Below are 71,683 nucleotides of genomic sequence, written 5' to 3'. Positions count from 1 at the left end.
TTGTGGGCATTCAATTTCTACTTTATTCTCCATTATAACTTTCATTGGTAGCCTATACTACTGATACTCCTATTCGTTGTGCAACTGATAATAATCGTCTATCGCCATTGTCTCAATCATAATAAACTATCAAACCATACAAAAAGCTTATTAATGTTTATAAGTCCAAGTGAAACTATGCAATAGACCTGCTGCTGAAACTGAGCCAGATCATCCTATGTGCTTGCTTGAATACACACACCAAAAGCACTGTATCAATTTATATAATTTTACTTATGTTTTTGTGTTTTTCTTTACTTTATATTAAAAAATAACTTAATTTTGAATTTCTATTGATCTTTTCAAATGACCGAGAAAACAAAACTGTGCAAAGGGTGTTTGTATTCTGTATGTGAAACCAACAACATATTTTAATGTGTAATCTTGCAGCAACATCCTTGCCATGTCAAAAAATGTGTATATATTTTTTAAAACAAACCAGACATATTATAGTGTATCCTGTTTCATCAGCAGAACTGCTGGAAATACCTTCTTTTTCCTTATTGATGCTTGTGTGCCCATGACCTCCTGTTTTCAGTTGCAGATTATAGAACTGACATGTGGATAAGGAGTGGAGGATAAGAGGCGAATAAGTGGATGAGGAGAGGACAGATGAACAAAAATTGACCATGAGATCTGTGGGTTTATTTATTCTCTTATTCTCTTTGTTACACTTGACAGTGTGTCTCTGTGCGTGTGTGGGTGTTTGTGTTAACCCTCTAAAACAGCGGGACGTTGCTTCATATAAAAGAGAGGAGCTATTTTTATGGACTGCTCTAAATATTCCTTCAATGCATCTGCTGAGGCTAACAAAGGCAGTTATAATAAGAAAGAAAAACCTCAGGCCGTGTAGATTTATTTATTGACCCATGACAGTTAAAATCTTTTTTAATTCTAATGTTTTGTGTCTGCTTTTGGCAACAACTGGAGACAAGGAGAAATGTCTTTAATGTGGTTGATTGTGCAGTAAGGGGGTTAATCATCACAAATTCAGGGATCCAGAATTTACCAAGTTTAAAAGTCCTCTCTGATTACTTTAATGATTGTATCATATGCTTACTATAAATAGCCTAACCTATAACTAATTGAGCACTTTGTATTGTAGAGAGATTCGCATAGACATGAACAACTTTCTTATTGTCTCTGAAATGAGGAAAACTAGTTTGTCTGTCCTTAATATGGAGTAGGCTACAAAATATTATGATCTACAAAAATACATATACAGGTATAAAAACAATGTTGAACGTAGGTCCTATAATAGAAGAGCGGAAATAAGCGTCCAAAATCCTTAAATTGCTGACAGCAATAGTGGAAGGTAGCCTAAGTATATTTACCCAAGTAGGCCTACTTGTTCTTTACTTCAGTATTTCTATTTAATTTTACTTGAGACTTCCACTCCGCCACATTTCAGAGGAAAATATTGTACTTTCCACAGTAGCCTACATTTAGATATAGGCCTTGTTATACTTTGAAGATTTTAAGATATTAGGCTACATATAATCAGTAATATATGATGCAATTTTTATTAAGAAGTTGAAATTGGCTTTATTTGAGCCAGCTACAACCTAAATGCTAATGTGGCCTATCCATAGGCTAATAGTAATCCCAAATTAGCCTATATCTATACTGATAGTGATTCTTTTGCATAAGATACACGTTTAGGCTACTTTTGAAAACGTACTTCCTTCCAACTTTCCACTTTTGGACAAACCAGGTAGGCCTAGAGTAGGCTACTGTGATGACCAGCAACACCTGAACACATGCAGTCCAGCTGCAGAATCCATCATCAAACAGAAATAAAATGTTCCTATGACAGGACACAGCTGTTGTTCTTCTGCAGTGGTGGTCTTTTCTTTACTGCTGGTCTGGGCAACGTGTCCCTGCGCTTGCACACCGTAGGGCTCAGTCGGTGCGGCAGGTTCACCTGTTGTAGCAGTGCGCGAAACACTCCGAGCGTGTTTCCACCGGTGCGCGCGGACGCCTCCACGAAGTTGGCGTCCCACTCGCCTTCCACTGTGGCCATGACATCAGCTGCCAGCAGCACGCGACCCTCGGTCTCGGTCAGATCTGCCTTGTTGCCAACCACGGTGATGGGCGCGCCCTTGTCGCCCCGCAGCTCCAGAATCTCGTCGCGGAGCCGTCGCACCTCCTCAAGGGACCCGGGATCGTCCACCGCGTACACCAGGGCGAATGCGTCACTGTGACGGATGCAGAGCTCCCGCATGGCCGGGAAGGAGTAGCTCCCGCTCGTGTCCAAGATCTCCAAGCGCATCTTCCCGGACCCCGCAGTGTCGTACTCCAGCACGTAAAGCTCCTCCACTGTGCGCGTGTACTTGTGCTCGAAGCGGTCGTGGAGATAACGACATATGAGCGCGCTCTTACCGACCTTAGCTGCCCCTAGGAACACCAGCCGGACTGTGTTGGGACGCCCTGACAGAGGCATGCTGACCTGGTCTGTGTGATTCGGAGCGAGCAAACAGAATCTTGTTCCCACTGGTGATGCCAGTGACTCTGGTCTCCTCTTTAAGCATTTATTGGTTTTATTGGTAGCCCTTTTATAGGCTGGCCACCGCTGCTCTCCACAGGAAACTCTCTCTCCCTCTCTCTCTCTCTCTTTATCCCTCTCTCTCTCTCTCTCTCTCTCTCTCTCTCTCTCTCTCTCTCTCTCTCTCTGTCTCTCTCGTAAGGTGAAGCAGGATTCAGAGCATGCACTTTAGGTCAAGTTGAGACTTTAGTGCTAGACCATGCACCACTATGACATTTGGCAGCATGGAAACATTTAATGTCTTGTTACTGATATGTCAACAATTTCCAGGCACTCTTACTGGCCAGGCAGGCCTATGAGTCATGAAACTTCAACCACCACTACAGCAGAAAATTAAAAATCAAATGAAATAAACAGGGCCACATTTCCACACTATATTTTTGTTATGCTGAAATTAGGCATCCATACTTGAGTCCAAATAGCCAAAAAGTAACAGCTCTCACTAGGAAGCAGGTAAATGCCCCGATCATTGTTATTGCATTACACATAACTGATACGTTGTAAACATTATATAACGTGGTATCTGATCAATGTGGAGCTAATTCTACTGTACTGTTGGGTAGTTTAATCTAAAAGGCATGTGTAGCGTAATCTAAAGTAACTGGTACATTTATTTATTTTAACTTTATTTATTTAAAATCTCCTTTTCATGAGAAACCTGGTGAAGACAGCAGCATTACAACACTGAAACAATAACATGCTACAGAAGAGTATAAATAGCATCCTGTTAAGATGCAGGTAGCTGTGAGATTCCGAAACTAGTTAAGTAAAAAGAAGATGAAATATTGACCAAAAGTGCTATTTTCCAAATAATTTAAAACTGAATTGGATTCAACAAAGGCAGTCACCTCTGACCATGTCAAATGCAATGGATTAGACAGTAACCTACTTGCCTTAAAATTGCACTTCAGAACAGTAGGCTACTTGTGTAATCACTTAGTTACAGTCCACCACCAGTGTAATCATTAGTGACCTACTGTATGTACAAGTAATTTTCAGCAATGGTGAACTTGCATTGAATTACCAGACTTTGATATGTCCACAGACAAACTCCCTGATCACAAGCTGGCCTAAAATGCCATGCATTAATACTTGGTGACCAGTTTTGTTTTGCATTTTTGGCTCATTTCCTTTATTGGTTTATTGGTCCATTATCCCCACATGTTTTTTGCAATTGTGTTCCTAGGAACTCACAGCCTGAAGTCTGTCAGTCATAAAGAGATGGTCATTCATGCACACACAACCATAATACAGACACGTGCAGTCATATTTACACCCGTTATGAGTCATGGAAGGTTTCGCTGTAATGATCTCCCTCAAAGATCCGCTGTTTAATACAAACAAGGAGTAGATGGAATCTTGTAGATAATTTCAGCAGCCCAATATTTACTACCTGAGTGTACCACACCTGAATTTCTTGAGAAGCAGGTGCGGTAAAGAACAGATGGGTAGCAAAAGTAGGATTACTTAGTACCAGTCACATTTATATGTGGCCATCAATGGGGTTTTAGAGAACCTCTTAATTGTTTTCTCTATGAGCGTGTCATTATTGTCACATGGTACCGAACAAAACTCCTTTCTGTCTCTTGCTGACTCACACTGTCTGGCTGGATGTGGCTATCAGTGGGCAAACAGATACTGCGATAATTTGTCAATGTGTGCATGCATTTGGGTGCATGCATTAGTTTGTTCTATCTCTTATCTCTACCCTTGAAGAAGGTCAGTTCTTCCTGTTTAATTTACGGGAGCAAATAAGACAGGAACAAATTAAATAAAAAAGAACAAATCTGCCGACAAACTAACATGAGCGAATGGTTGTAACAGCACTTTCATTAGATGCATCTGTCAGACCTCATTTAATATGGACGTGTTCACTGTCTGTGGCTTTTTTAGGGTAGGCCTGTCTTTTGGCATGAATTGCAGCATTTGTGGGCCTTTCTGCAAAGCAACCACCTGTCATCTTGGCATCTGTTTCTAGGTGAATTCTCAACAATACCGTCAAGACTGGTAGTAAAACATTACATGTAAACAACACCAAAACAGTGTGAACACCTAAACATTACACCTATATGTGATTGTTGAACATTTCTTTCCAAAAATATGGACGTTAATCTGCTGTTATAACAATCTCCACTCTTCTGGCTTCAGATTTTGGAACCTGGCTGCAAGGATTTGCTCCCATTAAGCAACAAAAGATTTACTGACGTCTGCCACTGATGTTGGTTGATAAAGCAGGCTCACAGCTGGCATTCACGTACTTCCCAAATGTGTTGGTTGAGGTTGAGGTCAGAGCTCTGTGCAGGCAAATCAAGGTCTTCCACACTAAATGTATGAAACAATTTATTTTTTTGGATGTGGCTTTGCTTTGTTGAAACAGCAGAAGGCCTTCACCAAACAAAGTTGCAAGATCCATAAAGATGGAAGCACATGCTGTGGCAATTTCTCTTAAAGTGATAGTTCAGGAGCTAAGGCACAGAAGCTAAGCAATGTTCTGCTGTAAACAGGATCAGTAGCAACACATATTTTAGCCACCCACTAAAAAAAAACTATATCAGTTCAAGTGTACCCTATGTGTTTAATATTTTCAGCTCTCTACCTTGCTATCAGACAGCCGTTTCCTTTAGAACTACATTTTCTCAACTGTAGAACTTCTGTACTGTACATAAGCGTAACTTGGCTGCACAATTTATAAAGTAAATGGCTGTCTGATGGTCTGTTTCTCCAAACTAGGGACATGCTGACTGTCATCTACTGCAGGTAATGCACTGACTATGGATAAATACAATATATATATATAAACATCCTGAACTATCCCTTTAACTGAAACTGGCCTAAATAATGAAGGTGTCCACATGCTTTTTGACCATATAGTGCACATAGTGAAATTAAACCAAATCATCTTCACATTATACACTAGATGGCAGCAGTAAACTTATTAGGACACCAGCACTGAAGTAGTTAAGTATGTTTTGGAAAATTACTGGTGTAACTGCAGTAATGTAAGTAACTGTAATATGTGATACATGTAGAGGTAGCAGTGCTACAGTTAGTTCACACAACAAAGTACAATCCTGAAAACCACAAAAACAAGGAAACAAATTTAGTAAGCTGTCATGCCCAACATATTAGTTATAGTATGTGTGTCTGAGTTACTCCAAGTTCATACCATGACATTTGAAATTTGAAAAAGAGAACATCTCAACTCTAGGTCCATTTACCATCTTTTCCCAGAGCTTTAACCTCTTAGATTCTGAGCAAATTACGTCCACTGATGAAGACCATGAGATGTGATCTTAATTAGTGGTGAATGAGTTTTTGTGGGTTACAGGGCTCTAGGGATGGCAGTGTTGGTCAGTCAGCCGGCCCACCACTTTGGTCCAGACCAAAAAATCTCTACAACCATTAAATGGATGTTCATGAAATTTGGCACAGAAATTCACGGTGCCATATTAAGTATTGTCTAACTTTGGGTATCCTCTGACTTTTCATCGACTGCCACTAGAATGTCCAAGGTTTCACTTATCCAGAAAAATATTTCTAAATCTACTTGCTCCCAAGAGGATGTAGCCTATTATACAGACTTCATGCGGCTCTGCGCAGCACTGACTTAACGTGATGCATGCTGGACTTAACATGAGGCATGCTGGTTAGAACTAATACTTGAGAAATCACCAAATTTACACATAGAACATGCTCAGAAAACATTGTGATATATTGTGTAATTAGCTCTGACAATAGTATTAAAATATACTGTGAAGAGAATATTATAGCTACAGTGACAGATAGTCTTGCGCTTTCTCGTCCCTCTCCTATCACTTTCTGCAGGTGTTCTGGCTCTGGAGCTGTCACGGTGACCATGACCAGTCTTGTGTTGTGTTGTGGTTTGGCCAGTCTCTCTCAGTGTGTGGTGTGGGTGTGGTCTTCCCAGGTTCCTGGCTCTCAGCATAGCTGCTGACTATCTGCCAATCAAGCCCTGGCTTAAAGACTCTGTACACCTGACTTAGATTGTTGTTCTCACTTCAGTGGTAACTACGCACGGCCAACCCTCTTGAGGACGTCTAATGATTTACCTTGCTTTTGTGAAAGAACCTAGAGTAACGTGTTATTCTCTGTCTGCTTCAGCGCCTGCGATCTCCGTTTGCTACACCATTTGCCACTCCGCCCGCCACGCCAAGGCCACCACTACTGGACCTCTATTCAACCACGCTATCTTCGCTCCCGCAGACCAGCTCCGGATCATTTGCCGACACTATTCCACTCATTGTCTATATTATCATTAAAACCCTCTTCCGAACCTCACTCGCTGTCTCTGTCTGCTCCTGAGTCCTAACCGCACCCGACGTAACAGGAGCTGTGGAGTCTGGATCTGTGGTTGCTACCATGTTCCTGCTCACCCTTTGCTACAATTGCTATTACTAGTCCTATTGTTATTAATATTGTTATTGTTATATTACTATTATTATCATAATATTACTGTAAATATCTACACCATTATTCATTTTCAGTCAGTGCCACTTTTACCTTTACTGTCTGTACTTCTGTGTGGATATTATCTTGGCTGCTACCCCCTACCCCTACAGCCCTTTCTCCCTCTTTCTTGCTATCTCTCTTGCTCTCTCTCTCTCTGCCCTAACCGGTCGAGGAAGATGGCCGCTCACCCTGAGCCATGGTTCTGCTCGAGGTTTCTGCTTCTTTGAAGGATGTTTTTCCTTGCCTCTGTCACCAAGTGCTTGTTCATGGTGGGAATTGTTGGGTCTCTGTAAATAATAGAACGAAGAGTAGGCCTACAGTCTAGGCCTGCTCCATATGAAAAGCATTATGAGATAACTATTGTTGTGAATTGGCGCAATATAAATTACATTAAATTTAATGAATTGAAAGTCAGACAGCTATGCCAACAATAATGGTTGGTTATAGAACACCACGGAAGAGTTTTTCACCTGATTTTGAGGAGCATCTTTTTCAATATGCAGGTCAGCTGACATTTATTTTGGTCTGTCACCAAGTGAGGTCAAAAGATTTGCCTACTGCGTGTCTATGTGGGCAGAAAACAAAAAGACCAGCAAAGAGTCGTTTACAGGCTTACTAAAGAGGCAAATAATGCTGTCCCTCAGAAACAAGCCTTGCCAGGACAAGTAGCTTCAACAGAGAAAATGTTTTCTTGGACAATGTAGACAAAGAGAAACAGAAATATGAGTTTTGACCAGGAGACATATGGAATGTTGAGGAAACTGGGGTGACCACTTTACATAATACTGACAAAGTGGTGGCCAGACATGGATTCAAACAAGTAGGGTCACTGATCTCTGCTCAAAGGGGCACACTGACCTGTGCTTTCTCAGACACAGGGAATAGGATATCATCATATTTTATTTTTCTTTTATTTTCCTGTGTCAACTTACACAATCAGTTCCTGATCGTGCCAACTGGCTGCAAATGAGGGGCAAATCCCTCTGAATGGATAAAAGATATGCACTTTGTTGACTTCCTGAAATATTTTAATAAACATGCAAAGTGCTTAAAAATGAGAATACCTGTTTCCTCTTTTTTGCTGTCATTCCCACACTGCTCCCATTACACAGTAGTAGTGTTGTTGTGTAGTTTTTGACAAGCCAGTATGACATCTTACCTGCCGATGGGGCATATTCAACAGTCTACAACTTGGTGATGAGATAAGATATGAAGATGTAATGAATACAAAATATGTGCTCAAGACTTCTTTCTTTAATTTGGTATGAAAATTATACCATTGTGATGTATGGTGCCCAATAAATGCTGGACAGTGAAAAAATGATCTCCCCTACTCCAAGAACATTTTCACCAAGCAATTTGAATGAAATCTCTTCCCTTTTCTCTGTTGAAGCTGTCAGAGACGCATAACCCTGACTGATTTCAGGACTATCCTCCAGCATGCATAAATGTCTTTCTCCTCATGGTCATTTGCTGGACATGTTCTCTTTTCATCTTTCCTCTCATTCATTTCCTGCTTTGTTTTCCCCCCTGCTTATTATTCTTACCTTCTTCCGTTCTTAGTGCCATATTAGTTTTTTTCTGGCAGGGAGATTTGGCAAGATATGGCCATGTGTTTTCACTTAGATGATGGGTTTTGCACACACAGCACACAAAACACAGACTGACTGAAAAGACATGGGAATGAGAATATTATTGCATTAGTGTGAGCACAGTGGAAACTCCAATTCATTTAGGCACTATGACATGTCTAATCTTATTTTATCTTGATGTTTTTATTCACAAAGTCCTATTTCAGTCTCTTAGTGTCTGAATTGCCTGAGAGGATCTGTAGTTATTGACTATTACAAGGCTTATTAAGATTATTTATCTATGCGTGTCTGTTATATCTCCGAACATTCATCCTCCTTTGCCTGTTACCATGGCAACACGCAGAGATTCTGCAGTGGAGGATGAAGGATGTTTGTTGGCCTGTTCCTGTTCCTGTCTCTGTCTGTATCAAAACAAATATGTATACTTTAGCACACATTACACTGACTGAGTGTTTTTTAAGAGGAGAGAGCTGAGTTTCCTCTGCTGGAGGACAGAGAAAGTAGAGTAGGTTACCTCCCTCTACCCTCGCCTTCCTTTATCTTGTACAGTTTTGGCTCTATGGAATCTCAAGGGGGCATGATGCAGGCGTTTTCTTTTTCTCCCACACACAACAGAATTTGCAAAAATCATGACAGCTGATTTTCTTATCAGAACAAGATGGTTGCCATATACAATATGCCAAGTCACTAAATTGAAGCCATGATGGCTCTGCTCATTTTCTATTCGGGTTTGAAAGGAAGGAACATGTCGCCCAGTGCAACAATGTAGCTCAATCATGTGTTTTTAAAAGTTTTGGACAACAATGGAAGTATGTGGCCCAACTACACAACACATTAATACTTAATATGATCTAGTTTTATTTTTATTTGTCAGGGACAATGCAACAAACACATTGCAATAGGTTACAATAACATGAAACGGATGTGTTGCATATAGGGTTTCTAGCCAAGGCTAATTTGCAACCTCAGTCCCATCATTGTTGGTGTTGGACTTTTTTTTATTGGAATTAATGGCAATGATAAAAATATAAAAGATCACCAGACTTAGCCTATAATAGATATTTCAGTTAAATTCATAATTCCTTTTCTTATTCTCTTGACTTCAGCTTTGTGTTGTCATGGTGAAGTCAAGGTGACTTTTTCTGGCGCTCAAGAACCTATACAGTCTAACCATACATTTTGCACAATTGAACCTGTTTTCTGAACTTTTAAGTATCTATTCTTCCAATTACAAACAAGAGGTTGCAGCCATGCAAGCAGCTCTGTGAGGCTGAGTGTGAGCATGCTAACATGCTCACGATGACTATGTTAACATGCTGATGATGAGCAAGTAATGTTCACCATGTTCACCATGTTAGTTTAGCCTGTTTCCTAATGGAAATGTGATTATTTATGCTGGTATTTAAACCAAAGTACTGGACAAATTTAACAAACTAAACAATTATTTGAAGTTATTACATTCTGAAGGGGAAAATCCATTCCATTGTATTCACTGAACACAACAAATGTGAACCTCATGTTGGAGCTAGAGGAGATGTCAGGTGATCACCTAAGTCAGTAGGCTTTGTTCTCAGGGCACCATGGATATCTATGCACAATCCTGTGTGTCAGTCTTTGACTGGAACCACACTGCTAAAACCATATGTTACTCAGGATAATATACACACCTTACTGTTAAATGTATTCTTAGAAACTATTTCTTTGGTAGAATGATGATCCAATTAAAACTGTTGACAGCACGGTCTGTGGAATATCCATGTAAGCAAACCTGGACAAACGAAACTGAATGCAAAAAAATCAAGGAGAAGGTCCACTGTTAAGAGGGAAAACTTTATTGGGGTGTTTACTCCATGTAATTCAAATGTGAACATGAAAAAGAAAAGACTAAAATGCTCTATGGAAGGCACAGCCACAATAACAGCCAGAGATATGACTGACTCCATCATTGTGTTTATACACCAACAGCAGCACCGAATCTAAGGCAGACATTTCATCACAACAAACATGTGCTTTTAACTTCTTGCAGTTGGACACTAGATCATTGTGCAGATTTAAAGTCACAGTTGGAATCAATGTATCTGTTACTGCATATTTGTAAGTATTAATGTGCATTTGAGTGTTTAGTAACTAGGTGTTAACCCACCACCTCCCTTTTGTACTTCACACAACAGAAAGGATGTCCATCATAACTAAAAAATGAGAACATTTCAAAAGTTTTTTTCACTTGTCCTCTCCTTTCATTTGTTTCCTCCTCAAGTATAATTGGAACCCTTGCACTAATCTGAGGAATCAGAAAAAAATAGTGGATTATAGTGATGAAGGGAAACCTACTACTTTATGAAGCTGCATCTGTCTATATACAGATTTCGTCTGGCTGCACATCTAAGAGTGAGAATGTAAGTAGCATACAAGCGAAGAACATTTCTTTCTTTACAGTCGCAACACTATTGCACTGAAATTTTCCTATGGTTACTATGTTCCTGAAGCATTCAGAGACAAAAAAAGCCTTATTTACAGCAGAAATATGTAAATCAGTAACATCCTGGATCTTATGTATTTAATGCTTTATAGTTAGAAAGAGGAAACAGGAGATGAAAGCTGCACAATACAGCCAGCAGGACATTTAGCAGAAGAAGATTAGATATTGTAAGTTATGAGTTAGAGCATTCTACATGTTGGTTTTCACCAGTATTTACCACAGATAGGTACAACCAATAACAGCAATCATCCTGATATTCATCAGGTACAGCTTGTGTAAATTTGACTGGAAGTGAAATTAATAATGTGCAACCACATTATAATTCATTCATCAAAAAACAGGTCATCACACATCCAAATCTCCAGTAAAAAGCCCAGAAAAAAGATTGAGAAAAAAAAAAAAACTAAATAAAACACCTTTGGTGCTTTGGTGCCATGATTTCCAGGTTATCAGCTTCAATTTCCACCACACACCCATCCAGACAAATTCACAATTACACACACACCCACAGGCACGCACACATATGCAAAAACAGCTACCTACAGTATCTATCAATAGTTTGAAGCATTGTGTCAGTGGAGAAGTTCAGCTGTGCTCTCTCAGTATTCCCAGAGGGTGGCGCTGTCCAGGGAGTCAGCACTGGCTTTAAGCCCTCCGGCATGGTCTCCTTTAAGGTACTTCCCCCCCAGAGCACAAATGGCCATCTTGTTGAGGTCACAGAACTCAAACAGGAACTGGACAGGAGTGGAGCTGCTGCACACCACCGCTGTGTCGTCTCCAACACACCAATACTTCCCCAGGGAGTCTGGACAAACAACACACACTTAATGAAGCCTGAGTCACACACAGCATGCATAGCATTTAGTGATATGTTTACGTTTCAAAGTGACAGGTTAAATAATCAAATTAACGCTCACTACATTTAACGTCACATGTAATGGTTGTGTTATGCGTGATATGGAAAAGCCTTTTTACATGCCTCATTTAGTTTTGATTAAATGTGCTTACTATTTACACCACAATGTGGTGGAAAGATGATAGATCATATTGATTTATGGTTCAGCTGTAAGTAGGTGTGCAATGCTGCGTTTCAGATGACTGACATGTTGATCCATATAGAAATTATATTATTCCCATTAGATGTTTTAATTATAGTCTTTCTCTAAGGCAGAGTGGAGTAAAACAGGGCTATGGAGAGCACTACTTTTTAAGGCCCACACCGAGATGAGAGCAAAGAGGGATCTTGTGCACAGGATTATGTGAATCTGATATAGTTTCTTAAATTGAAAAAGGTTTCATACAACTCTCAATTCTCAAAAAAAAGTTTTCAACCAGCAAGTCAATTTTCCTATTGATAAAACAATGAAGTAATAAAGAAAGACATTCTGCTTCATATTTTCTGGATGTCTAATAGGCAACAGTTTACTAACAAATTTGCCATATCATCTTTATAAGACAACAATATGTTAATTTTGTGTTGACAGCTGACATTTACAACTTTGGCCTCAAGTGCTAGTACAAGTTTTACAAGCTAGTAAAGGACACACATTCAAAAACATCTACCATCAGGATGCTAAATCATCTATATTCACATATTTTCTATACATTGGGCAGCTTCGCTTTGTTTGAAAAATGGCCAGCAGGCATTTGAACTATGTGACTTGTAGTAAATAAATAAAAGCACCACAACAGTTCTGTAAACTAATAATTTTTTTTTACCTTTGAGGGCGTAAGCTCCGCTGTGGAACTCCAGCTGGAAAACATCATATGATGCTCGGTTGGAGTCCAGGGTCGCCAATCCAGCTTTACGAGCCCCGATGAAACCATGTTCCCCACGAAGGACGATGAGTGGACGGTTAATCAGCTTCATCAGGAACTGTTCAGCCTCCCCTGAAGAGACAGGCTTTTTAGGGTTGTGTCAAACAGATTTGGTTATTGTTTCCGAAAAGCATCTTGTGGCGAATCATAGCGCATAGACATACAAGGGTACTAAGATTATCTAAACTTGAAAATGCTTTTGGGAAACAGGGTCCTTGTTCTGTTAGGGATGAAGGGAAAATATCCTAGTTGAAAATAATTACTGACACAAATAAGTCCTGATAGAATCTTGATCTTTCTGTAAAAAATAAAAAGTCCATTCGCTTTTAATTAGTTATTTTACACTCCTCTTTTTTCATCAGAAACGTCACTGACCTGCATTGTCAACTGTAGCAGCTAGTTGCCCGTTCTTCTTAGCAATCACATATTTGCTGTTAGCTGCACGCACACACACACGACCGTCATGCCATTCCAGGTCAAAGAAAGTGTTGGCTGACCTGTGACACACATTACCAAACTTAATGAGTTGACTGTGAAGGATGGAAATAAAGTGAGTGATCTTCAACGTGATGCAGTTTTTGTGTGTTTGTTTGTTTGTTTGTTTGTGTGTGTGTGGTTACTTGGTGGAGGCAGTGCACTGCAGGCCTCCACTTGCTGTCAGAGTCCAGTATTTTCCAGCAGCAGTTCTGAAGGCACACTTCCTGTCCTCACGACTCATCTCCATCTGGAAGACTTCCTGGTCCCCTTCCTCGTTCTGATTGGCTGAAAGGTCCATGCCTAGAAAAGTGGGGCAGTCTGCTGTCAGTTTTCATTTGTCTCTGGAGGTTTCCCTCCTTGTCTGAAACTCTCCAACCCTCTAATTCATGAAGTTCCCCAGATAGACTCTTAAAGGGACAGAAACATCCTGAACTCTCTGTGCCCAGCTGTTAAAGGTGTGGCCACAGAGGTTTGTTGTAATATGGCACACACGCAGGGAATGTGGCCACCCTGACAGGGATTAAGTATGGGGAAGGGAGTGATGGTGAAAAGGATTGAAGAACAGTTCTTCCAAATAAGAAAGAATTTGAAGATTGAATGCGACATGTCTTGTGACTGCATTACATTCTGGGATAATGGCGATACTGCGGACAAATAAACATATTTATTTTTCCCATTGTGAATAGTATATTTGAGACTCCCTAACGACTTGACGTAAAACCATTCAAGACCCAGGTTTTAAATACTTAGTTATCAGGCCTATTAAAATAACTAGGTCTCGGTTATTTAAGAACACTAGTAGTAAAGCAGTAATAATTGATTATTTACCCACTTTGGGGTTGCAAATTGTAGCTTATCTTCTCATCACCTTATACAGTTGATATGGTGGACATATTAGCAAATAGTTGCCTACATATCAAGCACATGTGAAGCAGCATCATCGTTCATTTGGAGACATGGCAAATCCACTATATTACTATAGTATAAGTCCACTATTCACTCTACTTTAACCTCTATTTTGGTCAGCACCGACTCCTGAGGGAAATATCTTGCTCTTTAGCTGCTACATGCTCCACTATGTGTAACAGCTAGTCACTAACTTTGTGACTTTATTTGGCGTTTGGTGCTGGACAGGGAGCGTACAGACGGATTATCAGAGTTTTGTCATTGAAAACAGCTGCCTGCTGCATCTGAAGACGCTGATGAAAATGGTGAGATTGAAACAAAACAGTAAAGTTGCGGGTCGTAAAACCAGAACAACGAGCTTTTTACCATTGAACAGTTGGCTAAAAAAATGCCTGTGCTCACATTGACACTACTGGCCCATTGGGCGACAGATGCAGCAGGGGTGGTCCTTTACAAATGTCTGAATGTATGTTCAACACCTTCACCTGGCTCCCTCTGCATGTGTGTTTCCCTTCAGTCTTAAATGGCCATAACTTCAAAGAAAGACCAAGTCACAAGTCACTGATCTACGCTGATCTCATTCAAACAAAGATTATCTTCCTTCTTTCACAATCCATCCCTCCTGGAATGCACACACACACACCTACATGCATTAAAGCATTCTGATTGCATGGTTAACAATCAGTCCCATGTGCATGCATCACAGAGTGAGACTGAGTGGCGACAAGACAAAGAGGTTGCATGTGGCATAAAGATCCACATTCAGCAAGACGGTCACACCTCCTCTTTGTAGCCTGTTTTCTCTGCCTCTCCTTCATTTTATCACTTTTTGTCTCCTAAACAAACCCTTCCCATCGTTTCCTGTCTATTCTCAATCTATTCTGAGATAAAGAATGATGGATAACTGTAGACTGAAGCTGACCCTGAACCGGCAGCCACAATGCAGGGGTAGAATTACTGCAGAAAAATGTTAAGCTAGGCAGAGACTGGCCAAAAGGAGGGAGGGGGGGGAGGAGAAAGTGAGAGCATGGTAATGAAAAACACATGGTGTGAGGAAAATGAAGTCTCTAATTCTGTTCTGCTCTCTCTCTCAAGCCAAGTCATGAAACAGCTGCATCTGGTGTGTGCCCAGTTATGCAGTGACTTCATCTGTATGGTGAAATGGGATTTTTCTTTCTGGCTCTGTGTGGCTGCAGAGCCTCACCTTGCCTCGTGGAGACGTTTCTCTCGTTGCCTGCAGTGAGTACGACCTGCGCGTGGCTGCGCTCCAGGCCAAACAGTTCATCTTTCCCAACCCGGGTGCTTTTCCCAGACTTCATTGTGCCGGTAGGGCCCATGGGTGCCAGGTAGCGACCGTTGCAGTCGCGGAATGCCACTTTTCCGGAGCGAAACTCCAGCATGTAGCCGGTATCCTTGTCCGTTTTGACGGACAGACTACCATCATTGCGGAGGAAGCGGTTGTCACAGGTCTCGAGGTGGTAGCGCTGGTCACGGTAGACCAGTGTCACAAGCGAGTCGACCCCCCAGGGAACATCCCGGTTTATTGACACCTCCTGCCGCTCTCCCTGCGCACTCAGGTGGGCGAAGCGTTTGCGCGCAAAGCTGTACAGGTTGACCTGCGGATGCACAGCCAGGTGCACGCTCCATTTCTCTGCCGGTGAGGCAGTCTGCGCAAAGCAGGTGATGCGGTCCTGGCTGCCGCCAAGGTACCGGCCATGGGGCTCGGACTGCAGAGACCACCGCCCGTCCTCGTGCGCGGTGATGACGAAGCGGCAGTCCCGGCCGCGCGTCTCGCTGTCCGCGGTAACGTTGCCGTCTTTGTCCGTAGCGAGGTAGCGGCCCAGGTGGGAGAGGAGGAACACGGCGCTGCCGTCCTCTCCAGTCTGCTCCAGGGTCCAGGTCTGCTTCTTCTTCAGGCTGCTGGCCGAAGCGTTGACTTTGAAGCCGAAAGTCTCCGCCGTCAGATATTTCCCCTCGCTATTGATGAGTCCCAGAGGGATCTGCAGCAGGTCCCCGTCGGCGCCGTTTGAGGACATGATTGCAGTTTGTCAAGAAGAGAAAATAAAAGAGATGTTGTGTCTGTTAAGAGACGGATAGAGTGATTGTGGGGGTGTCTGACAGAGAGAGGCAGAGAGAGAGAGAGAGAGGGACAGAGAGAGCTGCTTTGTGCTGACTGATGATGATGAGTGTCCCCTGACTGCAAATCCAGACTGCCTCGCTGGAGCTGCAGGAGTTGCAGGACTGGGAGTTTTGTTTTGCAGTACACGCCCCAGATACAGGCAGAGGAGCTGTAGGGGATTACTGCAATAGGGGCTACTGTCAAACTACCCCACCCCTGTTCATCTACAAACATATGTAGCCTAATCAGTATCATCCAAGCCTTTTGTAATATCTAATTTCCTTCACATCCATATTTCCCCCCACGTTCCCTCTCTCTAATTGAGATCTGCTCACCCACAGTTCCACATGGATAGAGCCATTCATCAACTGACAGAACAGTGTTTGTCTTCAGGGCTGTGCTTGTTGGGTTGTCTAAAGATAGTGAGGTAAAGTTTATCAGAAGGACACGATCTAAGTAAAAGTACAGACTACAAAAGTATGCAAGTCTGTTCACTTATATACTTACTGACAATGAATGGAAATCTACTGTAATAGAGCATTATGATATTTCAGACCATAGTGTGCTTCCAATTGTGTGTCCAAGATTTTGGGTTGTGTTTTTTTTTCCTTTTTCAACATGACTGTTTCCAAACAAAAAGCCAGGTCAGACTCAGAGCCCTGACCTCAACCAAATCCAACACCTTTGGGATGAATTAATATAGATATGCACCAAACTAAGCTCTCAGGACCTCTTGTCTCTTTCTCTCTTCTCTCTGCGCTGTAGGATGAGTGTATGTCTGTTATATCTCTCTCCTTTGTCAACATTTTATCATTGCATCATTAGCCCTGGAAATGAAACGCTATAGCCTACTTGGAAGGACTGTGTTGAATTCCTATCAGTGCAGGTAATGAATAATATTGTGTTTGGGAATACACACATAGAAATCTGATGTCGAGAACAAAGTTTAAAGTATGGGTTTCTGTTTTCGGCTTCAGTTGTTTCCTGACTTTGTTCTCTTCCTTGTGTTTTCACACCTTTCCACTCACTGGTCTGGTCAGCCCTGCCTGTCTCTTCCGTCCGACTCCCCAGGGCTCTGGTGTGCTTATATTTTCCTCAAACCTATACAATATTAGCAGGCTAATGCAAACCCAATTTATCCAGTTAAGCCTTTTGAGCCATTTGGTTTGTTTCTTCTCCTGCGGCAGTCTATAACTCTGAATCGGATTATGTTAATGTGCTGTTTTGACTGTGTATTGAAATATCGGTTGCAGATTAGTGTTTTACAGAGTTATCTGCCTCAGTGGAAGAATGCCAGTTGAGTGGTGCTTTACAGCCAGCACACTGTTGTGTCCTGTAATGTCCATCCTCCTCATCTACAAACACGTTATTTTTTGTGTTCTTTAGAGGGTCAGAACTCGTCTGTAAAACTTCAACATGTAATGTGAGGATGTATGACACACTTTTCACCCTGTTTCCCATTACTGAAAATTCTACAGGGAAGGTTCACGGGTAAGCAAATTTGCAGACCTGTACATGTTTTGTCAATGTTTATGCAAATGACTGTCCTGCAAAGCTGCGGGATACATGCGAGTGTGTGTTTGTATATGTGCACATGCCTCTGTGTGTTTGTGTGCATGATATAGTGCCAATCAACTGAAAATGAATCATTGACAGTTTTGATCATTTATTAAATGTTTAAAACACATATCCAGTAAAAATGTCAAACAATGATAGTAAGAGCTTGCAAAGTGTTGATGTATTCAGGTCAGTCTAACTTGAATACCTTTGGAGGTTTTGACTGCAATACAGACAAAATAAGAAATTCTACCATAATGCTTTGGGCTCTTGTAAGCTTGGGTATTTATCGTTAGTTTGGACATTGTACAGATAAAATGATTAATTGATTAAATATTAATATTGTCACTTTGTAAAATACAATAACTGTCATTTGCAGCATTCACCTGGCACCCAGATAGCCTAAACAAGAAAGACAGGTAGCAACAGAGAAAAGCATCCATGGCCTAATTTGACCTAATCCTCAATTAAATGAATATTCACTGAATAGAAAAGGCAGGTGAAGAGCTGTGTCCAGAGGAAACTGTACTTTTGCTTAGTCTCTTGCTTCTCTCATGTTTTATGTACGAGGTAATAGTTTTCTAAACGCTCTCTCTCGTCTTTATAGATGAGTGTCTGGGTAAAATATCTGCAGAAGAGTTTGCCTGCAATTTGCCAGAGAAGTGATGGGAAAGGAGACACTGGGGATGGAAGATCAAGAGAAGTACAGAATAAACGTAACACATTTCTTACGAGACTGGGGGAGTAGGACTTCTCTGCTTGTCTGGTGGTGGACAGGACACAGAGACTCGACTGGGACTAATCCTGTGAAGGAAGTGAAGGGTGGAGCGCTTGTAAAAAGCATGGCTTGGGCCTGGGCTGCTTGATTCTGGATAACATTCAGCTCAGACCACATCACCCCCATCTGGGCATTCAGAGAACAACAGCAAGAACATGGGACAGACTAAATATGCCATGTGCAGCCTTAACGGATGCAATCAATCTTTAATCTTTCACTTATCAAATATAATTTACAGAAAACATTTGGAAGCTCTCTGCTGTAGTTTGAAGATCATATATTTTATCTGGCTGATATCTTCCGCACAACATAGACATTTGTCACAGCAGACATTGTCACCGTAGGAAATGCACAGGTGTTACAAATTACATTAACAAAGGCTCTGTTAAATTCAAGTGTCCTGGTAAGACATGACTCTGTGACAGTGAGCCAGCATGCACAATACCAGGACCCTGAAACTAAAGCTACTTATTTTTACACCTGTGCTTTTCCTGCTGGGACATGTCAAAGTGTCTTCCAATAAAAAAGGCCCATTCGTGGACCTCTACAGCGTCATTATTTTATAGATTTATAAAACAAACTGTGTTATATAAGTTTAACATATCTATATTATAAGACATTATATATTGTGATATAGTTAAATTAGTTTGTAATGCCAGATAAATAAACAATAAAACTGACAACAGTAAAATGGTCAGGAATACAAGTTTACACGTGCTTTTATTTATTTATTGCAAGTGGGTTGAAACAGCAAAAAAGTATCTTTCAAAATAAAAGCTTTTAATTCTACATCAGCATTCCTTTAAATTAAAAATGTCTATAGCCTATATGATTTCATATCATTACTTTGGCTATGATTTAAGTTAAAGTGTATTTGCAGATCCTAAGTTGCTCCATGGTGACATGCAGTGCAGTTTGACTAACACCAGGTGGCAGACATGCTATCTCAAGCAACATTTTACACACAATTGGTGCGTTTGACTTCATGCGACTTAACGTAATGCATGCTGGTTAGAAATTGGGTGGTTCTCAAAACCAAGGATGCAAAGAACGGACTTGTGTTCTTAGAGAGAACGTTCTTGCTAGTCGTTCTTGGAAGAATGAACTTGTAATGTCACGAGCACACAAAACGCTGCTGACAGTTTGACACGATGCGTTCTTGCTGGTATTGCGCAATACCCCAAGCGCAGAGGTCGCCTGCATTGCACTAAATCGCTCTAATTATTATCACAGCCAGGCTTTATCCCCCCCCAAAAAAGCTCGGAGTCAGGTTAATTGTAGGTTAAATAAAAGGCTAATTCTGTGACCACAACTCTAACACTAACAATGTAATATCTAATATAATAGCCTAATATTAATAATAATAATAATAATAATAAATAAAGCAAAGAGAGTCCACTTTTATTCTGTTTCTGTTTATTTTTAATTTTCACATGACCAGATTTTTCTGTACATCGCCATTTTTTGTACATCATCCAGATGTCTCTTGATATAAATTAAAATCATACAAAATTACTCAGAATGTAATGACAGAACAGCGGTACGAACGTTAAAACTATCTTAACAGCTGTGGGTCTTTACTCTGCTGTTGTAGCTGTACTCTGCTGTGTTGGCTGCAGTGGTCTGCGTGACTGAGGGCTCTGTGAGCGGACTGGCAGGCCGGCTGGTTAGCTTCCCCTGCGGGCTGGTTCGTTAGCTCCCCCCCGCTGACGGTTGCCGAGCATCACAACTCCAAGAACGTTTGAGCACATTTTCGATTCGCCATCATTTTTAAAACCTCGCAGGAGCAAGGCGGCTGCAGGCACCGAATCCGGCGGCCGCTTTTTCCAAGTATATCCAGCTGCAGCCTGCAGACCGTGACCGAAGTTGACGGAAGTTGAACTTCCAAATATGGTTTGTCCCAGAAGACACTGCGCACAAAACGTGATGACGTTCATCTCGGCTTACGTACATGATAGATCCTGATGCAAAACGTTTTGTTCTTTAGAAGCCAACAACAGAACTTTAAATTTCACTTCTGAGAAGTTTTTAGGCAAGAAATCAACTTTGTAGATTTCGGAGATCGGCAGTTTTTAGAAAATTGGCAGCGAATCGAAAATGTGTTCAAACGTTTTCGGAGTTGAGAAGCTCCGCAAGTGCCGACGGGTGTTATATAGCTGCAGTAACGTTACCGGAGGCTGCACAGCAACACAATGGTTGCAACCCTATCTGCTAGTGCCGTTGTAGGGTTAAACGTTCGACATGCATATAATCAATAACTTTAGGCACATACCCTGGTTGGGGTAAGAGGAATATACTTCTGGGGGCTGTCAGGAATAGGTAGCTAGCTACGGTCAGCTCCCCCAGGCCCAGTCACACAGGCCACTGCAGCCAACACAGCAGACGTGTCCAGCAAGAGCTGATAATGTTCGTACCGCTGTTATTCTGTCAATACATTCTCAGTAATGTTAGTTTTAACCTAAATTGAGAGACATCTGGCTCGTAATGTAACATTACAGAATATTCTTGGTTTGTGAAACTTAAAATCACTTTGGAAGAAAAAAATATACAACAGTGGTATTGCTTTATTATTATCATTAGGCTATTATAAATAAGTATTTGCAGGAATTATAGTATAAATATACTATATTAATATATAAGTATAGTATAGTAAATATTAACACATAACATACAGTGATTACTATGTTGACACATGACACCTCTTTTTTTAACGTTTTTTATTTATTTAACAAGTATGTGTGGACCGAGTGGTCGAGGTCATCACGTTTTGTGCGCTGTGGCTTCTGGGACAACCCTTATATGGAAGTTCAACTTCCTCAACTTTCATCACATTTGTCTGGTTTTTATATACAGTCTATGGTTTGTCTATGGGCTGCAGCTGGACCCTTCTCGCTTTTTCCCCGACTGCACCAAGTTGGAACCACACTTTTGCCTGGTCTCGCGGCATTTTCAAAGAAAAAATACCGCGAGACCAGGCAAAAGAAAGTGTGATTGGTCATTGATCTCAGCTCACAGTAAGCTGCTGCAGGTAGAATGTGTCCGACTTGACGGCGCTGTTTTTATACCCCGCCCCTGCAGTCACCTGCAGTTCACGTTAGAATAGCCTATCAAGTCGGTGAAAGTCAGCCGCCTCATCTCGAATGCATCCAGAACACAGCTACACAGAAAAACACACACACACAGACTCTTAGAGGAAGATGTTGTCTGTGTGGTTGTTTGAGGACCTAAACAAAATTAGGTTTGTCACACACAAATACAGGAACCGCATCCACAACACAATTGACACTGCACAACACTTCCACATTATTAGGTGTTGACTTCACACTAACAACTAGAGACACAAGCGCTAACAAGTGTTGTTTGCTTACTCACACAGCAAATGTGGTGACTGTTCTTCAGTAGGTGTGGACCTCTTTAAAACACGTGTTGATTTTTACAGCAACATCAACAACTATGGCGTGCATGATAATGTTAATTTTGTTTTAAAAAAAGTTATGTGATGAAATCATGTTTGTTTCCTATCATCTCTGCGGATGTGATCAAAACAGATTATGCCTTTTGTTCTAGTGACTGAGACAAACTGCAAAGGGTCTGCAGATCTACCAGTTATTCTGGACACAGCCTGTGTTTTTACTTACATGTCTCACAAATGACATGAGCAAAGCTACAGCATCAAGTTTGCCAGTTTGTTAATTCACAGAGTCAGAAAGTAGTCACATCGACTTTTCTGGGCTCACAAAAAACATTTTGTTAAGCCAACTTTTTTTTTTTTAAAGAAAACAGACAATTGTATGTCTTTGTCACGTTTGAGGGTGCAAAGCAGGTGAGAACCCAAATGCAAGACAGAGAACAGAGATGCAGTTCCAGGGAACTTAATCCAGAACAAGTCTTACAGATAGTGATGGCTGACAAGATCAAAAACAACTGTACACATATCTCCAAAGCAGGCAAAACACTCTTCATACGGCAATGACCATACAGGGACTAAACAGAAACACCAAACATATATACACACAGGGACTAACATGCAGGGTGGGAGCAACGCAGGTGACAGGGATCAGGACTAACGAGGCACAGGCAGGCAGAGAGACAACAGGGGAAAACAGAGGGAGACAGTGAGGCAGAGGGATTACTGGGGGAACAGACAGAAAACATGTTACAAAATGTCAGACAAGAATCTAACCCCAGACAATAACAGAAACCCATGTAAACAGACAAACACCGACCAACTATAACACAGGGAACCTAAATGAGAACACAGAACTAGAACACAGGGAGTAGAAAACAACATAACGTGGCAAGGCAGGACTGAAATTAGGATAAGAAAGAACACCAGACAATTACAGAAGAAGACAGGAACTAGATCAAAACCAAAAGACAGGCAACAGTAAATAACCTAACGCTGGGCAGACTAAACCCAAGACAGGACTGAACACCAAAACACAACAGACCTTAATGACAGATACAAAACTGACAAATAAACAAACTCACAGAGAAACTCAGGACAGGATCGTGACAGTCTTAAATGATATCTGCAATGGGTTTGTTTGCCCATGGACAAAAATATGTAGGTCTGCCTGGCTGTGTGGCTCTGGGGGTCCACCACCTGTATAAACAGAGTGGATGGGAATATGATACAGTTACACAAGGCCACTGTGTAGAGTTTGAGAGATGAGGAGAGTGTGAAGAACAATGCATTTTACATTAGAGAAAATAATAAGTTTAGATAAATTTCTATTCATCCACATGCCCACATGTATCCAGCAATGCAGGACCTTCCCTCTGCTGATTTCTCTTCTGGGAAAAGAAAGTTAATGTGCATCATCACCTGCTTTCATTTCTCTATACCTTTATTTAACTCCCTGTTTCTACATTAAAAGGGTGCTCCTATAGGTCTAATAGGTCAAGAGATGGCAGCGTCAATGCAGTCAAGATATACTCAGAGTAAAGTGAACATTTACCCTTTGTCAATCATTCCTTCAACTGTATCTTTCCTTTCAGGGGAACAAGATGAAAATGAAGTAATGGGGAAAGATGAAAAAATGCAGCATGAATGTGGCAGGTTACAAGGAAAGCAAGATCCTTGGAATAAAAATAAATGAGAACTGAAGATTTAAAAACAACAACTGATAATTAGGAGAGAGAGAAGAGAAAATTTACTCAAAAGGAACTATCTTGCTGGATGCTTTTGTAAATTTGGTTGTAAACACATTTTGTTGGAAAAATACAACTACTACTACTACATCATTGTTACATTAGGTCAAAGAAGATTCTGTGTTTTGTGTTGTTTCAGAATACAGGTGCTGGTCATATAATTAGAATATCATCAAAAAGTTGATTTATTTCAGTAATTCCATTCAAAAAGTGAAACTTGTATAATATATACATTCATTCCACACAGACTGATATATTTCAAGTGTTCATTCCTTTTAATTTTGATGATTATAACTGATTATTATAACTAATGAAACCCCCAAAATCAGTGTCTCAGAAAATTAGACTATTGTGAAAAGGTTTGATATTGAAGACACCTGGTGCCACACTCTAATCAGCTAATTAACTCAAAACACCTGCAAAGGCCTTTAAATCTCTCAGTCTAGTTCTGTAGGCTACACAATCATGGGGAAGACTGCTGACTTGACAGCTGTCCAAAAGATGACCATTGAAACCTTGCACAAGGAGGGCAAGACACAAAAGGTCATTGCTAAAGAGGCTGGCTGTTCACAGAGCTCTGTGTCCAAGCACATTAATAGAGAGGCGAAGGGAAGGAAAAGATGTGGTAGAAAAAAGGGTACAAGCAATAGGGATAACCGCACCCTGGAGAGGATTGTGAAACAAAACCCATTCAAAAATGTGGGGGGAGATTCACAAAGACTGGACTGCAGCTGGAGTCAGTGCTTCAAGAACCACCACGCACAGACGTATGGAAAACACGGGTTTCAGCTGTCGCATTCCTTGTGTCAAGCCACTCTTGAACAAGACACAGCGTCAGAAGTGTCTCGCCTGGGCTAAAGACAAAAAGGACTGGACTTCTGCTGAGTGGTCCAAAGTTATGTTCTCTGATGAAAATAAATTTTCATTGCAGACGTGAGAAGACACTGGCGCTATTTATTCGCCGCTTTTTCATCTGCTATTCCTTCCTTTGCTCCTGTTTTGTTAGTGTTTATGTTCACTGTACCCCTACCTATGGACAGCCTTTCAGCTGGTTCCTGAAGCCGCTTGGGCATCTCGACCGGACTACTGCCTCGTCGGTTTGCCGCTAGCTAGCTGCTCGTGCTCATCCAACACGTGGTGGCTAACTCTAGCTGCATCAGCGGCTAACCTGATTTCCTAGCCCTTCTCACAGGCAACCTCCACCAGATGCGAGCTGTGACCGAGACTTTCATCTCCTCCTGGCATGCCGTGGATCATTTTGGCACTTACATCAGTCATCCATCTTTGTGTCCCTAGTCCATTGCTAGCTGCTATCACGGAGCTCTCAGTGCCTCCGCCATGTTCAAATACTCAACTCTGCAACTGGTCGAATTAATCAACCACTCCATTCCATCCTGCATCCCAGTCATCAAACAGCTCGAACTTCTTCGATGACCCCGTTACATCCACAGAAGCTCTCGCCGCAAGTTTGTTTATATTCATCACGGACAATCCATTCCATCCATCTGGTCCCCTGCACACTCTGTCGCACACCTCTCCCACATCATCATAACGCTTCCCCCACTGCATCACATAGAGCTGAGCGCACCAACAGGCTGCACAAAAAACCCGGACTGGACTACAGCGCTATTCGCACTTCACCTATACCTATTTTCCAATCATTTGCAAAGTCCCTCGCTGTCCCTCCTCAACTGCATTACCCCCCCCACACGCACTGTTAACTGGGGCAACCTCAGATCTTTCCAGTCTGCCCCCATCTCACCACCCTCTCACCATGCCAACTTTGCCCTCCTCAACAGCCGATCGATTAACAATAAAGCCCCTGCCCTCCATGAACTAATCCTCGACAACACACTGGATTTCCTTCTACTCACCGAAACCTGGCAACAACCCAATGACTTCTTCTCTCTCAACCAAGCATCCCCCACTGGCTACAATTACATCTGCAAACCCCGCCCCTCCGGTCGTGGTGGCGGCCTCGTCGTCATTTACAATCAGAACTTCCGGATCACTGAACTCACCCTCCCCTCATTATCTTCATTTGAATATCTCGCCTTCAAAGCTCTTTCCTCCATGACAGTCATCCTCATCTACCGGCCACCTAAACCAAACCCTTCCTTCCTCTCTGATTTTACAGAACTCCATCCATGCCTCTTTCCCCTCTCTGATCACAAACTGATACGGTTCACCATTCTATCTCCAACCGCACGCACCCGCCCCCTTAGAGAAATCACCTTCCGCAACCTTAAATCCATTGATCCCCACCATTTCTCTGACCTGCTCTCCACCACTCTCCACCTGGACTCAACCCTCACCTCACCTGATGATCTCACAAACCACCTCAACTCCGCTTTGTCTTCCTCCCTTAACTCTCTGGCCCCCCTCAAAACAAAAACCGTCACCATTAACATCTCGTCACCCTGGTACACACCTGCACTCCGGAAAATGAAAAAAACTGGCCGCCAACTTGAACGTCTGACAAAAAAATCATCTCTCATAGTCCACCATGAAGCCTATAAACTCCACCTCATTGCCTACAAAGATGCCCTCATTGCTGCCAAATCTGCCTACCTCTCCTCCATCTTCACCAACCCCTGTCATAACCCTAGAACCCTCTTCTCCACAATGAACAACCTCATCAAGCCTCAGACCAACACCCTCCCTACCTCTTCTCCGCAACTCATTCCTTCACTTTTTCGCTGATAAAATCAACACCACTTATCAGTCTCTATCCCCTGCATCTGACCTCCCAGTATCTACTCCAGCACCTACCACGGACCTTTCTTCCTCCTATCCTGCCTGACCTCCCTCCTCCTCCTCCACACTGCCTCCTCTCCCAGTTTGACCTGGTCACCACCCCTGAAATCTCTAAACTCATCAGCTCTTCCAAACCCACTACCTGCTCACTTGACTCCCTCCCTACTCCGCTCATGAAGTCATGCCTCCCCGTCCTTTCCCCCTACCTCACTAACCTCTTCAACTCCTCACTGTCCCTTGGAACTGTCCCCTCTGCTTTCAAAACTTCTGCTGTCACCCCAGTCCTTAAAAAACCTGGTCTGGATCCCTCTTCCCTTAATAACTACCGTCCAATATCCAACCTCCCCTTTCTGTCTAAAACCCTCGAACGTATAGTCACCTCACAATTATAATCTCATCTCCATGCCAATAACCAATTTGAACCCTTCCAATCTGGTTTTCGCCCCCTCCACACAGCACAGAAACTTCTCTACCTTTCCAACAGATCCCACTTCATCTCTCTTCATAACCACACCTCTGCTACAGTCACAGTCACCCAAGGCATTCCCCAAGGTCCCGTACTCGGCCCCCTTCTCTTCATCATCTACATCCTCCCCCTTGGTCAGATACTCCGCCACTTCAACCTGAACTTCCACTGTTATGCCGATGACACCCAGATCTACCTCAACACCAAATCCCCCCACAACCCCCCCCTCTCCCACATCAACTCCTGTCTGTTAGCGATTAAAACCTGGATGCAACACAACTTCCTCAAACTAAACAGCAATAAAACAGAATTCCTCCTCATAGGCTCCAAATCCACTCTCAGCAAAGCCAATAACCCCACTCTCACCATCGACGGCACCATTGTCTCCCCATCTCCCGAGGCCTTCAACCTCGGTGTGATTTTTGATTCAACCCTCTCCCTTGAGCCCCATATCCGTCATGTCATTAAAACCTCCTTCTTTCACCTTCGAAATATTGCCAAAATCAGACCCTCACTCACACCCTCTGCCGCTGAAAGACTCATTCACGCCTTCATCTCCTCATGGCTGGACTATTGCAACTCACTACTCCTTGGTATCAGCTCAATCTACATAAAAAGACTCCAACTGGTCCAGAACTCAGCCGCACGACTCATCACCCGCTCCAAATCCTGGCACTACATCACTCCAGTCCTAAAACAACTACACTGGCTTCCCATTTCTCACCGGATCACATACAAAATCCTGGTCCTTAACTACAAAGCCATTCACCACCTGGCCCCTTCATACCTCACTGTCCTCCTTTACCCCCACCAACCATCGCGGTCCCTTAGATCCACCTCAGCCAGTCTCCTCTACGTCCTCAAGTCCAAGCTCAGCAGTTTTGGGGACAGAGCCTTTTCCAGGGCAGCTCCCAGGCTCTGGAACTCCCTCCCCCATGAGATGTGCAGATGAGAAGAGAGGAGAGGCACAGAATCCACGTTGCTTGAAGTCCAGTGTAAAGTTTCCACAGTCAGTGATGGTTTGGGGTGCCATGTCATCTGCTGGTGTTGGTCCACTGTGTTTTCTGAGGTCCAAGGTCAACTCGGTCGTCTACCAGGAAGTTTTAGAGCACTTCATGCTTCCTGCTGCTGACCAACTTTATGGAGATGCAGATTTCATTTTCCAACAGGACTTGGCACCTGCACACAGTGCCAAAGCTACCAGTACCTGGTTTAAGGACCATGGTATCCCTGTTCTTAATTGGCCAGCAAACTCACCTGATCATAACCCCACAGAAAATCTATGGGGTATTGTGAAGAGGAAGATGCGATACGCCAGACCCAACAATGCAGAAGAGCTGAAGGCCACTATCAGAGCAACCTGGGCTCTCATAACACCTGAGCCATGCCACAGACTGATCGACTCCATGCCACGCCGCATTGCTGCAGTAATTCAGGAAAAAGGAGCCCCAAATAAGTATTGAGTGATGTACATGCTCATACTTTTCATGTTTATACTTTTCAGTTGGCCAACATTTCTAAAAATAGTTTTTTTGTATTGGTCTTAAGTAATATTCAAATTTTCGGAGATACTGAATTTGGGATTTTCATTAGTTGTCAGTTTTAATCATCACAATTAAATGAAATAAACATTTGAAATATATCAGTCTGTGTGTAATGAATGAATACAATATCCAAGTTTCACTTTTTGAATGGAATTACTGAAATAAATCAACTTTTTGATGATATTCTAATTATATGACCAGCACCTGTACATTAAGAAGTACTCCCATTAATGCAAATAAATAATTTGCAGGAAGATGTACGTTTTAAAGCTAAACAACCCCTGTGTGGCTTGAAGGTGTATGTGTTGTGTCAGTACTGCAGTGATGATCTATCCATGTGCCTTTCTGTTTACGGAGATGATTGCGTGACCCTACCTGCATCTGGAACACCTGGGCCCAGTTCTCCACCTGAGATAAAAGCCACACCTCATAGATTGGCTGTCTCTCTCTCATCTTCCCTGTCAGCTCTGCACCTTTTTGGTTTTGTGTTTGCTCTACTTTTTACACTACAATACTTGACACCATGTTTACACATCCACACCTACACTACTGATGCTGCTGACTAATACATCCCATAGTTGATGTGTTATTTTTGTTTATTTTGTGTTATAATAAACGCAGTGTATTTCAGGCATTGTGTCTTTCCCACTTTTGTCATGGCCTTTGAGCCAGGTTATGACAGCTACTACTAGGATATTGATGTTGTAAGTTGTTATCCATGTATAATAACTAAGTGTTTTTATATATGTTTCTATATGCAGTCATCTTCTGTATATGTAAAACGTTATGTACTGTAAGACATGGGAATCCCATGGGTCCCTCCGTTTAGCACCCCTTCACCAATGGCCAACGTGAGGAAACGAGTCAGAAGCAAGGAAATACAGGGAAACTATTTACACAGCCCTGTGCAGTGGTCTTAGCCAGTACCACTGTCAAGCTAATCAAAGCTCAAAATACACAACAGAATTGAATTTTCACAAAAAACTTTTATTGAAATACATGTTACCTTATTCTTCATAATATTACAGATATTTTCTCTATTTAAAAAAAAATATAATGATAAATCTATAGTAAATTAAAAAAATATTGTACTAACCGTAATTTGACACGTTTACGTCCGTTTATTTTGTTTATACTTTAACTTTGAAGGCATCCTCGCGTGGTTTCCGGACCAACTCTGCCTTTTTCTAGCTGGTTTGACGCAACTCATTAACAGCTGCCTGCCTGGTTGCTAGACGACTCGATCTGCAACACTGGTGTGGAAACAGTAACCTATAGCTACGTGGAAAGGAAACAACATTTTAACGGATTTCAGGAAGCTATGATCAACAGTGTCTGTCACCTCATCACCGGCTTCTTACGTGGAGAATATACTGAGTTCCAGCGAAAATCCCAGTTGTAGCATAGCTAACGCCTCTTTTGTTGCCCCATGTTTTTACTACTAGCAAGAGAGGGGCGACCTGAAGTGCGCTTTTTGACTTGGAAAAAATGAGAGGATTACACACAGAGAAAGTCAAGCTTTCCAACTTAACGTAACGTTTGCTTACCAGCTATGATTAGCGCAACTGCTAAGATGTCTCTGGAGGCGAGTGATGTTCAAACAGATGAAGACTGTGAGGAGCTGGTGAGTCCTTAGCTTTGGTTAGGTCAAGAATACAACTGACTTTCTCCCTCTGTCTGTAAATTAGTTGTTTCAGTAAGTGTGAAGTACCTATTGACACACCTGTGTCCGTATTGAGCCTGTAACTCAAAACAGCACGCAACACAGTAGTTTAAATGCCAGTTGTTCACAACACTTGTAGTTATGTCTACTTGTGATGCCTTAGTTGGGATATGTGCTGAGAGAATTTTAACCACATCCTTCTTGTTTGTTTGTCAGTTGTCTCATATGAAGGACTTTTAGAGGTCTGTAGAGGTTAAAGTGTTGAGTTAAAAATTAAGAAAAATCTCAATCTTAATATAAATAGAATATTTTGTGTAACAGAAAATTTAATCATCTTAATCATACATACCTCAGGTTTATCATGGGACCACCTGTGTGTTCAGAAACTCAGGTTGGGAACTCTGGTTTATGAGAGTTTATGAGGCATAGCCAAATTAAACATAGGCTAAACATTTCAAACCCAAATTTGCATTTTTTTTGGATTATTGGTAATTGTGGATTAATGTTTTCTCTCTCCCCCCTTTGTCTGTTCAAAACATCCCTTTCTCATTGACACACACTGCTGCCTCACTCTTCTGTCCAACCTAGGATGGCTTCTCCTTCTCTGCTGATATTTCAGAAAAGGTAAACAAATTAACTGTTAATGATGACTTTCTGTGGCACAACACTTCATGTAGTATATCTTTGCACATTTTTGTTTTTCTGCTTGGGTCAATGTCTTGCTTTAGACTTATGTTCTGCCTCACAGAGTTAAATTGATTAATACACCTTTCTTCTGCTTTAACGGCTTTTGTTTGTTAACTATCAGAGAACATCGAGGAAGCGATCTTCTGGCAAGCCTCCTCCTTCTCCAAGTAAGCACCTGCCCAGCTGTTATGTGGATACATCTGTGCAGATACTGTAAAAAACCCATTTTCCAAATTCCATGATTATTAATATGGAGTATGTATATGTGTAGGGTCTCCATACCTCTCCAGTCTGAATGTGAACCCCAGAAGAGCAGCAGTGGCGGCCTGGAGACTGCCGAGGGCCTCCCTGGGGGACACCAGAGGGGATACGCCTGGGGACATTGGCTCAGCTTGCCTCACATCCCTCAGCAACGGCCATGGTAGGCACTTTGAAAACATAACTGAAGCTCCACAGACTGTGCCGAGGCTCTGATGGAAAAAGAAATAGAATGAGCGAGAGACTCAGTTTGTTCAGATGATAGGTGGTTTGAGACTTTGTAGGTATCCTGCTTTGGGAAACGGATGATTAGCAACTCTGCGAGACTTAAACAATATTCCATTTGGCTTGATCTTTCTGGGAAGAAAAATTCAATTCAATTACATTATGCAAACTTGTTATTGGATCCATTGTTATATTGGAAAAATGGATCGTGGAGCTTGAGGGAGTGTTCAAACTACAAAGTGTTCTCTAAAGGTATTAAATGCATGAGGCAGATAGAGTTTTTACTTGTGTTGGGAAATATCTTGAACCTTTCTCTTTACGTCCTTTTCAGATGTGTCCCAGACGCTGAGATCAGAGAGCGACGTCACGCCAGAGCTTCTCCAACAGACCTTGAGCACGAGAAAACACAAACTTCTCCACTCTGGATCCAATGGTGAGAGAATGTGTAGGTGTGTCCGAATAAGAGATTACATGAGGAAAAGTAGACACAGTTGACGCTGAAGGTCAGGTTTTGTGCTGAGGATGGGAGACGGTATCAGAAAACAGACATAGTGAGGGTGGTATTATGATATCACCACCATCAGGTGTTTCATAACTGCAAAGTGAGAATATGTCTCACTCTGTTTGAGGGATTATTTACCATCTCCCAATTTCTCCCTCTGTGTTGCAGGTTTCACCTTTGGCACAGGTGACCACAGAGAGAAGGAGGACATGTATGATGAGATTATTCGCCTCAAAAAGGTAAAGAGTTACAAAAATTAAAGTTGTGTATTCAGTTTGTTCTCAAATTCACGTTATGCAAACAGGAAAAAACACACTGATAGAAAACATTGTGTATCAGGGTGGTGTGATTTAAAAAAATAAAAAAATTAAAAAAAACTGCAGGCGAGTTCGGCGTCACACGTCAGTGTAACGTGACGTGTGCACTGTGCCTCTCTGGTCTGCCGAAATGCATTAAATGCCTTCTAGTTCCAGTGTGCTTTTCTGTAGCTAACTTAGACATTTATTCCTGCAGAAGGGGAAAATGGGAGTTTAGACAACTTTATTTAGATTTGGCATCTCAGGATTTTCTCTATAGGATATGCTCTCTTTATATGTTGTAACTTTTCATTTTATGCATTTCTTAGTGTGTGTGATTAATCACTAGTGCTGTTCTCTGCAGAGTCTCCAGGCACAGAAGTCTGACAACCAGCAAATGAAAGCTAAACTTCGCCGCCTGGAGGAAGAAAATTCTAAAAGAGAGAAACAGATAGAAGAACTGTTGGATCCCACTAAAGTAGGATCACTAAATTGTTTCAGTGTGTTGTTTTGAACAACAGAAACATTTGGGGAAAAAAAAGTTAAAACATTTTTCTACTGTACAGGGATCTGAATATACTCGTAGTTTGGTGGATAAGAAAAAAGAAGGGAGTGTGGTGAGTACGTCCAGTCTGTTGATGAACATGTCAAATATTATTTTCATATTGATTTTATACAGATTTAAAAAAATTGATTTTATCCATCAAGGTTCTAAATGGGCTGAAACAGAGAATCCTGAAGCTGGAGCAGCAGTGTAGAGAGAAAGAAAATGCCCTCAGGTACACTTTTCCACCTTTGTTTCCACTTGGTTTATGTGTGCACCAGTGTAATGTTAGGTTCTTCACTTTATGCCCCCAGTAAACTACAAAGTGAGCTGAGGACCACCAACCTGGAGGAGCTGAAGATCACAGTAGAAACCTACTATGATGAGGTAACAACTATACCTCAAAATATAAAATGTCTGCTTTTTGTTGTTTTTCCACCTAAATGTTAAACTAAAAAATCTTTTGCCATGTTACCGCATACAGATTTTCCCAAAGCAGAAAACCTAATTCAACTATCAATGTAATGAGAGTCAGAATTTTACACTAAATATTATGTTTGGATGAAAGAAGCGCTCCGCTCTGTGTGTGCATCACTTTTACTTTGGTTGCAGAGTGTGCGAACTCAGCTGTGGAAAAGGAAATCCCACCTAACGTGTTTGTGTGGCTCGCCTTTCAGATCCAGAGGCTGAGGGTGCTTCAAGAAGCTGCAGAGAAAAGGTATGCAACTGCTTAATTTCCATGTTTGTTTATGCTAGAGGACAAATTGTGACATAGAAAGTTGTAACAAAATATTTTCAGCTCAGGGCCGTGACCCTGAATTAAACTGTATTTGTATTGACCCGAATGTGTAAAGGTGGACCATCAGACTTGGATCTGGTCCAAACTGTAATCCTGTACTTGTTTTTGGCAGTGACTTCTTCCCCTCTACTGTTATTTATCTCTTGGGTACTTTAACATGATTGTAGATTTTTGGGTGAGTGCTGGTTGTTGCATTTACTTTTCATAAGGCTATCAAATAATCAAAAGAAATACTATAAAGAAGTGTAAAGATTGATTGATAAGATTTCGCTTTTGCAGAACTGAAATTAGACAGTTGTGATTATTGAGTGATTTAGATCTTTGTCAAATATATGGTGAATGAGTGTGTAGTCAGAGATTTTAATCCTGGGTGTAAGGAATGTCCACACAGATTAGTCAAAGGAATTGGGTTGCAGGATTTGTAATAACTGTTTAAAAATACTGTCATCCGTGCATTTATTATCCATATCTTTCTCATGAAATCCCTCCCTTCCTCTGTCTGTCTACAGTAGTCGAGCAGAGAGTAAATGCTCCCAGAAGCAGCAGAAAGCTTTAAGCGCCACGGTTCATCGTCTGTCTGAGAACCTGAAGCAGCTCCAACAGGAGAACACAGCGCTCAGAGAGGAGCTCAACACTGACAGTCCTACAGGAGGAATCAAAGGTCTTTTCTTATGCAACAAACCCACACAGACAGCCTTGTCCCTTAGACTTCTAAAACTTACCAGATTAAAAGATATTTATTTTTTTATTTATGCGTTTAATCAATTTCTAGGTTTCTTTTGCTGGATACAGGTCTAAATGTGACATCTTTTACTTTGCTCACTCCATCTTTCTTGGTTTACTTTCCTCCCTGTTCTGCTGTGCATGAGTGCTAGTGATCACAGTGTGTTAAGTCAGTGGAAACTTACTGTGTCGAAAATTTTGTGATGTGTCGAAACAATTATGAAAGCTGGAGGTGAATAATGACATTAACAAAACTGTATTCCATACAGAGGACTGTATACAATAGCAGGGAAATAGAGAAATATACTCAAATGTATTTTCCACATTGATTGCATTAGTGGATAGACTTTTAGGCTCTTCATTTCTGCAGAAAACACAACCGTATAGGGAATCAGACTTGTTAAAACTTATATTATGGTTTATCATGAATCCATAATCCATAACCATTAATCAACAATTTAATTAATCAAGTTCTATAGAGTTAACTTTGTTGTTGAGACAGAATTCGGGAATCATTTATTTAAAATTGCATCAATTTCAAAACCTGCATTAAAAGATGAAAGATCATGGAGGTGTTGTATTCTGTTTTGTAATGTGTGTGTGTGTGTGTGTGTGTGTGTGTCTGTCCCTTAGGTTACAGAGAGTGGAGTAAACAGAGACTGTTGAGACGGCTGTTGGAAGTTGAGAAGGTGAGAGAAAACTGTAACTAGTTGTCCATGTAAACACAGGCAGTCATCTGTGTCAGGTGTCTTACATGGATAGCAGCTTCATCACACGCCAACCCTTCTCTCCTCCTATCAGAGGCTGGAGGACAGCAGAAGACATGCCCAGTCAGCACAGAGCAGCAACCGATTGGATCGGGAGGTCCAGGCCGTGCCCACTGAAATTTTGGGGTTTACCATGGCAACAGAGGCAGTGGTCTCAGTGGGAACTATCACTGACAAAGGGGAGGAGTTTTCTGATCTGCGAGAGGGCCTCAGCCAATTGGAGAAGGAGAAGGTGGAGCTTCAGCAGATTCTGTCAAGTAAAGAGTGAGTGAGACCTACTCAGTTTACCTGCAGCCTTTATATATATATTTTCTAGTGTATCCATTTTAATAAATGTCTCATGACATACACCAAAGGGAAAAAACCTTGGTGTTTTACCAGAATTTAGGTGGAGCTGCATTGTTTTTATTATTACAGTGACTGTTGCTATGGGCATAAAGTCACTGGAATTTGTTCTTGGGACTGCTGTGTTTGTGTTTTCAGTGATGAACTGAGACAGTTGAGGACAGAAAGACAAGAATTGGAGAAAGAGACCGAAAGGTGGAAAGCTGAACAGACTAAAGAACGGGACAAAGAGAAACAACAGCATAAGTAAGTTTTTAGTTGTGATGTGCCATTCAGATGATTAGATGATGTGTCATTTGATTCAACTTGCCATACTATGCAGGTAACATCAGTACATCTCTACTATTTGTGAGCTTGAGATTTATAATATAGCTCTGCTTTTTTTTTTTTTTTTAATTCAAAAATCAAAAGGCCTCCATATACATGTACATATTCTTTGAATGTGTGGTGGCATTTAAAAGAACTGTCACCCACTGCTGTTGGCACTGACTGCTGTTGGATTTACATCTGAAACAGTAATTTTATGTGGAAATCTACTGATTCACATCCTGCAGATCACAGCTGTTGCCTTTTTCACACAAATGCTTTGTAGTTACATCAAAAATGTCCCAGAGGACACAGTTGGCATCATCATAAAGATCCACAGGAGTATTGTCTGTATTCAAATGATGTCTAAATGTATAACAGCAAGGCAAGAAAGAGAGACGACTGAAAGAGATGTGGCAGTGTGGGTGATGGTCAAATCAATATTATAAAGACATTAAATTGGAAAGAAGAGTTGTTAGCTCTTACAGACTAACATCTTCACTGCCAGCTGGAAATAGTCACTTTTAAATAGGCAGCAATGAAACTGCCAGACATGCAATTGGCAGCCAATGCTAATGCTAACCTATACTAGATGTGTTGGCTGGTGTGTCTGATATGATCAGACAGTAATTGTTAGCTCACTTGCGTCACATTATATGTGCTTCCTACCATGCTGCAATTGCCTGAAATCAAATCTGATTCCATGTATGTGTGAAAAAAACTCTCAGAAAGTAAATTTATATTTACCTTAAAACCAAAGTCATAGGTTTAGAAATCCTAAGCTTGCTAATTGTTAGAGGACTTCCACTATGGCTGCTAGTTACGTTTTGTCATTTGTTTTTTATTGTTATTATATTATTTATATGTTTGTGTTTCTCAGACAAGAGTTGGACCAATTGTGGGTGAGGATCCAAACTCTGGAGGACAGAAGTAAAGCACAATCTGAGCTCTCCCCTCTCTCTGCCACATTGCATGAGGACACACAGGCTGGAGCAGGCCTGGAAGAGGGAGAAGAGAGGGACACTGGAGGTCAAAAAAAGGAGGAGGAAGATGATGAAGAATTGGGTAAAGATGCAGAGAAGAAAGAAAGAGAGAAAGCAGCGTTTGTCATCCAGACAAACTGGAGGGAGCACAGAAATAGGGTATGTAACACCCCACAATTATGTAAAAGAAGTGATTAATGTGTGAGAGAAATATTATATAAAAAATGTCCAGACCCTTTGTCCCAGATTTCTTTTTCTCTCTCTGTGTTCTATCTTAAGGACATGGTGGTGTTGCAGTCAGCATTACGAGGCCACCTCCTGAGAGAGTCACAGCTCAAGGACCTGCTGAAAGACGCTCAGAATAAGGTTTCACCCACACACAAACACTGTTGCCTGCCGAATCACTATATTCAAGTATTTTTTTTAAACTAATGGCCACTGTAATAACAAAAAAATATAATTTTTTGTGGTGTAATTACAATATTGTTGTTTGTAATGTTAGGCATTTCTTAGCAATATTGTGAGTTGATATCAAGAATGAAGATATGGCTTTCCATTCTGCACAGCATACAGTACTCTCCATCCTTACACCCTCGATTTAGATATTTTGTTTTGTAGGACTTTATCAGTTGCTTCGACACTTCACCACTGCCAGTAGTAGATGTGTTAATTAGATTTTTGTGATTCACATACAGTATTTAGGGAAAAAGAACTTGTAATACAGCAGGGAAGAGAGATGTTGTAGACTGTAGACAGTGTGAAACTCTGCACTGTGTATTTCCACTGCTGGACATATTAACTATGCCACTGGGCTCTAAAGCCCTGCTCACTACAGTAACAAACCAGTCACTGGTTCATTGAAGTAGGCCTACTGTACATCTCATCACTAGCCCTCATGGGTAAATGACAGAGACAATTAATAGATATCAACTCATCTTTTTGGCAAATGCGATTGTCCTCGCTAGGTTTTTGTTTAGGAATGTAGCATTTACTGAAGTACAGTTCTTAAGCACAATTTTTAGTTACTTGTACTGGAATTGAATATTTCCATTTTCTGCTTTGTTCTACTTCGCAAACTACACAGCAGTAACTTTATCTAAAGTAATCAAAATTAGATCAACTTTTACCAGCTGCAACATTAAAGTGATAAACACATGAATGCTTCAGTAATTATAATCCTGTTACTAGCGTGCGTTGTTTAACCTGTCGGCAGGGGTAGATGAAGTAGGCTGGCACCGGCCAACCTGATTAGCGACCCTACCTGACAGACGTGTCATCCTATCTGCAAAGTCAGACCAGTTAACACAAACCATCGTACCACAGAAAGCGAACTTAATTAAGACCTGAGAGCAGAGTAAAGGATGTGGAAATGAATCAGAATTCATGTATGTCATTGACTCAGTATAGGGCAAGTCTGCTAGACATCATTACAAACAGACTTGTGCTGAAAAAAACTCATGAGTTGCAGCTTAGTGAAATTACCACTAGATGGCTCTACAAATCATTTCCTCAAGCATTTTCTCCCTTTGTCTCCCCACATAAACATACATGTCCCTGTCTCACCCACTGAACATCCTATATCCCTCTTGTTCTCCTAATTATGTCTCCATGCTGCTCTGTCCCTTCCTCATATTTTCTTTTCAGGCTGTAGTAGCAACCAGACGTACTGATGTTGCATCCTCCATTGAAGGAGAGCTGGATGTGGTTGCCTTGACGATGATACAGTCTGCATTCAGGGGACACCTGGCTCGGTGTAGTCTTGCAATAGAGAGGTAACTCATGTTTACACACTGAATTGTTAAAAGAAGAGACCCAGTAAAACCTACAGTGCATTTTGTGGCATTATGTGTGTGTTTGTGCATTAGCTCAGGGTTCTCTATGCCTTCAAACAATTTGCCCACGCTGGTACCAAGAAGAGCTCGCTCAACACACACATCCAGCAGAACAGGTGAGGTTCACACATACATTTTTATGATTGAGAAGTGCAAACAAACCAAAAAAACATTCAGACTAACCATGTGGTACACAGCATTGCCCACAAAGAAAAAGGTCAATAATACCTGCTGTGTTCAAAGAATTTATTTGTTACATCTATGCCACTGTAAATGTTTGGTGTTGCAAATTAGCAACTGCTAAAAACACTACGGTACACACATTAGATTGCAGTTTTCAGTTTTTCTGTGTTAGATGTATCGGCCCCTGATAAAAATAAACCATAAATAAAAATAAATAATGTATGGTTTCCCTTTGCATTCATGATTGACAGTTTAGTGTCATGTGTGTTTTGGCTAATAATATGGGACTTCTCTTTATATCCTTGAAATATAGCAAGGCATGTGACATTGACAGAAACCACACCATCAATACAACCACTCAAGAGTGTCAGTCAGAGTTCAGGCTTGTTGTTTGTTGAGTATACAACACCATGGCATCGTCCTGTGCTCAAACTCAAAACCGCTCATCATATCTAACCTGACGTCTTTATGAGTAGTGAAAGATCTCGCTAGCACACTGATCTAATTACAGAGTGCCTGTGTTCTCTGCACCAGACAGCTCTTCTATAGCCTCCATTCAAGAACTGATGAGGATACTCAGCAGCCCTGTTTACCAGTAATGTTGCTACCTCACAGATCGAAAGTTACCAGTGTTTAAGAGCCCTTTTCTAGGCTGCTGCCTAACCTAAATTTACCCGGTTAAACTCCACCACCTTCCCCATCGCTTTCCCCTCCATCTCCCTGACTTTCACATAGCATGACAGGAGATGGGCGCATAGAGCAGAGCAGCGATGTCAGCGTTTTTTATTTTTTTCTTTTTTTCTGCATGCTTACAAATACTGCCCCTGCATTTGAAGTGCAGTGGGCTTCCCTGAGAATTTTTGGACTGTACCAGTTTCAGCTTGTGATCCTCATCTTATTTCTTTGACATTGGTTTGTCATAACTGTAGTTTTGCTGCAATTTTGGTCAAAACATGCAATCATTTGCATCGTCTATACATATATTTTTATGGATGTGTCTGAATTGTGCTTTACTGACTGGTTACTGAAGGGCTTATTTTGTTGCCAAGGTGCCGCATCCCTCCATAAAGACAATGAAAAGCATGATGGGGAAGAAGACCCCTGGCTTGTCTCTAGCACTAATTCCTCCAGGATGACACCCACAACAGGTTAACAGAGAAAGGACATATCCTTTTTGGTGTTTTGACAGTTAAAAGATCCTTTGATCAGCATGTATATATCCTTAAACCTAATTAGATTTCTCAACATTGATGTAATGTTTGCTGGAGGAAAATATGTAGAAATGAGAGCCAAATCTTTATAAAATCATACATATTTAAATTGAAATATGCATATTGGAAACTGTTTACACCTTCTGTTGTGTGTTTTGTGTCTTTTGTGAGCTGTTTGGGTTAAACATAATTAACAAAATTATACCCAAGTGACTAAGCACAGTTTGTACCTTTTTTGTATCTCCTGCAGATCAAACAGAGCTTTGCACAGCCGAGTCTGGTGGAGCCACTGCAGTTGATTCTGATGATTCTGATGACATAATCGTGTCTCCGTCACGGCCTCTGAGAAGTAGAGAAGTCTTCATCTTATAGGCCTTTAGGGAGTGTGTGTGTGTGTGTGTGTGTGTGTGTGAGAGAGTGTGTGTGTGTGTGTGTGTGAGAGAGAGTACAAGCTGGAATAAATTACACCTGTGTTTCTACACACAGCTTGTATGTCAGAGACCTCCACACTTTCATCATACTTACCAAAACATTTTGGTTTGGGTTCTTACTGAACCTGCAAATAATAACTGGGATATTCCAGCATTTGTCAGGATAGCATAGAACATATTCAATATTTGCTGTTAGCTGATTGTCATCTGTGTATGCGTTTTTTTCCCTACAGTAACAACCAGAGTATTCTGGGAAGGTGACTGCAGAATCTTTTATGACGCACACTTAAGAGGTACATACCTCACTTTGATCATGGGCTTATTTCAGAAACCAAATACTATATGTCGATGCATCCCAGTGTTGACATGAGGCTATAGGATATTCTCTGTTAGTGTAGGAGAAAGCACTCACATGAAGATGAAATAAACAACTCCTTTCATTTTAATATGTTGTTTTTGGTTTATCATTTAAGCCACATGGGCCATTTGAAGTAGTCTTATATATTCTCAGTGATTGTTTTGTTTGCCAAAGTGCCTACTGCATGGATATTCAAATGAAAAATACAGTAATATGGTAAATGTATTAATTTCTCTTAACCTGACACCCCCATTTGAGCCACATAACTGTAAATTCCTCTGGATTTTGCTGGCCTGAAATTACTAGCGAATCATATTTTGACGTGCCTGATGTATTAAACGTCAGGACACTAATCTATCATGTATGCTTAATAAATGATGTCTGATTCTGAGGTATGATTGAGGGATGATTCTCAACTGATGCACTATTGAGTCAAACTGTGAATAAATTATATATCAGTCTGCTGCAATACTAAACACACAGTTCGTACAGTGGAGGATACACAGGGAGTCTATCTAATGCCAATAATGTTTGTGCTCTGAAATAGATGAATGATTACATATAATGAGGTCAACAAAGAATGGATGAGTGCAGTTTTCCCCACATGATGTGTGTAACTTAATTTCTGAGCCCTTTTAATAAAATACTGTTGTTATAATAAAACATGCCTGATGTAGTTCTTGCTGGAAAGCAGTGGAAAGTATCCAAGTACCTTTACTCTACTACTTAACTTGAGGAATTGTGTTTACGTCTTAATCCTTCTACTCTACTACATTTAAGAGGGAGATATTGTACTTGTTCCCCCACTACAATTCATTCCTTTGAAAACGAAGATTTTACATACAAAACAGAATGAGCCAACAATATAAAGTGCCAAATTACGGCCACCTTGACCAGCTAAAACATAAAATGCTGCTAACACTTGTAATAATAATCCTACAATATATCAATTTGACAGGCTGTCCTGCCACCTAATGTGTACTTTTACTTTTGCTACTTTAAATACATTTTCATCATTTGACACTGGTATATTTACTTACAGAAAGTAAAACATCGCAACTACTTCTACCACTGGTAATACTGATGCAATAATGTGCAGGTAGCATTTTACTGCAGTAGCTGGCTGCAGTAACTTCTTTATACACAGTTAGGTAGTACAGTCCAGTGGTTTCCAACATAGGGCCAGGCCCTCCTCCAAATCTGGACGGTCATGAGATAATTAATGTCATAGGATAGAAGAAAAAAAATAATTCAGTTAAACACATTTTAATTCCTTTCTGGAACATTTCTCAAGTGAATTTGTTAATAATTGGATATGTTTACCTCTGGGTCTCAGTTAGGTTAGTGAAACCATCTCAGAAGTTTAGAGATGAACTCTTTAGTTAAAGAACAAATAAATAGAAAGTAGAGAGTAAAAAATATTTCCTTCTGAAGTGTGGACTAGTTGAGTAAAAGGTATAAAATATCATAAAATGAAAAGTACTTCAAAAATGTACGCTACTTACGTAAAGTACTTGAGAGAATGAACTAAGTTACATTCCACCACGGAGTGTTATAGCCTATAACGTAATACTGTATGGTAAAATCTGCTAAACAAATACTTTTACTTTTGATACTTTAAATACATTTTACTGCTACTTCTGTACGTTTACTTGGAATATGTTTAGTGTTGTAGGCCTACTGGTAATTTTACTGCAGTTAAAGGTCTTAATACTTATTCACCACTGCTTGAAAGTACAGTTTTCTATTGTACCATGTACTACCGTCATTTAAACGTTAGGGGGCGGCCTCTTTGCGCATTTGCCCTTTCCCTCCCTCCCTCAGTCTCTCTCTCTTTCTCTGTCTGACACACACACACACATACATACATTTGCAGAGCTGGAGCTGCCGCAAAGCCCCGTCCTCCAGGGCTTTTTAAACACCGTGTTTGCTTCACGCTCCAACAATATCATCCAATTGAAGAGCCGCGGCGCTAAATGCACTGAACCGAGGATCATCGTGGGAACAGCGCCGAAGAGCACAAACCGTTATGTTTTAGGAAAAGGGACAGCGACGGCATCGTCAAACTGTAAAAATAAAAATAAATAAAAGATATTGAATTGCGGGTCAACGGGTTTAACCCCTAATCTGTCTCAGCATTGTTGCTCTCGAGGGGAAGGTAGTGAAAAGAAGAACGCGCCTCGGTGAAATGTGACCGTTATTCCGTTATTTTCAATATGGTCAAGTCTGCAGCAGACTCGGTCGTTGCAGCTAACGTTAGCTCGGTACGGCCGCGTTGATGCAGCAGCGCACGGTTGTGGTGTTCAAATCCACCACCGGATCTGGGAAGACAATAGATGAAATATACGCCGGCCTGGACTCCCAAGACTACAGTAAACGAGAGTCTGCATCCGCTTTGGCTTCACAAGGTAGGTTGTAACAAGGCTCCCCAACACAGAGGCTTTGATGTCCACAGACATTCATGTAACCCTGAAGCGAATTCTTGCCTTTTCTCCTCCTGGCTGCCTCGGCGACTCTGTGAGACTGCGGTACTTTTAACGGACAAAGCAGGATAACGCTAGCTAATCCGGGTTTTGCTAACAAATTTATTGACTCTACGTTTAGGTTTGCGGTTTGAATATGTGAGGATACCCTCGACTGGGTTTGACCTACATGTGCTGGTACAGTAAAGTCAGTTAATAGAAAGAGTCGTGACTGTGTGAGGGGTTTGATTTAATGGGCTTTTCACCCTCCACAACACATTTATTTTTTTACCAAGCCTGTGTTTTTGCCGTATGGGCGTAATTGGGTGATGCGAGGTATCTGTCAGCCATGCTATTGTCGTGCTATAATTTATGTACAGTATATTCAAATATAGTATGACCTCATTGATTTAATATTTGCTTAAAATGGGGTATTTAAATCAAATTTTTTATTTTATTTTATTCCCTTTAAGCTACATTTAATGGTTTGTGATTTTTGTTTGTGAGTGGTAATGACAAGTGAGCTGTTTTATGTCACTAATACGTTGTATTACAATAAGGCACTAACCCACAATACACCAGGAACTGTATGGGAAAACGACAAAATCATCATATTTTTAACCTGCAGTTTCATAGAATTGAACTGTAATTAAGCGATGTGCCATTTTGCACTTTTAACCACACAGGCAGCAACATGTACAGGTGTGTAATTGATAGGTTAAGTCACACTACTGCCAGTCCATAGTGAATTAGGGATATTCCTGTGTTTCACAATTTAGATATTTTCAATCAGTGCAAATTGCTAAAGAAAGATATTTATAAGACATGATCTTTCTACAGTGCACAAGTGTATCCTTGACAAATGGCAAAAGAGTGTGTGTTGTGTAATGTCAGTTATCATCGGTAATTGCAGGTAATGGAAGCAGGTTTTAAAGTTTTGGTGGTGAACAGTTTTAGCAGCAGGGACTGTGCATACTGAACCTTTATCTTGCTTAATATGTTTGGTGAAATGACATCAACATTAGCTACTTTCTAGCTCCGCCTGTCATGATAGGTGATGTGAATTGAGCATGAAGTCATTTATGTGCCCTGTTAACCCACAGCGGCCGTGAATTTGTCCACAGTGTCCCTGTGAGGAATCTGTTTAGAGTGAAGTGACAGGCGGCAGGTAACTGGATCAGGATGGCGGCCGTAGTGAACTACTCTCCGCCATGGTGGGTGAATCTGCTCCATCGGTTGCCTCATTTCAACATGGAATTTCAGCTTGTGAGCAGTGACTTCAGACCGGAGGACTCAGAGTACCAGAAGGTAAGACAAGTACGGGGGAATAATTACCTCCCACTCAGAATTCATCATGCAGCATCACCTTATCATCCTACCTCCTGCCACCTGCCCACACTGTAATTTCACAGCAGGGTGGCCAAGTGGTGACTGAGGCTGTCCTGCAACCACAGAGTTGTGGGTTCCCTCCCTGCATTGATCAATGCTGTGTGTTTGTGTGTGTGAGAGAGAGAGAGATGTCCTTGAATCAAGCCACTGACCCCTGGCTGCTCCATCATTGCTATGGATAAATGTAGTGCAGAAACTATTAGTCACTGAATCGATTAGTCTTGTTGCTCCCAATCTGGGGGTCGGGACCTCAAATGTTTGCAATATAAATCGGAAAAATTAACAGCAAGATAGGAAAGACAGCATTTCTGTTACACAAAATGATGTTTATTTTTTTGACATTACTCCAAACCTTTTTGAAATATTGGAGTCTTAACTCTTCAGGACATTGAAAATGTTTCAATAACACAATCTCAGAAGGGAACATAACCTTCTGGATGAACTGCTTGCAGCTCCTAGACTTATGAAATCTGTGATGAGGAATAGTGAGTTGGCATTGTTTGCCTGGCTCGCCAAAGGTCACGAGACAAAAAGCGTGGGAAACAAAGGTTTAATCAATGGACAGAAAATGGTCGCCAACAAGTTTGATTATCGATCAGCGGTTTTAAATAATTTGTAAAGCCGAAATGCCTGGCTTTGGGAACTAATTATGGATATTTTTCATCATCTTCTGATATTTTATTGGATTAACGATTAATTGATAAAGTGAAATAATAATCAGGATTACTTTATAAAACTAATCACAATCGCACTGTGACAAAACTGTGACACTGCCTTAGAGAGCAGCTTTATCCTCCAAGAGGGGCTTTGGCCCCCTTTTTTTGCATTTCATTTGAATCTTCAAACAAGGTGACTTTCAGGTCTCTGCACCAGAAAACACAGCCTTATGAACCAAGACACATCCTTTAGAAACCCACATTTCATGCGCTGCTGTCACCCCTCAATGTAGTTTGCTGACATGTATGGGGAGAGGAGGAAGGGCGTGCAAGTTCAAGTGCTGAGCGTGGGAAGGCACCCACGGCCACAAGCAAGGGAGGGAGATGGGAACTGGACAGAGAAGCAGGGAAAGAGGAGGAGGAGTGAGAAAGATAAAAAGAGACTGATTGGAAGCGAGAGGAGAGAGAGAAAGCTCGATGAGCCATGGGAGGTGCTTCTAAATTGCCAAATAGCCACTTCCTGCGAGCTATTCAGTGTTTAACTAAGGGCCTTTGTGTGTGTGTGTGTGTGTGTCAGTGTGTGTGACCACTGGAATTTTAAGGACCCCCTTTTTAGACTAATTACATCCTGACATATTTCAGCAGGCAGAGCTGTTTCTATGTCACTGAGCATTCTGCACTATGATCATATGTTCGTGTGTACGTTATTTATATGTACAGTGGTTGTGCATATCATGCTGTATACATCATATACAGCACATTCACTTTCTGTGTCAGTGCGTATTTAGCACTTGGTGTTGTTTGTCGAGGTGAGGTCACAGATCTCCCTCAGGGGTTGTGTATGTGTCTATGTGTTATTGTGTGTGTGAGTGAATATAGGGGTTCTATTCACAGTGAAATCATTAATTCTGGCTAGACGGGGGGAGCAAGAGGGAGGGATAGAGGGTGAGAAGAAGAAGAAGAAGAAGGAGGTTGAATTGGATTGGGAGAGCGAAGGAGGGAGGGAAGGAGGAGGAGGAGGGGGGGCTGTAGGCTGTTGTGAAAGAATGCTCTCTTTCTTTCTTTCTTTCTTTCACTCTTTCACTGAAGCTTGTCTTTAGATTGGCTCAGTATATCTGTCTCAAAGGCTTTCATGCGTCCACTCATCCAGCTGAGAAATGCACAAACGCACACATACATACAAACAAGGTCCTACACAGTGTCTTTTAGTGCACTGAGTCCGTCACCACACCACGGCACAACACAACACACACACACTCACACGCTCCCACACAATAGAGGGGGATTCTTCTGTGCAGTGTTTTTCTTTCTGATGTGATTTGGCACAGGCTCATTTATATTCAGCTCTTGAGCTCTGAAGCTGCTGAAAACTTTCTACTCACACAATGTCACTCACTCACTCATGTACTCTTCTATGCAGATGTTTTTCTCTTAAACAAACTAAATAAAACAACTGTTCAACATTCATTGACAAGAGCAGTTGCACTCCGATGACTTTGGCTTTATTGTGGATGCTGACTCCATGGCTTTCTGCAAGAAAACTGTTTTATTTTTTTCCCCAGAGGAGCTGAAATAGGAGCTGTTATCCTGAGGTCCTGCAAGGCATTGGAATTGCTTGTGTGTGTGTGTGTTAGTCTGTTTGTGTTATGGTAGAATCGCAGAGTCAGCTACCAGCCACAGTAAAACAGCTGCAGAACATTACAGAGGAGTCATGTGACCTATAATAATACACACATACAGTATATTCCCAGTTGTGGAAAGTAAGTCTGTAATTGGTATTTTGAATAGTATGCTAGAGTTTGCACAGTGGAAGATGTTATCTCATAGCATTTTGAAAAGGATTAAAGTCGATCAAAGACAAACAAGAGTGGCACCACTCTTGTGTTTAAAGATCATCTGAATACTGACTTTGCTGTCAGCGTTTTGGTTGCTCTTTGACCCCGTAGTACAGGTGAATATTAGCAGAATGAACTTGAGGTCAGTTAGCGCCTCGGGAAAGGAGTTGAGAGGATAGTAGGCAAGGCCAGCCTACAGAGTACACACAGGCAGAGAGAGTGCAAGGACAGCTCACTCAAGTGGAAGTGATTGATCCTGTCAGTTCAAGCACTCTCACACACACATTCACAGGCGCGCACATACACACACTTAAATGGACAGATTGAAAGTAGATCACTGTGCCTGGGCGTTTAACATTTAGCCCCTCCTCCAGCCTGCAAGCCGATCTCCAGCAGCGTAGATGCGCACACACACTTCAATCTAAGTACACACATGCACAGCCAAGCTCACCATGCTTATTAGTAGCTAATTGATCCACGCTTAATCTGCTCTGATGGTTTGTCAGCCTGACAGTTAATCTAGCGGCCATCATACACAGTGGGAGCAGAGGGAAGTGGCCGCAGAGACCTGCTCCTTAGTCAGATTATAAGTTTAACATTTAGCCCAAACTCCTAGTCAAGAGTCCTACATCAGTTGTTTTCGCTTTAAATGATTAGTTGTTTGACAAATGTAGGGCCAGTTAGTTGTTAAAATTATTTTTCAAGCAAAAATGCCAGATATTTAGTGGTTCCAGCTTCTTAGACGTAAGCATTCATTGCTTTTCTTTGTTTTGTCACAGCAACTTGAGTACTTGGATTTGGACTGGTAATCTGTTAAAAAAACAAGCAACTTGAAGAAATCTCCCATCACCATGGGCTTTTTGAATTTGTGAATTGCAGCTTTTGGGCTGCTGCTAACTTTTATTTTCATTGTTAATGAATCTGCTCATGATTTTCCCCAAAATCCATTTTTTCAATGTCAGAAAATAGAGAAAAAAGCAGATTTTAATATCCCAAAGCCAATGAGTATGTTTCTTTTATTCGAACAATTATCAAAATTGTTTTGAACAGATCTTCTGATCGCTTGACTAATTGTTTCAGCTCTACAGTTCATAATGAAACTAATACACTCTCTAGCACATCAATTTCCTCTATATCACAGTATCAGTGTCATCCAGTTGTCATTCTTTTAGCCTGACTTATGATGGATGAATGTCATGATAACATCCATCGTTATATAGTGCGAGGCATAATTTTCATTCTGCAAAGCTTAATGCGTGTTTACTCTATATGGTTAAAGCCCTAACAATAGTTTTGAAGGCACAAGAGATTAAACAATGCATTAGTGGGGCACAGTACGCCTTTACCAGAGCACAACGTCTCTAGCACTAAGCCTACACATAATAGTATAGGATAAAAAAAGCAGTCACCAGGAGTCTACAGAGCTTATCTCCCTCTCCTCTCCCACCAGCACCCTCTCCTCCTTTCATCCTCAGCTCATCTTCTTTAACCTGTTGGAGAAAAGCAGTCAGAGGAAAAGCAATCATCTGATTTCCTCTAACTCAGCCCTGCTTTCCCATGAGGACGCCATAGGCTACATTCAGACTGCAGGCCAAAGAGACCCACATCTTTTCCGGTTCAGATTTGGGCACTGGAAAATATCAGATTTTATGTGACCTGGACTGTTCACACTGTTAAAAAAATAATCAAATATGAATCACATATGAGAAAAATAACAGTTTTGGGTCACTTTGGCCAGCAGTCTGAAGCAGCCATAATGTGGCAATGACAGAAACACAGAATTGACACATAAAAACATAAATACAGGTTGTTTCTTTCTCAGTATTGTGACACTCAAAGTTTAATTAACTCAAGTTGTAATGCGATAGAGCCACATTTGCTGTATAATACTTAAACTAAGATTGTCAACACAACCAGAGTAGTGTGAATATTTTAAGTTAATTTAATTCTTATCTATTAGCTGTAGGCTTACAGTTAAGAAACATGAATTCGAGTGTATTAATGCCTCAGCAGGGACTGATGGTTTTCGTTTGTACTACTGTTTGACAATTAGCCCACTTTTCTTCCTTCACTTTACAATACTGCAGGTCACATCCTATTATACATCATATTGTATCCCATCTACTGTTTTGTAGTGACCCATTAGCCTGGCCAGATTGGCTGTAGCTCTGCAGATTTGATACATTGCCCTTTGCTGACCTGGTTATACATCTGCCACAGTTCCTACTTTATTTTGAAATGCTGACCTTATTAGGCTGTGTTGTTTTTCTATGTGAAAAGAGATTTGTGCCTTTGAAAACAAGCTAGAGACAGCATATCAGATGGTTCTCGTGTGGTTTTTCTGAAGTTCAGTAATTTCCTGAGAAAAACAGAATATCAACTCAGACTACAGGGATAAGAAGACAGATCACATTATGCATTAACAATGCAATTCATTTTAATGCTGATATCATTTTTTTTTAGCTAAGCTAGCGGCAAACCTCTTAAGATGGCTGTGTGGGTCAGTACGTTGGTCCGTCCACCAACATTTAGCAACACCCTCAGATTTATCTTGATACCTTTTGGAAGTCCGAACTTCAGTTTGGCCACCACTGCCCCAGAATATTATGCATTAGGTGGCGTTCCTGATATATTTAGAAACAATAAAAAGAAAAAAAAATTTAATGCATTTTTGAATGTCACTCTTGGCACATATAGACAACAGTACACATGCATATTTATAGTAGAGGTGCATACATTCCTGTAGGGTGAGGAAATTGCTGGCTGGCAGTGAGGAAAAATTGAGGTCAGCAGAAAAACCAGCAGTTTAGAAGCCTGGGAAGGCAGGAAGTATGTGATGGGTCTTAGAGGTGGAGTCAGCTTTTGTTATCATCCGTGGAAGAGTCCCCACAATCACACTGCTTTGTCTACTGTAAGTAGTTTAGCAGGTGCACATTTTGGTTTTCCAGAAACGTGCTTTTGTCTCTCCATGATCCTGCAGTACAATGACTTTTCCAGAAACCCCTAGAGGGGGAAAGGAAAACATTGTGTGTGTGTGAAAAAATCTTTTCCAGGGAAATTTCTGTAACAGCCCTCATCTCTGTCTTTACCCATTTCTCCCTTTCAGTGTTCAGCTCAGTCATCTTCTTTCACATCTTCCTTTTCTGTCTCTCCAGTCTGTCTCTTTTTTTGTTCCAAATGTAGCCCCCCCCCCCCCCACGTCTCCTTCTGTCTGCCCTCACCACCTCTTCCTTCTTTTACACTTCAAAGCTTTTAGACGGTGTGTGATCTGTGTGGTGGGTCTCTAGCGCACACAGCCCCCCAACAGCACTGCTTCCGCTCACTCTGTGGAGGTGTGCATGTTTGATGATGTGCAAATGTGTTTTTCATGGTATCCATCAAACAGCCACTATTTTCTTGCCTCAAATAGCTGGAGAGAGGAACATCATTGGTGCATCTGTGTGCATCTGTCTACACAGGAAAGTGTAAATCACGTGGTCTGTCTGTGTATCTGGTTTCTTCTCATATCAGCTAATTTGCTTCCTGTATATTTATCCCACTTCCTAAATTGTCCCCTTCCCTTTGATAAGGACAACTTTCAAACACAGTTCATTTTTGTACTGAATGAATCAAGCTCAAAGTTTGACATAAATTGTGTTAAGAAATCATACATCTCTTTTTTTTCTTTTCCATTCCTCTTCTCACCAGTCCATTTTGCTGCTTGGCGCTGTGGCGTTGCTGTGTCTGGGCCTGGACCTCATCTTCCTCCTCTTCTACTCATTCTGGCTTTGCTGCCGGCGACGCAAGAGTGACGAATCCTCGCACTCCCATTCGCACTCCCAGCAGCCCAGCGCTGACTGCTGCTGCACCGCCTGGTGCGTCATCATTGCCACGCTCGTCTGCAGGTGAGAGGTTATCCCCAGGACACTTGATAAAGTCATGTATATGTTTAACCCCCTTTTCCCCTGCGGAAAAATAATTGTTTTATCAAGAATGCTTAAGTGAGTAAGGGTTGATATATTTAATCATTCTCCCCAATTAAAGGAATTGCCCTGTAGCCTTAAGTGGAGACTCAGATCTTTTCCTTGTGGACTGAAAGAGGAGGCTTGACATCGATTTACTGGGCCTGTTGCTGCATAGACCAATATCTTTTATTCTAATATCTCAAAAAAACTTTTGTCTGAGGTTGAAAAGTTGGCATTTTGTTGCAGACAAAGCATTCATTTCCCTGTTGCATGCAGCAGTCCAGACAGGAGACATTGTTGTGTGTCATCCTGTCTCTTTCATCATAGCAGCTGATAAAAAGACTGCGGCGTAAAGGTGGATTAAAACACAAATGCCATCCTAGCTTGGAAACAGCAATGAAATTCTATGATAAATTAGAATTACCAGAGCTCAATTAATCATGCAATTTTGTCATGTCCTCTAGTTCATGGAAACACAGTCTGGGGAAACCCTTTGATAATGTCAAAAATGTATTCCAATCAAGCTGAAAACACGGCTGCTAGCTAAGATTTTGTGCATGTTTTTCACTTGACAGCAGCCATAAGTACTGAACATTATGACTGTAAATCTACCTTCAGTCTACATTCAGTCTTTGTTTAAGCAAGAAAACCCTAACTGGGTGTAACTGGGAGCCAGCCAGGTGGTTACACTCCACTGTTTGTGTTTATCTGACTCTGAAAGCTGTGTGTACACTCTGAGGTCTTTCACCCAAGTGACCCAGCAGCAGGGTAGACTGTATTTCCACCACAGACACTGGGGCTGTGGACTCTGTTCTTCTTGGCGCACACAAACATACAAACTAGTTTTCTTTCATTTGCTCTCTCAACTCTTTTTTTTTTTTCTGCTTCCCCTCTCCAGACATTCTCTCCCTCTCATCCCCTTTTCATCATCTCTGTTAGTCCCCCTTCGTTATTTATTATTTCTCTCTGTTCAGCCTTCTCCCTGGCCTAGAAAGGTTGCCATGGAGACAGAAGCAGATTTGCTGCAGAGATGGGAAATGAATTATACAGTTAGGAGGAGCTATGTCTGTATGTGTGTGTCTGTGTGTGTGTGTGTTCGCGTGACTCAGTGCTGAGTGTTTTTTGCAGGTTTTAATATTTTATGATTAGCTATAATATTTGCTATTGAATATTTGATATGGGGGGGGGGTGTATGTGTGTGTGTGTGCGCGCGCGTGTGTGTATGTATGTGTGTGTGTGTGTGATCGTGATTCTTTGTCCACAATTTATTATGACATAATATTTTATTTTTGGAACAACGCTAGCCACATGTGGACTTCCTCCATTTGTGTGCAGGTGCAGTGTGTTTAGACAGAAGAAGCTGTGTGCTGTATTAGGCTTTTTACAATTGGCCTATATGGATTACAAGGATAAGTCGATTAATAGATTAGTCGATCAACAGAAAATCTATCAAAAAATTTGGATTATCAGAAGAATATGTCCCAAAACATTTGCTAGTTCCATCTTCTTTGGGCCTTTTCTCTCTTTTTTGGATATTTTATAGATAGAATAGTTCCTTTAATACTCTAAAAAATGAAGAAACAACAGCAAAGTGTGAATAAATCAATCCAACTGTTTCTCTGTATAATACTGATTCCGATTCATCAACTCAGAGTTTCTGTCAGTACCAAAAACTTATTCGATGTCCGTGCTCACTTTTCCCCAAACTTAAAAACTATATACCAAACTGAACTCATTGTAGTCATGTATATGTAAGGACTCTGTGGCTGGCTGTGACTGAATGAATGTAACATGAATGTGACAGTTCTAACACTGAATTTTATTATTACAATCATTGTAATAAAAAAAATTCAGTGTTAGAACTATACATGTAGAGGTTATACTATTGTGTAAATACATTGAATGGCTATTCATGCCAGCCATACTTATTATCAATGTTTTTTGATTTTATGAAAATGTTGAGATTATAACTTCAAGCGGTTATGAAATGGCTGACACCCAACAGGCTAATTAAAGTCAGAATATGCGCCAATACATAGGAGATCGGTGGTGAAATTAGTATGCCACCCTAGTCTCACATTGCTGATAATATTTTACAGTGTACGACTACAAACTACTTTTGTTGTCGTACACTGTTGTCACCGGTTTACATGGCAAAGTATAAAATTAAATTGATGTACCACTAATTGGATGCATTGATTTTGGATTCAGGAGAATCACTTTGGTTTGGAGTTGAACTCATCATGGACACAATTTTGCATTTACAATCTCATCTACTGAGCTCCAGCTGAGTGCATTTTAGTGTGCTCATATAGGTACAGCAAAGCATTTTAGCATTATCGTGTCAGCTGAAAATGGACTGAAGCAGCACTTAGTATGTATGTGGTTTTACTGTGTGGACATAGTGTTACTATGTGTAGCTTTGTCATCAGAACTGCCTCACTGGACAATGATTGCTGTCTATAACTTGACTCCTTAACTTTGGCCTTACTGCAACACCCACCCCACCCCTCACATCTCCTATCCTAAGTTGTTGGTTAATGAAGTCATAAAAAGTATGAGCAGGTATCAAACCAGTGAGATAGAACTCTGGGAGTCAGGTGGACTGAGAAGATGATGGATGAAAGAAAGAAATTGGAGATAGAAAGGAGTGGGAGAGAGAACGGGTGGTAGAAGAGAAGAAGAGGATGAGTAAACAGGAGTGGAGGGAGATGATTTACTATTAAAACTGTGATGAGTAAGATGGTGGGAGGCAGGGATGGGTGGGGAAATGGACAGATAAAAAAGAAGATATTTACATTAACACACAAAGCACATTAATATGCCTCCATGCCTGTCTTTATTTTGTTCGTCTTGTCAAGTCTGTTTCCCTCTGTAGTTGTTTTTTTATGTCACATGTTCACATAAAGTCCATCATAAAGCTTTGAAACACGCACACACACACACCTACACAATGGCATGTGTGTGTAAACCCGCTGTAACATGGGGCTACTCAAGATCTAATGGGCTAGAATGAATTGCCTTAACAATGGCAATAAATTTCCCTCTACAAAGCTGTCTGTTGTTAGTGTGCAGACAGAGACATTATCAATACAAAGAGTGCAGTCATACACACATGCACATACAGTATACAAAGAGAAAGGTGGGGGCTACAAGAGCTTTCCAGGGTGATTGAGAAAATAAGAGCACAGTGGGGAGGGGCTATGTAGGGAAAGAGTGTTAGACGGGGAGTGTAAAGGAGAATACTTTGGAAGTGGTGGTGGTGGTGTTGATGAGGTTGAGGGGTTAGTTGTGGGGTGAACACAGTTAAGGAATACTAGGGTTTGGAAGAAAGGGTGTTGGGGCCGGGAACCTCAGATATTGTAGCATGTGTCATGTGTGAATGTGGATGCATAGCTGCAGAAGGATCATATTATGTGCGGTCTGGTGACCCAATTGTGTAGGCTCTGTGTGTGTGAATCATTCCTGGTAGTCCTGTGCTTGTCCCAGGCCTGAGGGTGACACCAAAGCAAAGAACATAGAGCTCAGTGCTGCCTGTTGCTGGTTAACAGAGGAACTGCACTTAATAACCATCTTTGCTGCAGTTTTGGAAAAGGATGGGAGAAGAAAAACTATTATTGAACTTGTTCATCTTTATTGATTAATTTGGTGCCATCTCATGGGTGAATTTAGTCAACACTTTTCATGTCATGTTTTCTGTCCCCCAGCGCTGGCATTGCTGTAGGATTCTACGGAAATGGGGAGTCAAGTGATGGAGCCAATCGTTTGGCATACTCTCTCCGTCATGCCAACCGCACCGTATCCGGGGTGGAGAAACTGGTGAGTTATCTGCTGTATTGTTACACTTTTTCTCCCCCCCCCCCCCCCCCCCTCTAGATGAAGTTCTTTCCTGTGAATGTCTAGGTGTCAGACAGTGCCCTAGCCTTAAACCAGACAGTGGAGGAGAGCTTGGTGCAGTTGGAGATAGCCTTCCATGACCAGACAGACTACGTTTCCATCGTCCAAAAGCTGCAGGGACAGCTGGACGAGCTGGTGAGGTTGATGGTGGATGTTCCCTTCTGGTCCAATACTGACATTTCCCTGGAAGACTTGGCCCGCAAGACAGAGGCTTTTGATTTTTACAGGTCAGTCAGTTGTAACAAGTAATGTTATGTGTTGTAATGCAAATACATACATACATTGATTCATTTGGCTGACGCTTTTTATCCAAAACGACTTACATTTGCTAAATATGTCGGAGGTTGCACGTCTCTGGAGCAACTACAAGACGAAGATGAAGATATACTTTATTTAATCCCGCGAGGGGAACTAGGGGTTAAGTGTCTTGCTCGGGGACACAATGGTGGACACGTCACAGTGGGGAATTGAACAGAGGTCTCTAATACCAAAGGCATGTTTCTTATCCACTGCTCCATCACCACCCCAAATGTATTAGCTGGATCAAAGTGACAACTGATTTGTCCAGAGGGCTTGGTGAATATTCCTTTCAGAAAGGCAAGGTCAAGTTAAAATAATTAAAATCAACCATTCTAACAAGGTCAGAAAGTTGTTAACCAACCATGACAACAATGCTGTAGCAGTAGAAAGCTATATATGAAACATATCCAACATGGTGTTTATTTGGTTGATCCAAACATCAACCAAATAAACTAATTTTGCAATAAAATATTTGTATACAACTATCCATTTCCACAAATTGACATATGAAAGTTAAGAAAAAACATGGCTTTGTTCTACCTCGGGTAGGAGTACTTCCAAAACTAAAGCCTTTTGGGTTCTTTTGCTCCTCTGCATTATAGAATGTCCTGTATTTGTATGAAACACTGTGGTAAATTTGGGTTTACAGGTGGTTGGGGTATCTTGGCCTGCTGCTGTTTGATGTACTCATATGTCTTCTGGTGCTCTTCGGCCTGATACGCAACTCTAGAGGCACTCTGATTGGGTACGTTGCTTCACATCATACCCCAAAAGCTGCTCCTATTGGATGAGTCAAATCTTTTCTAGACTCTGAATCTGTGTCTATTAAAACTGTGCAAATCATATCATGTTGTTAAACTGAATTTTGTGCATTTTTTGTGCCCTTCAGAGTGTGTCTGCTGGGAGTTTTGACTCTGATAATAAGCTGGGGGTCTCTCGGCCTGGAACTGGCTGCTGCTGCTGTAAGTGTAGCCATGGCAACATCTCCGAGCTCTCTGACTCTGCAATGATGTAATCTTTTACCCAACTGCTTGAGCGAGTGTGTTCAGTGTGGATATTACTGTAGCTTGATGTGTCATGTGTGCTTTACCCTCTCACAGTCAGCCAGCGACTTCTGTGTTTCCCCTGATACCTACATCACCAGGGTAACCAAGGAAAACGCCGTCATCAACCAAGGTTTGCAGACAAAAGCAGTCATTTTTAATACATTTTGTGCAAGATACAGTGTTTCCAAACCTTTAATCACAAAAAAGCAGTGTCTACATGTAAACACTTCTCACAGGTTAAAAATGTCCCTTTGTTGTGAACAGTTCAGTCAAAGACCACATTTTCCTCTTCGGATTGTTTTATTTGAATATTTTTAAAGGACTAAAGAGGTAAACCAATGCAGTGTTTTCATTTGACAACATTTTATAATGCATGATTAATAGTATTAGTTGTAATGTGGGAATGAAGAAGGAAGGAATATTGGTCAATGGACTGCTCATAGGCCGATACTATAGGTTGATAAATAAGCAGTAACATCTTCAATAAACTCCACACTGACAGTTGAATCTCACTCTGACATGTTGCTTCTATTTTAAGAAACAAGTGTGTGTGTGTGTGTGTGTGTGTGTGTGTGTGTGTGTGAGTGTGTATCCAAAGGGATTGTGTTTGACTGACACTCTGGTATCTAAAAGCTTTTACTCTCTCTCGCTGACTGCAATGCATCAGCTATCCTGCACCCACCCAGCTCACTCTTTCTCCTGCCCAACCCAGATGTAAAAAAAAAAAAAAAACCTTCAGAGCACGTTTTTGCTATTTCACTTAGGATCATTATCTGATTTGTTTTCTCTCTCCATCCTTTTATATTCCTCTTTACCACGCAATTGCTCCCCTTCTTCCTCTCCCTCCTTCACTTCCCTCTTTGCACTCATTTAATGAGTTCTGTTGTCTGTCAGTTGTTTCCACGCCGTAGAGCACAGATGTTGCCTCTGTAACACACACACAAACACACAAAAATACATCCAAATACATACACACAATTGTGACTGAATAATCTCCCAGATTCTGAGCATAGAAATATACATATGTATGTATGTATTATTATTCTATTGATATATTTTTAATGGTACATTCCCAGATATCTTGCAGTATTACCTGAGGTGCAGCTCTGGCCAAATTAACCCCTTCCAGCAGGTAACTTCAACCTCTTGTTATCTTGTTATTCTGTTGCTTTTTGTAGAATTCAATGCACATCAGTTCCTTCATTCAGGTGATTTACCTGCTTAAACCTGCAATTAAATAACCAAAGGATGTTTTTTTGTGTGTGTGTGTGTGTGTGTGTGTCTCTGTATGTTTTGTAGAGGCTGTCAGGGAGTCACAAAGCATTGGTGGAGATGCAGGATGATGTGGCAGAGTTACTGAGATCAGCAACACGTGATTATGCAAACACCAAGGTTTGTGTGCTTGTGTGTAATGATCTGTAGGTATTTTCTCGCATCAGTGGATTTGTGTTAGTGCGAGCGTGATGAAAGTGGCAGTTGCAAAAGTCTAAGCACGCGTGTTCATCGGCTGTGTATGGATGAGCATGCATGTGTAACCTTTGCATTGTGTGTGCAGGGGAGTCTCGAGCAAATCCAGTCTGTGTTGAATTCCACTGAAGTTGGTCTTCACCAGCTGACTGCTCTGGTCGACTGTCGCAGCCTACACATGGTGAGTCATTTTGCGTGTTGTGTTCGAAGAGAAAAGTCCTCAAATCCAAGACTTGAGGTCAAACAACTGACTCCTCTCCTCTTTCTCTCCATGCAGGACTATGTTCAGGCATTGACTGGGCTGTGTTATGATGGGGTGGAGGGTCTCATCTACCTGGTTCTCTTCTCCTTTGTCACTGCTCTGATGTTCTCCTCCGTTGTGTGCAGTGTGCCACACACCTGGCCTGGCAAGAGGTAACACATACACATAGTCTCTCACAAACACAGACTTGCAAAAGCCTTCACATTCCTACATCTATGTCTTTAGTTAATCTACACTAACAGCTAACATGTTACTAGTTCTGACTTCTTAAGTGTCTAACTACATTCACCTTATGACCTGAAAACAGTGGAAAGACTCAAAAAGAATCTACTCGGTGCCCATGCATGTCATTCTTTTAAGTGTATTTGCCTCCTGAGCTGTTGTATCCAACATCTTCCTGCCTGTCATTGCATCCATCCAGTTTTCTCTGCAGTTTTGTTTATTTTATTGTTTGCTGTTAGCACTGCCAGTCTGGCTGATTGTTTGTTTCTATGTTTGTACATGTCTCTCATTTCTTTTTTTCCACTGTGAACTTGGAGCACCGGTTTTGTGTTAGATTGTGTATCACCACGTTTTTTTTTTTCTCTGCCCCACTTCCTCCTTCTGTTCTGTCCCTTGCTCCTCTCTCCCTGTCCTGATTTGGAAATGCTTTAGGCTTCAGTGAATGATAGTCGATAGTGAGAAAGTTAAACGACCCTATACAAAGGTAATGGCCAATACAAATACCCTATAAAGCAACCAAATCATTCTTTGGTAAAATCAATGCAAAGAGCTTTAGACTACACATGCTAAGATGGGTTTCACTCTGGTGAACGAATTTTGTGCCATAATAGTCGTGTTTTACGCTTGTTTGTTGGGTGTGAATTACCAGCAGTGCTAACGTGTATGGCCCAGCAGGTATTAGACAATAATCCATAATGTCCCAAAATTTTGCAAGAAAAACTGCTTATGGGGTTAGTTGCTTATTAGACTGACTGTGCTGCAACTGCTGAGTCTGTTTGATGGGCTGCACAATCTAGCTCTTTTTTTGGTTGCCACCTCCATCTGGTGGCCAGTCAACACAGTAACTGCTTTTGTGCCTTTTGTCTCTGTTAACATAGAGCCCTGTTAAAATGTTCCTCATACAGTTTGCTCCCTCTTTACTTCTTTGAAGCATTAACAGCTTGATGGGACTTTGTTAGTTTGTTGACAGCTGGTATAGACATCCATAAAACAACATAGAAGAAAAAAAATAATAGCATCCACATACACACATGTACATGTATTTTGTGGTTGACCCGTATGTTGTAGAAGCCAGTACATTTCTGTAGCCAGAGATTCCAACTTCCAAATCAGCACATATCCTATTTGATGCCTCATTCTGTTACGTTGCTGGCCGTTTTACATTTTAGACCATTTTATGTCTGAAAATGGTTTGCCCAAACCAGCCATATTATCTCCTTTTTTCCTGATGTTTTTGCTTTACGTTTCATGGAGCACTCAGTGATGCATGAAGTACTTAAAAGAAAATGGATTTATGAAATTTTATTCTGTTGGGACAATTTTAAATGGACAATAATTATCAGGAGCGATTCCTCCAAGTGCATAGAGTATGACTGCATGAAGAAAATGACTGCATGTTTCTACGTATTAAGAGAATTTGAGAATATCGATGAGTCTGTTGTCTTCATACAGTTTAATATCATGTTACTACACACAGCAACAAAAACAGCTTCATGGGTCCACTCTGGGCTGTGTAGTGATATTAGAGACCCCAGTGTACTTGTAGTGGTACTTTGTAGATGAATGCTGCCCATGTTCCTTTTTTTTTTGTTCAGCTGCTATGGGGCTGAAGGCATGGCCTTACCCTGTATTTTGTATCAGGGGACTCCATATACTACAAGCACACCTTCCCTCACCTAACCTCCTCTTCAACCACTTGTTTACACTGTTGTCTCTCTCGGATCTCCCTCCCCTCTACCTTTTCCCCTCCTATCCATCATGCCCTCTCGTGCCCTGCCCTTACCCTGACCAATTGAAGGACGGATGAGGAAGACGGAGAGGACGAGTCGGGTGCCTCACGGGGCGGTGTGCACGATAACCTGTACCGCGTTCACATGCCCAGTCTCTACAGCTGTGGCTCCAGCTACGGTAGCGAAGCTAGCCTGCCCGCTACCGCCCACACTGTCAGCAATGCCCCCGTCACTGAATACATGTGAGTTAGCACCCACCGCTAGCTAGAGGCTAGCAGGATCAATACACTGCCTGCCATTGGTAGCCGATGCTTGCCCCCTCCGTGACCCATAGCAACGCTCACTGCTTGCGATACGACAAGTTAGAATAGCTATTTTTTTTGCTATGTTTGGCTCGCATGTCCTTTGTGACACAATGTCAGCAATGTTTGTCACTCAGTGAGTTAGAACCCTTCACTAGTTTTCCCTTTGATGCTGACAGAAAAATTGCTGCCTGCTGTATCAGCCAGCCTATTTCAGTCCACAAAAAACAAATTAAAACATAATTCAGGTTTCCACTTGCTATAGTTTAAGTTAATAAATAAATTTCACCCTGCTTGCTACATGTTACAGTTTGCCACAGGACTGCTTGCTCTGAATACAACAAACAATACAGAAGAGAAATAAGCATATATCTCTTATCTACCACTGCTTGCTACTATTTTAGCTGTGAGCTAATCAAGTACTATGTGGTGTTTGCTGCTAAAGAAAGAACTCTGCAGCAAGAAATAATAAAATAAACAGTACCTGTATACTAAAAGTTATTATAGGATGACCATGTTTTTCATGTTTTGGGCCATTAACAAACCCTGTATGCTTAACAATACTGATGACTACATTTCAAAGCATGCAATAGGGTTTTAGAGAGATTTATTTCTTTCCACATAGCCAGAGAGTCTTGTTTTGGTCCATAACAGAATGGTACGAGACTGGACATTGGTTTATTATATATAATATATTTATTATATTTGCTTATTAGTCAAAGTTAAGTTATCATTGCATGATTGTACATTTTTAGGCATACATTTTTCCTTGTCGTGCTTAAATCTGACATTCACGAATAAGAGTCTGCCAGCTGCCAATAGAACAGATTCACATAATCCTAGGAAATTAGTTCAGTAATTTACAGTACACCTAAACTTTGGAGAATGGTGTGGCAGAAATGTAAACTATACTTTACAGTTAATGGACCAAAACATAGAAAACCACTTATTTGTCCATTATTACATTTTATTTTAAACTGAAACAGATCTTTAAATACTGAGCAATTATTAATCTGTGTTGTTATATCACACGACATGGGTAAAAATACATTCAGCTAGTTTAAAAACTTTGAACTGTTTCATGTACTTTTGATTTATTTTCCTTGTGAGAACTGTGGTGTTCTCCCATACATATCATATCTCTTTGCATTAATACTGTTAGTTGAACTATGTTCCTTCAGTTTTTTCAGACATTTATAATATCTACCTAAAGGTTTGTAGGTGTCTGACTGTTAACATCAGTGATCACTTGCGCTTACTGTTGTAGATAAAACACCAACGAAATACCTGTTATTTGGCTTCCTATTAAATTGTGCTTGCAAAGGGCATTTGGAGCTTACTGAACGGATATTTTATGTTAAAAGCCTTCTTTTTAATCCTTTAGTAGTTACTTTGCAAATTACCAATATATACTTATGACAAAATGTGCCTACGGCCAGTTTCCTGTGGGTCCCCACACTGATAAAAGTACTATTTTACTGAGCCAGTGTCTCACTGTAAGTGTTTGTCTTTTGTGCATTGTTAAGAAAGTATGTTAACTATGTTGGACTGGCAGAGGTGTTTAACCTCTGGCCATATGGTACCACCAAGCTTAAGTCCCTGGCTTGTAATTATTACTGAGGCCATTTGTCAGAGAGTCATTAAGAAGTAGTCATGAGCAGACCACAGATCAAAAAGAGATCAACAGCTTAACAACTGAGCGCCAGTGGCAGGGTGACCACATGCAGTAACCTCTTATTCTATAATGCAGGAGCCAGAACGCAAACTTTCAGAACCCTCGGTGTGAGAACACCCCCCTGATTGGCAGGGAGTCCCCTCCACCCTCTGTAAGTGCACACTTTCTAGAACACACTCTCCCTCCACTATCTTCCAATACCCACAGTGCAGCCTGGAAATATTCCAAACCGGAGAACCCACAGAGATGGCATTTTATAATTTCAGAATTGAATGATGGAAGCATGGTGTTGATAAATGTACTTGGACCCTATACCTGATGTTTTTCATTGCATGCTACTGTGGATATTGGAAGGTAGTCCCCTATCCCTACACCACTGCAAGTGTACTCTGTGCTCAAACTAGACCGTGATCATGGATCGCTTTTATGAAGGTCATTTTGGCAGCCTGGGATAACTGGAAGTTTGAAAAGAAGCCTGTTGTCAGTAGGATTTGCCCTTGCATCAAAAGAAAGGCTTGTCGCTTTATAGAAGTGTAATAGTTGGGTCATGTTAGACACAAAGTTGTCCTCTATTTCTGATGTAAAAAGTCTGGTTGGTTTCACTGTGGCTGTCAGTGCCATGCGAGGAGATCTTGGAGACCACGTAACAACAGATGGCCAGCTCAGAGACATCATTGAGAGAACCTCTTGGAGTTTTTTAATATTTCAAGCTTTTTCTTCAATATCAAAATACATAATTCTGCCTGTCTCGCAGGTGTCTGAATTGCATCTGTTGTTTTAACAATTTGCCACAAACAGGTTGACTATTCTGGCTGTGACAAGGTGCTGCTGGGGCTGTAGTTGTGGATGTTGTTCCATGCAGTATCACCTGCATACAATGCATGCAACGGCTACAATGCCATGGACTGACAAAATTGAATCAACAAATGTAGCTCTATAACTTCTGAACACCTTTTAGGATAACTTCTTTGCTCCTTGTCACCTGGCCGTACCCTGCAGTGAAGCTGAAATATTTTTGACAGTAAACTGGAGCCAAAACCTCTAAAATTCCTGCTCCCCCCTATTCCCACAGTGTGTCTATGTGTGCATTTTCTTGTCGAGGTGTATTTGTCCACTGTTTCTGTGCCCCCTCACGCTTCACCATTAAACAGTCACAGGAGCACATGTTTCCCACCTCCACTGTTGAACTGTAGCCGGCACCAAAAATGCCAATGATTCATCATTCTTAGGCAGGGCTGTCGACCGCGCCGCCATCCTGTGCCAGAGTGCTCACCCATCATCAGTGTCTGCAGTGATGTGGAAACCAGAGACCTCCGACAGTAACTAGCTAGCTGCTCACAAGAGACCACTAACTCATACCAGCCTAACCTACTACATCAGAACTAGAGCACTAACTACAAACCACTGACAAAATGGACCACATATGCTAATTTACAATAACATCATGCAGACCTAATCAGCTGTTATGTAACAAATGCCTGTTGTAATCAAACCCCCGGCTGTCCAAATGACTGGTCAGAGTATTTTTGCTGTACATGTGTGTGTGATTGTTTGCCTCTCTCTCTCTCTCTCTCTCTCTCTCTCTCTCTCTCTCTCTCTCTCTCTCTCTCTCTCTCTCTCTCTCTCTCTCTCTCTCTCTCTCTCGTTCATATTTTCTGATATGTTGTACATTATTTAACTGTGAATCTGTTTATACATTACTCCTTTTATTCTTCAGTGTAAATAAGGCTTGATCATAATGCACACATGTTTTCCTCTTCTTGTCTTGTTGTCTTTTATTCCTATTTTCTATTTTCCCTCCTGCTTATAATTGTTTCCCACTTCAATTTCTCCCTCTGGTTGTCTTTGTTCCCAACATATTTCCCTCTGTCACCCACCGCTCTTCCCTCTTTCTTCCCCCCCCCTTCTCCCTTTTTTCCCTCACTGTCCTCCATCTCTTCAGTACACCTCCAGTATGAGAGCGAAGTACCTTGCCACCAACCGACCGGACCAGAACCGACGCTCTGTTCCCAACGACCAACTGGACCCGGCTAGCCGACCTAACCCCGCTGCCCGACCACAATCCTCAGTCCACTAGAGACCAGATCCGCACCAGTCCACCCTAGTACTGCCTGAATCCAGTTCTCACAGCCAATAACAAGATCCAACTCAACGCTGTCTAAAGCCCCAACAGGACCCCTGACCGGTTCACCAGAAGCAACACAGCAAGCCAGAACTCGTCAACCAAACACCTCAGCAAAGGACTGCACTTTGAAGGTCAACCTTTACTTCTCATCCATAATTATCCAAAAAGTAAAAAGCAGAATACCCATCACAGAAGAACTTCTACTCCTCTTCTTAGTGGACACACACCCCGAGCTGCTCGTTCCACCACTGCTGTGATGTATCAGCCCACATACCCACAATGCACAGCAGCTAAAGCGCCTTGGCTCCTCTCAAGTTTCTTCTTCTACTTTTCAATTCTCTCTTCCTCACTCTCGGATCCGTTCACTGCCCTCCAGTGGAGACGGCTACGCCACTCCCACCACTTAATCCCCCAACACTTACACTCAGACCGCACACTCACACACAAACAAGTGCACACACACATGCACACAAACACACACACTGTACAGAGCTGTAAATAGTAAACATGTGCTTTACTCTGATTTCATGAAAAGTAGACTGTTGAATCATTACTGGTTGTGTTGTGTGCAGCGTGTGTATCATGAATATTTTCACTGTCTCTCATGCACGCACACACACACACACACACACACACACACACACACACACACACACACAAAATGGTGGACACATCTGTATAAATAATAAGCCAGTAAACCAGAAAGCCATGTTTAAATATAAACAGTACCAACACATCCACATTCTCTTTAGCTTAACATTGTCATCTAACTAAGACTTGAATTGAGAGATTAAAAAGTGTGTCCATGTCTCTCTATGTTTGTGTAAGTGCACATAAGTCGATTAATGCATTTTCAATATGAGCCAGGAAACTTGGTGTGGAATAACTGTTGAATTTTGGGACCTGGAGAGAGAGAGACAAGGGACATAAGAAGGCTCAACCTGTGCCAAAAAACTGAACAATTAGGGATGCCTGATTCTGTCCTCTTCTCCTACTGCCTCCAGATATCTCAAACAAGGGAAAAACCTCACGTGGAATGTTTTCCTTCCGACTGTAAATAATGAGGGAACGGGAAAGACTCTTGAAAAAGGAAAACAGTGGACATAAATGGAATAAGACTCACTGAAAATTGCGACTACACATTTGCCAGGTGCTATGTAAGCCAGTCAAGGTCCCAGAAGACGATCAGGACTGGGGAGGGGGGGACAGAAACCTTTATTGTCACTTTAATGTTTTGTTTTCATTCAGGGATGTGACCTGGAATATAAAAACCAGTAAGAAGTAAACTGCTTTTACTGAATGGAAGTTGTGTCCCAAAACCTGAAAAAAATCATGTCCCTGATAAACAATGTTATATATAAGTGTTTCAAATGAAAGAATGAGGGTGTTTTTTATGTTTTATCATAAGCTGAAATTTGGGATGTGATTACTGTGACCAACTGTAGTATTTTATGTTTCTTCTTTCTGTGCTTTTATTTTGCTAACTTGTGTCCTTGGTTGACCTTTAGCCACCAGTGTAGTGTTTATCTTTCTTTTTTGTTTTCTTTTTTACCCACAAGCACAAATTCTCTTCAAGGTGACTTTGCGAGATGGAGAAGTAAAACGCACTGCCTGGGACACTGCCAGTGGTTTTTCCTCCTGATCTAAAACTCTTTGTACAGTGTATAAAAACTGTATTCGTGAACCCGTGTGTGTGACATCAATGCAGCGTGATTGGCTATTGCTCTATCTCAGTGTTACTGTGTGTAAGTACAGTGATCAGTGTGTCTGACTGGTAGCAAGCAAGGGCCGGCCTATCTAGCCTGTCATTTCTACACAAGACGCCGCGCATGCCCTCTTACACACACATTGAAATACACACATACATGCTGTACAGACATCCACATTCAACACACACACACACCACTGTTTCTTATAAAAATCCATCTTTCCATACCTTTGTCCATTTTACATTCACTCCTAGAGCTGTAATAACTACTAGCCCTCCCACAGCTATGACATCACACTGATAACCATTTGCATTATGGGTGAAGTAGTAAATGCATTTCAGAGAAACCTGGAATCTAGCAATTAGCTGGGTGAGCAGAGCCCTAACATTCAAATACCTTTCAACCACCATTCCTGTATAGCATTTTAATATGTTATTATTAATCAATGACCACTTCTCGTATTAGCGAGACAATCTTACATGTGTGATTTTACTAGAAAGAAAATGTCCATGTTATGGTAACAATGCTACCTATGGTCTAGTACTTTACAGTGTTTTCTGCACCATCGATGCAAACGATGTTAAGATCTGTGGGACTAGTCACTGATTAATGGCCTTTCATAATGTTTTTAAACTCTTACAACACTCTTCATATCACAACATGTTTTTTTTATTTTTCTCTGTCTTGTAAAAATCAAACTTTAAAGATAAAATAATAGCTAGCTGTTTTGTAGGAGAATAAAGGCAAGAGCAGCGTTTTTCCTCTCTTATTAATGGTGAATGACTCTCTGTCTTGCAATGTTTTAATAAAACTATTCCAGTGTAGTCTGCACACCTGATTTAAAGTTGTATTTGAATTCCTGTGCAATGCTCTCTGGGATTTAACTAATCTGATTAAGGTATGTCCTGATGGAAAAGAAGATCCATGCTCATGTTTAAGAGTGAGTAATGTTTGTGTGTATGTGTGGTATTTGCAGGACTTCAAATACACCTCTGTCCAGTTGTGAAAGACAATGTTTTCTATGGCTGTTTTTATTTTCTGATGGTTTAACTAAGATATTAATGATGTACATGTCAAAACTGTGGTAATGATATCATTCAGCCTGGAATAAATGTTTTAAAAAAACAAAATTAAAGCAACTTTAACGTACAGGTTCAGGACTGTGGGTTCTTTTTAAATGCATAAACAGAGATGTGTCGGTTTTTTGTTTGCCGTGTCAGTTTTAATAGCCACTAAACATAGTTTTCTACCTTATTGAATTATATATACATATAGGTGTGAATATATAACTTTATACATTGCTGATGATGAATTGAGTGGAAAACCCCTCCATAACCTTCCACTTTTTAGGGTTCTGTTTATTTTACTGCAGCTGTAGGATGTAGGAGTCCAAAATGTAACATACTGTAGACTTACAAAGAAATGTGTAAAAACGGCTATTAATTAACAAATAAACATCTAGAGAGCTAATGAAAAATAATACACTGATAAATAAAACACATCATTCTGACTTCCCAACAGGATATTTGTAGAAACACAAACTTTAGTCATTAGCCTCTGTCCTGTGTTTCACATAAATGCTGTATTAAATTTTTAAGCATATAAGCAACGTCTAGAGGGAAAGCATTCAAATCACCTTCTAGCTCATGAAAAGATATTAAATATCATCTGAAGACCAAACAGTCCTGAAATATCTCCTTTGTGTATTTCTCTGTAAATTCATGTTTTCCTTTATAAAATATACTTACTGATGCCAGGTAGCTCTGTTAAGCCATACTAGGTGCGACATTGTACCTTCAAACTACACTGGACTTCTTGGACAATCTTGAGAAATTGTCTTTTGTTATCTCCACCTAGTGGTATTGTAGTGCAAGTATATCATTCAAGTACCAAATTCTACTTGTTCTATAATCTGGAAGGAATGTTTCAAACTTTATGTGTGTGTGTAGCCGTACACGATCCAAACAGGATCTGTGTGGTAACGAATATGTGAATCCAGTCGTATGATTTCCCCAGACAGACAGTAATTACACACACAAGATGTCTGAAAATAGGAGTGTTATCTCTGAACATCAATTCAACCACAACATCCAACAACACAACAGTGAACACTGGTCAGACACCAAATCTGTCACCTGAACATTTGACCTACCAAATACGTCTTTTTCATTTCAAGCCGTCAATGGGTAAAAAGGTTGAACATCAGTGTTTCAAGACAAGTAAATAAATCATGTATTCTTTCAGCCTACTTATTCAGATTACTTTTTCAGAAGAAGAAATCACCTCCATGACTTAACATTTACGATTATTCCTAACTAATATCAAAGTCCATAACACGTCCATCCAAGAACTACACTTCAAGCTTTTCTCAAAGAAACCCTGTTAATGGAGAACAAATATAATAGCAGTAGACCCTACAGACATGGTTTTTGTATAAATTAAGGACAATGAGAATTTGTAAATATTATTTTTGGGTTACAGATCAATGTGTTGTATATAAGAGAACTGGAAACAGACTCAGGCAACACCCTGATGAAGGCAAGATGGCCAAAATATTTGTTGTGAATATAGCATCGTGTACTGGAGAAGAGTTGTCTTGTGCAAACATTGTGGATCTGTGACACTTGAAACTGACACCAGAGCTTTATAGATATCTTTTCCAGTAATGAAAGTGTGCAGGTTGTCCTCAGTGTTCAATCTAAAAGCCGTTCAGTAGAATAAAGATTGTTGTGAAGGGTGGTATGTCCTGAGTTGTTGAACACATCTAGATGTGAATACCAGGAAATGAGAGCTGAAATTCTGAACTCTTGTCTCATACTCATCTTTTGATCTTAAACCCAAATGTCGTCAGTGTACAACAAAAACAAACGAATCTGCGTTACTGTTCCAATACTTTTGGAGGGTACTGTATTATCACTGGAAAGCTCTTAAAACTGATCGTGCTGCCAACTGCAAGAAAAACACAATCACAATCATCTTTATTGCCAAGCAGATTAACACATACAAGGAATTTGCTTTGTTGTTTTTTGTGCATAACATTAAACATTGTAGGTAGAAAATATAAGAAGAATAAAGCGAGTACTGCAGGTCAACGATCATAAATAAACTTGACAATAAGATATTAAAAAATATAAAAGAATGATAAAGAATATGTACAATATTGCTGTTATTTAAAATACAATTTGTGTAGGGATGTGCAAAATATTTATTTTTTTAATTTGAGATCATTTGCTCTTTGTTGTAGCTGTCAAAAGATCAGCTGCACCTCATGTGGCACATGCTTTATGCTGTTTAAAGGCAATAAACAGAATGTGACTGATTCAGACTCTCACAGCAGCTGTCTGGAGAAAACTCCCTCACAGAGCAAATGGGCTCAGTCAAAAAAAAAAGATGTTCAACTACTGCAACTCTTCATATTCAGGGTTGGTTTTCTTGTGCACCATGAGTCAGCATACAAATCTCTTCATGCCTGTTGTGGTATTTCTGGTGGTGGTAACCTACTTTTGATATACAGAAACAACTTCAGGAAAAAGACGGCAGGTGGTTAAACAATCTATGATCCACAGTTAAAATAATACTTTGACCAAGTTCAACTAGAATTGCGCTGGCCTATGGCTAAAAGTGAAAAACAAGAAGACAAATGGAAATGTGGAAACTTAACCTCACATATTTTAGAAGTTAGGGATGTTGGCTCCCACAGGTCTGATGATGCACTTGCCATTTCTGTTTTTCATTTGGTTTATTGATAGTTTTATAATATATATATAAATACAATACATCCAACTTTGTTAGAAAAAGAATTGGGCTTACATCCATCTTTGTCCCTGGTGTTTCCACAGTCCACATTTACAAATGTCTGATCTGAGACAAAATTTGAAATACCTTCAAACAAGTATTAACATAGGGTTGTAAGTCTGTCAACAGTTTACATATACAGCTAAATATAAAAATAGTTCAGGGTAGACAGCAGAGAGCCATTTTTAATAAACAATCCTAGATTTTACTCTTTGCAGTAACACATACAGCCAGCAGGTGTCACAGTCCTCTCACGGGTATATTAAACCTAAGAATAACTTCACAAATTTACTACTGTGTATCACTGTTTGTGCAAGTGCTCCCCATGGTCCACACAATGCGACATCTCTTGAGTTCACAGTGGAAGAGACACACCACACACACGCAGTCCGCTGATGTTTTGCCTCTATCTCTCCAGGGCCATGTGTATGGCTTGATCAGATAAGAGGCCCACTGTTGTTTCTTGATGTTTGTGGGGAATTCTGTGGGGAGGGGTCTCCAGACAGAAACCCAACAGCTCATAAAAAAGGTCAGAGGTAAAAGGTCGAAGCAGTGTCCCTTTCAAGTATACTGAAAGGGACACACAACTGTTTTTATTGACTTTCATGTCTACATACAGTCCAGATACTGGAGTGAGCATGTACACTTCAGTTGTTCATCATATACATTCATTTAACAAGGGACAGAATTTAACTTAATGACTTTCATTCAGTTGTAACAACTGCTTTCAATGCACAGAAAGATAGAAGACGACCCAACATGAGTCATTTGTCGATAAAACCACAAAGGGGATAGCTTTGTTATCTGCTACAGTATAATGTTTTAAAAGCAGTGTGACATCATTAATAATCATTATGCACCCAAGACAGGTGAGATCCACCTTTTTAGAATATAAAAGAATATTTTGTAACAGAGGCCTCACTGGATGAGTTCCAAATATAAAATTAGACAAAATAGTTTGCAGTTAACCTAGCCTACCATAAAGACTAGTGACAGGAAGAAACAGCCAGCCTGGTTTTGTCTATGGGTTATCTGCTTACCGGCCATACCAGCATATCTTGCTTGTTTTGTGCTTTTACAGGGGATTATGTTGGACAGAGCCAGGCTAGTTGTTTCCGGTTAGCTAAGCTAACTGGTAGCTTTATATTTAGTGTACATACACCAAAGTGGAATCAATCTTCTCTTAACCCTCGTTAAGAAAACAAATGAGCGTACTATAAAATTCTTCTCTAATATCCTTTTATCTTATGATGAATGGCAAACAGCAGAAATAAAACAGCAAAGTGCTCAGTCATTATGATATACTTCAGAAAAAAGATAATACTGAACACTGACAACATAAAACTTCAGATACGGAGTCTGGATTCTATAACACCATCAAAATCCCCTACATGTTTTTTGCTCCAACATGCTAAAAAATGACGAACTGAACCTTATGCATTTCTGTGTTAATTACTTCACTTCATCTATTCAGTGTAACAGTGTCACGTATTGAATCCAAACTGGTTAACACTGCAGCATGTAGGGGCGCAGGGTGGCGACTAAGTAACATATTCACATACATTCAAAAGATTGATCTTTCAGAGCTGAGAAAGTGGAGAGAAGACACTGGAAATGTAGGACAATGCAAGCAAAAGACGAGCAAGCTACATTAGACAGAAGAGTTTTTGAGTGGACAAAACTCCTATACTATTGTCATGGGATGGTAAGTGATGGTGAAAGAGTGGGACAGTCCAGCAACAAAGATTCATTTAAATCAAGTCTCATCTTTAGTCATGATGGAGGCCCGGCATGGCTCCAGGGATGATGGTCTCAATCTGTCGGTTCGTCTGTTGATCCAACACTTTGGTTCAGAGTGAAATATCTCTTTTAACTAACTATTGGGTGGATTGCCAATACGTTTATAGGATGAATGCTTTGGGGACTTTGGTGATTCTCTGACTTTTCAAGGAGCACCAACAAAATTTCCACTTATCCAACGTTGAGATGTACAGTAAAAGAATAATGCTGGTTTATTACTACTTGGGTCTTACTAGTTTTGGCAATCATTTCT

The 71,683-nt window shown here is 40.9% G+C and overlaps 5 protein-coding genes across 7 annotated transcripts in view; 2 read left to right on the top strand and 3 right to left on the bottom strand.

Annotated features, from left to right (window-relative positions):
* Positions 1-882: 882 nt before the first annotated feature.
* Positions 883-2,752, bottom strand: LOC119898696 (GTP-binding protein Rhes-like; the record flags this gene model as incomplete). Its single annotated transcript, XM_038712893.1, has 1 exon — positions 883-2,752. A coding segment is annotated over one exon (906 nt), but the record flags the coding sequence as incomplete, so codon positions are not given.
* A 7,705-nt stretch (positions 2,753-10,457) lies between these two features.
* Positions 10,458-16,635, bottom strand: LOC119898695 (fascin-like). Its single transcript, XM_038712892.1, has 5 exons — positions 15,531-16,635; positions 13,564-13,720; positions 13,319-13,440; positions 12,845-13,015; positions 10,458-11,930 (listed from the first exon to the last, which is right to left on the bottom strand). Exons 1-5 carry the CDS (start codon positions 16,360-16,362, stop codon positions 11,725-11,727), a joined length of 1,488 nt encoding a protein of 495 aa, XP_038568820.1. The 5' UTR covers positions 16,363-16,635; the 3' UTR covers positions 10,458-11,724.
* Positions 16,636-29,903: 13,268 nt separating this feature from the next.
* iqce (IQ motif containing E) lies at positions 29,904-41,477 on the top strand. Its single transcript, XM_038712891.1, has 21 exons — positions 29,904-30,325; positions 30,953-30,988; positions 31,173-31,218; positions 31,323-31,472; positions 31,866-31,967; positions 32,205-32,275; positions 32,697-32,810; positions 32,899-32,949; positions 33,041-33,111; positions 33,191-33,263; positions 33,554-33,594; positions 34,185-34,336; positions 35,032-35,087; positions 35,200-35,429; positions 35,649-35,756; positions 36,697-36,958; positions 37,079-37,165; positions 38,444-38,571; positions 38,665-38,747; positions 39,864-39,962; positions 40,276-41,477. Exons 1-21 carry the CDS (start codon positions 30,254-30,256, stop codon positions 40,395-40,397), a joined length of 2,154 nt encoding a protein of 717 aa, XP_038568819.1. The 5' UTR covers positions 29,904-30,253; the 3' UTR covers positions 40,398-41,477.
* A 1,197-nt stretch (positions 41,478-42,674) lies between these two features.
* On the top strand, positions 42,675-66,986 carry LOC119898692 (protein tweety homolog 3-like). Of its 3 annotated transcripts, none has more exons than XM_038712886.1 (15): positions 42,675-43,222; positions 44,401-44,584; positions 50,844-51,040; positions 54,808-54,919; positions 55,004-55,224; positions 55,947-56,042; positions 56,187-56,259; positions 56,398-56,473; positions 57,420-57,475; positions 57,643-57,735; positions 57,899-57,991; positions 58,088-58,224; positions 60,093-60,266; positions 62,077-62,152; positions 63,944-66,986. In XM_038712886.1, the coding sequence occupies exons 2-15, from the start codon at positions 44,459-44,461 to the stop codon at positions 64,076-64,078; spliced, it is 1,665 nt and encodes a 554-aa protein (XP_038568814.1). In that variant the 5' UTR covers positions 42,675-43,222; positions 44,401-44,458; the 3' UTR covers positions 64,079-66,986. The 3 variants fall into 3 exon arrangements, with proteins under 3 accessions (XP_038568814.1, XP_038568816.1, XP_038568815.1); XM_038712887.1 differs by lacking the exon at positions 42,675-43,222 and adding an exon at positions 43,324-43,474; XM_038712888.1 differs by lacking the exon at positions 60,093-60,266 and having other exon boundaries at positions 42,676-43,222.
* Positions 66,987-70,167: 3,181 nt separating this feature from the next.
* The window catches only part of LOC119898693 (beta-1,3-N-acetylglucosaminyltransferase lunatic fringe-like), a 10,178-nt gene continuing 8,662 nt past the window's right edge, over positions 70,168-71,683 (bottom strand). The window contains exon 8 of the mRNA XM_038712890.1: positions 70,168-71,683. This exon is cut by the window's right edge and continues 873 nt beyond it. The gene's annotated coding sequence lies outside the window, so the exon portion shown is untranslated.

This window comes from Micropterus salmoides, unplaced genomic scaffold, assembly GCF_014851395.1.
Source record: "Micropterus salmoides isolate LMB-PRFRI ecotype aquatic unplaced genomic scaffold, ASM1485139v1 Ms_hic_scaffold_12, whole genome shotgun sequence".
NCBI lineage: Eukaryota > Metazoa > Chordata > Actinopteri > Centrarchiformes > Centrarchidae > Micropterus > Micropterus salmoides.
This window is presented reverse-complemented; position numbering and strand designations above follow the sequence as displayed.

Excerpts from the sequence above, each read along its gene's own strand:
- LOC119898692 (XM_038712886.1), top strand. The coding sequence starts at position 44,459 with ATGGCGGCCGTAGTGAACTACTCTCCGCCATGGTGGGTGAATCTGCTC. Across the intron at positions 57,736-57,898 it reads GTGATTATGCAAACACCAAG|GGGAGTCTCGAGCAAATCCA; the intron begins GTTTGTGTGCTT and ends TTGTGTGTGCAG. Across the intron at positions 58,225-60,092 it reads CACACCTGGCCTGGCAAGAG|GACGGATGAGGAAGACGGAG; the intron begins GTAACACATACA and ends GACCAATTGAAG.
- iqce (XM_038712891.1), top strand. The coding sequence starts at position 30,254 with ATGATTAGCGCAACTGCTAAGATGTCTCTGGAGGCGAGTGATGTTCAA. Across the intron at positions 37,166-38,443 it reads TGAAAGACGCTCAGAATAAG|GCTGTAGTAGCAACCAGACG; the intron begins GTTTCACCCACA and ends TTTTCTTTTCAG. Across the intron at positions 38,748-39,863 it reads ACACACATCCAGCAGAACAG|GTGCCGCATCCCTCCATAAA; the intron begins GTGAGGTTCACA and ends TTTGTTGCCAAG.
- LOC119898695 (XM_038712892.1), bottom strand. The coding sequence starts at position 16,362 with ATGTCCTCAAACGGCGCCGACGGGGACCTGCTGCAGATCCCTCTGGGA. Across the intron at positions 13,441-13,563 it reads CAGTGCACTGCCTCCACCAA|GTCAGCCAACACTTTCTTTG; the intron begins GTAACCACACAC and ends TGTGTGTCACAG. Across the intron at positions 11,931-12,844 it reads CGGAGCTTACGCCCTCAAAG|ACTCCCTGGGGAAGTATTGG; the intron begins GTAAAAAAAAAT and ends TTGTTTGTCCAG.